At 36.9% G+C, this 72089-nt stretch overlaps 1 protein-coding gene across 1 annotated transcript; it reads right to left on the bottom strand.

Moving 5' to 3' along the window:
* Nucleotides 1–13899: 13899 nt before the first annotated feature.
* LOC308707537 (leucine-rich repeat and fibronectin type-III domain-containing protein 2) lies at nucleotides 13900–47544 on the bottom strand (the record flags this gene model as incomplete). Its single annotated transcript, XM_081394097.1, has 3 exons — nucleotides 47438–47544; nucleotides 19875–21270; nucleotides 13900–14866 (listed from the first exon to the last, which is right to left on the bottom strand). The coding sequence occupies exons 2-3, from the start codon at nucleotides 21248–21250 to the stop codon at nucleotides 13900–13902; spliced, it is 2343 nt and encodes a 780-aa protein (XP_081250223.1). The 5' UTR covers nucleotides 21251–21270; nucleotides 47438–47544.
* Nucleotides 47545–72089: the final 24545 nt, after the last annotated feature.

The raw sequence follows: 72089 nt of genomic DNA, 5'->3' as shown, positions 1-72089 counted from the left end.
CTACAAAGTAAGCTGTGGTTTAGCTTTCCACGTCACATGGGGCCTGTCAGAGGAAAGAACATAGATCAACATGCCATCAGTCTCAGTAATTAATAATTGAATAACTTCTCTCATGCTCAACTTTGTTTTTTCATCCAATTAATCCTGCAGTGAATATAAGATTGAAAGATTATAAAAGCAGAGGATTTTATTGTAGGATCTGTTATTATTTGACAATGGTATGAACCTCAAATGATCAATGTTCTCACTTTAAATTTAGATTTTCTGCATACTTCCAGTATGATACATGCTCAACACACCATCTGCTATATGTAAGTGTGTGTGCATTTGCATAAACTTCACCCACATATTTTTTTGGTATGGATTTTCTCAATCAAAGGTAAAATGATCCTGAATTTCTTCTGCAGATGGACTGCTGTGAATTCCCAGCTCCTGATCAAATCCAATCCACTCAAAGCCCATCAAAACTGCAAACTGAAATGTATTACTGAATATTGTGGGAGAAAATAAAAAAAAATTGGGTACTTGGATTTCCTTTTCCACAAGCACACACTTTAAGGAAATAACCTATAGGGAAATACTGGGATGACTGTACCACTTTTGCTTTAAAATCCGTAACAATTAATAATTATAATATAATATAATATAATATAATATAATATAATATAATATAATATAATATAATATAATATAATATAATATAATATAATATAATATAATATAATATAATGATATATTATGTAATGTAATGTAATGTAATGTAATGTAATGTAATGTAATGTAATATAATATCAAACTGCTACCTCACATTCTAATTTACAGTTTTTCTCCATTGGCTTGGCTCATTTCTTGAAACAGAAATGACATTCTCAAAACAACATGGACAAACCTCCAAACCACCTGGCAATTGTTCACAACAGAATTGAATTTCTAATTCATTTCATCAAATTGCAAATGTCTAAGTACATGTCTCAATGTCTCAGTACATCTTTGCAAATGATTAAGTACAGGTAGCCTACATTTAGCACAATTTCCAAGTGAATAGATCTTGTTGATCTAAACCGATTGTTGATTCTCAGTCTAATGGTTGTTCAGCGTCATTTCATTGTATAAGTCATCACAAGCACAATAGTCTGTTCAACTGTAAAAATTAGTCAAGAACATAATACCATGAATACCATATATACTGTATATATATACACAGTATATATATATATATATATATATATATATATATATATATATATATATATATATATATATATATATATATATATATATATATATATATATATATATATATATATATATATATATATATATATATATATATATATATATATATAATATAACTATGTGTGCTGCCATATCTGAGAATGGTGTGGCCACTCACATCCCCAGTCTTGGCCCATACAGAAGCTCCTCATCTTCTTGGACCGCCTTCATTTTGATTTGATCCCTGAAAATGAGAGAGGTCTTGTAGGGCCTCACCGTATGGGACAATGTGAACTTCCACTGTGGCCTGCTCATCAGGGCCTGGTTCACTACTCATCCAAGGATGGTCATGGTGTTCCTACCACCTTACTCTCCTTTCCTCAATCCTATTGAGGAGTATTTCTCTGCTTGGGGGTGGAGAGTGTATGAGCATCGGGCTCAAGATCAGAGGTCCCTGCTCCATGCAATGGACGCTGCGTGTGAGAATATTACAGGAGATCAGTGTTAGGGGATGGTTGCGACATGCACGCCGTTTCTTCCCTCGTTGCATCATAAGGGAGAATATACGCTGTGATGTGGACGAGAATCTGTGGCCAGACAGACAGCAGCGTGTGGATGGCCAGGAGGGTGAGGACGGCGGCTAGTGAAGAACTGTTAGTTGTGAAACTCCAGCTTTATTTACAGCAGTGTTTATATTAGAGTATATTATGCTGTATACATTTTCTTTTTACTCTGATGTATGGAAGTTACTTTATGTGTGTGAATGATAATGGTTACAATTTCCTTGGCAGTATGAGTGCAATGTGTGATGTCAAACCTTGGAGGCTACTCTAACCCTAAAATGTATACCCTCTGCCATAGTGACAAAACATCTAAACATTTTGACTTGCAGTGCTTACACAATGCCAAAGGGACGAAGCATTTTGGGGGCACTGACTGTTTAAATGAGAAGGAAATTTAGTTTTGACACATGAGTGAACTGTTTTGGGAGAGGTATGAGCTTTTGCAGGTGAACCATGGTGTTGTGCCGAACCATCCACATTATTTTGGCAAAAGCACCAAGAGTGTTGAGAACGTCCGGTCTTTTTCAAGAAATGACCCAAAGCAATTGAGAAGGATCTTTACCATTTTCATGGCACTGACTCTTTATATGGGAAAGGAATTTAGTTTTGAAGCATGAGTGAACAGTTTTGGGAGAGATATGAGCTTTTGCAAGTGAGCTATAGTGTTGTAAGACTGTAAGACTGTTTTGCCAAATGATCTTAGAGTTTTGAGAATATAATTTCTGTTTCAAGAAATGAGCCAAACCAATGGAGAAAAACTGTAATGCTGAATTAATTTTAATTTCAAAGCAAATGATTTGAACGCAAATAAAATTAATGAGTTTTTTTTATTTATTTTTTATGTTTTTTAAGTGTTCAGTCCATATATTTGTCTGTATATCCATCTGTATATTGTACCTTGCCAGTTTTCATATCAGTGCAACTTGAAGAGTCATTTATTCCGTAAAGATACACTATGAAAGCCACACACAGACACAGCTGTGTTTCATTAATTCATTTGGCTCTCTCGGACTGCTCATCCGCAGCTGATATTGATGCATTTGCTGGCAGTCTTTTTCTCTGCCGAGGTTTTTCTCTCCCTCACGAAGGCACTGGAAATTGATGATTCCCAAAGAAAACCTCTCACCTGGCAGACAGAGCCAGGAAAATGTGATTCACCTTAACACAACTATGGGATGAAACCCATTTCCTCGCCCATTTGTGCATGGAAAATGCGCCATAAAATATTCTTGATTGCTATCAGTGGGGCAACATCGCTCACCTTAGTTACAGGAGCAGTCTTTATTGCGTCGGATTTCACACTAAGTTTGCCAGGGAATGCCACAACAGGCTGATAGAATAATCCGCTCGGTGTCTGAGCCAATTCATCAGACGAAACAACAAAGGTGAAAGGAAATGCACTGCCAAGTGAGCCAAGAGAGAGCTACAATTATTCTAAACCAAACACAAAAAATAGAGGCTTTCACTAATGCGTGTTTGGCGCATCACCAGCGGTTCACTCTCCCTGTCTGCTTCAGTGACATGTACTTTCCTACCAAGCATTTGTCTTTGTGAGAGCGAATCACTTTTGGGAATATCGCTGTGTAATTCAAGAGAAATGGCAGGTTTATTAGGGGAGGATAAATTACAGTTGCCAAAGTCGAGGCTCTGAACACCATTACGCCGAGAGATGAGGTAAATCAATAAAAATGGATATGATTGCACCATTATAAATACAAAACATCCATCTGGAAGCGATTCCTCAGCACAATCATGTACTGTATGAGTGAGAAATTATATTAGCAGCATCTTTATGAGAAAATCCTCCAGTTACATTTGTGTAAGATGTACTGATATAAATAACATGTTTGCCTTATAAAATATTCAAAATCTGTGATGTCAGATGTTGTCTAAATGGAAAAATGACCAATTGACTAAATTTGGTTGTTTACACCTTCAGCACAAAATATGTTATTCAATGTAAAAAGTTGCTCTTGTACATAAATGCGTGGCGAACAGTGGTCGACTCTGGACTGACAAAGATTCTGAATTTGATCTTTTGCCTATAGGGCATCAAGTGAGCCAGGACTGCAGCTGGTGCCTCAGAAATATGTGCATAACACCTCTTTCGTTATTATTCATAGGAAGTTGATAATGAAAAAATAACATGTATGCAAACACATTTTTCGTTGGCATAGACACTGCTACTTTGCAGTAGTTAAACATAGACAGCTTCTAAACATGATGCATTTTACACATTGGAGACGTAAGAACCTTATTAAATCCTCGGTCACCATTCTAAATATAGAACTGCAATTATTAGCAAGTGGAGAATTTTCATCTAAATATTACCTTTTTAATGTGAATTTAATTTAGAAATGAAACCCAGATGGGACTTTTAAAGGTGATGTTTTTGAAGTTTTTGTTTTATGATGGAATTTTAATTATCTTTAAAGTTCAACATACAAAGCTCAATATAAAATGGTGAAAACAACATTGATTTGTGTGTGTGTGTGTGTGTGTGTGTGTGTGTGTGTGTGTGTGTGTGTGTGTGTGTGTGTGTGTGTGTGTGTGTGTGTGTGTGTGTGTGTGTGTGTGTGTGTGTTGCTCTCACAAAGGTTCTGTCTTTAGAAGAACACAAAGCAAAACTGAACCAATTATGTCACAAAGATCCAAACTCATGAAGGATAAAAAAGGTGACAAAGATGTAAGGGGGCCCGGGGGCAACTCTGGCTTCAACCCTGAACAAACACACCTGAAAAATATTCATGATGCATGCATGCTGCAAAAAAAGGACCCAGAATTTGTTAAGGTGTTACCCGAATTATTCAGTCACTAGACTGTTGTTGACACAATGAAAACAAAAGAGTAATACAATATTCAATAGAATATTGGATATTAGAATATTCAGTGAGTTTAAAGAAATTAAATCACATGTATCCCCATTTGAATTTTAGGTATGCGTCATCAGCCTTGTCAGTGGCGCACGAGATGCAATAATGTAAGAGTAGTTGTGTGTTTTAATGTTTTTGTTAGTCCATCCAGTTAGATAGATGCAGCGCTGCTTGCTACCTCAAAATTGTGACCAAGTCATTCACACAGAACTCATTTTCTGCTCTGCTTCGCATTGTTTTCTAAGGCTGTGTCTGAAATTGCCCCCTATACCACTAAATAGGGCACTATTTGAGGGAACAGCCATTCGTAGTGGTGTCCAAAACCTTAGTGGACATTATTGAGTGCACTCATCCATATCGCACTGCAATAACGAGTGTACAACCAATCAACACTCAGAATATAGAATACCCATAATGCACTGTGAGAGTCGTGCGCCGAATGAATTGTTGCGTCTGACCAGAAGATGGTGCCCACAGCTGAAAGATCCATCCATCCATTTTCCAAACCGCTGGTCCAATGTGGCAACAGCGTAATATAATAAAGGTATACATTCCTTGTAACTGATTATTAGATTGTTTAATTAAAGTTTATACATAGTTTCCATGACAGAATTTGAGATAAATCTTTTTATTACTGGAGTTGTCGTTTGCTAAGTTTCAAAAGATTAGAAACAGCAAGCACAAATTAGGCAGAAGTGCCTTCCGGCACACTCAGTGTCCAAATTCACTCACTCGTTTTCATTCACTCCTTCAAGTGCATTAGTACTCCTATATTAATACTCCTATATTAGTGGACTAAAGTAGGGATTAGTGAATGAGGGTATGGCGGGCAATTTTGAACAAAGCCTAAACATGCGCTAGACGGACATCTTTGCACTCGTGTCTCTCAAAAGAGAGTTTAGAAAGCCATATAAAGTTAAAATGAAGTTCAGCTTTTAAAAAACATGTCTCAAGACTCTGTGGGAGTTTTCTTTTCATTCAACTGCATCTCATGTTCTTAAGCACAAAATGTGCTCTACAAAGAGCACTTTGTCTCTTTGCATTAAACTAGGCCTACACAATGCTGTTTATGCAATTTATGAAATTATTTTTGATTTGTAAACGTTATGCACTATTTGCAGTGCATTCATATTTTGATCATAGTGCCCAAATTGGAACCAATCTGCTATTGTACACAACCACTGTATAATTCCATAATTCAATATTGTATGAACCTCATCATTGGGTTTGTAGCAATTTTTGGTTTGCAATTTGTAGCAATCTAAAGTTGTACATGGGTAAACAGGTTTTACAGAATTTACATTTAATCACTTAGCAGACAACCATGTCGTGGTTTCTGGTTTAAACCTGTTTGTCTAAATAACACATATACATATATATATATATATATATATATATATATATATATATATATATATATATATATATATATATATATATATATATATATATATACGTGCAAGAACCAATGAGGTTCCTTCTCATGTTACGCAGCATGTTTGAGTTTCTGTTTATGTTTGCTGATCAATGTCACAAAGTAACGTGGTTTATGTCTAAAGAAAATATATTGACTAGGTATATGGTCTTTATAATAAATCATAATTTTACTCAATAATTAACCTTATTTTACTTTATGAATGTTATTGTCTATTGTGAAAAATAAATAATTCCAATAATATTAACCCTCTACTGCATGCATTTTGATGGCACATGATAACAATTATTCCACATCATTTCTTGGCTCATTTGGGAACATTTTATTGATTTATTGAAAATTTCCCCACCCCAAAATATTTTTTCGTTGCCTAACAATGGAATAGAATCATAGAGAAAATGATCATAATTCAAAGCTCAGAGAGCAATAATTTTTTTAAATATTTTTTTCTCCAAAAATGTCAAGAAATCATCAAGTAAAAAGGGAAAACCACTTGAAACAAATCGATTTGATTTGATACAGTCATAGGTTTGTATCATGTAGTGTGTCATGTCATATCATGTACTTCATGTATCCTAATCATCCCCAGAGGTGTACGTTACACTTTTTGCACATCACCTTGGGTGTTCCTGTGCACTCAGGGACCCTGCAACACATTATTTTCCAGTGTGAGGTATTGTCCAAGACATCCTTGAAAAGTACCCCTCATTGCACAACGTTGCCCTGAGGCAACAAAAAGAAAAACTGAATTTGTGAACATGCAAAATAAAAACAACTTCATAAAATCTGCCAAAAGTCTTCTCTACACCTTCATACACACATACATATTTTTATGTGCAGTTCATGTCATTTTAAATAAGATTACTGAAGCAAATAATCGTACCTTCTTCTCACACCATGTGCTCCTGTGGCCATGTGTCAGAAAAAGGACGTCCCACCTTCAAATAGTGCATGATAGTGACTCACAAACCTTATTTGGACTGTTTTTTGATACTTTTTCAAACATTCTAATTGGTTGCAATCATTTGAAGAAACTGAACATAGGGCAACGCTATGCTATAGAGGGTTAAATCCAAACCATTCATATAATTTGAGAAAAAGTATTACATCTGGCCGTAACAAAGTATTTGTTGGCCCATTTTTTTCAGTGTATACACACACGTGAGTACCTTCACACACAGCACAAACATGTCGTCACCCCTTCTGACACCAACACTCACATCTTAAAGAAGTGCTGACCTCCTAAGACCTGACCCGGGGCTTAATCTGGTACAGCAGCATATGTGTCCCGCAGACGATTAGCAATCAGTTAGAACATAACTAACTCATAAATAAGTTGTGACTAACTTATTAGCTTAAGATAAAGAAGACATTTTTCACAGGTCATTTAGTTTATTGTCCCCTCTATCATGACACACTGAGCTTAATCCAGTCAGTAGAGCAAGCTTCTTCTTGCCTTGCTCCTAAATTACCTCATTCTTACTGCTGCAACAATCTCTTGTTTACTGTTTTGACCTTACTCAACCTGATAACAGTGCTCGGGAACAACCGAACTTTCGAAGGACTCCTAAAACATTATATCTATGGAGACCTAACAGTCTAGGGTAAATGTCACAATTCTGCTAAATGTGACACAGCGCTGCAAAGGTCAGCACAACAAACCCTTGGAGAGCAAACAACAGGAGAATACTGGAGAATACTTCAAGTAAACTGCAATTTCTAGGGTCCATGTTGATGTCACGTCCGATCTGTTTGTGTTGGCTTGAGTTGTTTCTAGATCAGTTTCCTTTGTCTGTGTTCATTGGTTACAAATGTTTTCTTTATTTACCTTCATGTGCCACACGCCATTAAATGTTTAATTCATTTTCTTGTTTAGTCCCTAGTGTTTATCCATGTAGCCCTGTTTTCAATAGGTCTCATTAACTTCCCTAGGCACTTCCCCTCGAGGGAATCCACACCGAAAATCCTTTTTTAATGAATGAATGACTCTCTCACCCGTTGCTCTATTCTTCGTCAACAGCCGCTGGTGAGGTCGACTAACAGCTATGGAGATTATCAATCGGCAATCTACTGATATTCCTGCCGTTCCCGGATGTCAAATGTTGAATTTTCTGTCGATTTTGAACCACTGTCTGAAGTTGTGGAAGCGAATTTGTAAAGCGAAATAAAATTGAATGTATGTTGTATTTTTTTTTTAAAAGAATGACTGTTTTGGAAGTGAAATATGCCAGGTGAATATGGATTATTGAATTTTTAATAATGAAAACGTGTGTGAAATGTGTTGAATTGAAATATTCAGTTTAAATATACAACCATGAAAATGATTTCACTCAAGTAGTGCAATTCAACAAGCTTTTTTGTCTCAAAAACATTTGTCATTATTTCACTTCCATAATGGCGTCAGTTGCGTTGCTTTACTTCCATAGATAGTCCATCAAATACACACTTCAGAATCTCGCCGAAAGAAGTAGTTCATCCAGGTACTTTTCACTTACTGTTTTATGAATACTATGAATTCGGACACTCTACTCGGCTCACAAGCTGTTGTTCGTCTACTATATTGTATGGAAGTACAGCAATGGAATACTGAGAAACATCCATGTTTGCTGCAACTGTAAAGTGGACTCGATCTACTGCACAACCCACATAATCTAACCGAACGCTGTTTGTGAAGATTATAACCGTGTGAAGTTTTGTTAATCTTATTATCCTAGAGATTACATGTGTTAGTCTTATTCTATGGCCTGGCCTGCACGAGTCTCCTTCCTGGTAAGAAGGGCAGTGCTGACGTGACCCTGATTAGGCGTTGAGAAGAGACCTTGTTCTATAAGGGGAGCATCTCTGGTGTTCATGTATATCCTTTGTCGAAGACCTCTTTCCTAATCTCTCCAGTTGCCAAACAAATGCTGAAAAAGTATTGAAACAAGGCTTTTTATTTCTACCTTAATTTTTCCTCTGTTATAATTACTCTACAATTAACCCAATAAAGCCTATACTCTATCACATTTGATACACACATTTCTATGGCCTCTAAATTATCAATATGATTAAATATTTACTGTAAAATCTGTTGTACACAATCTAATATATGCCTTCTTTCATCTAATTGATATTTATACTTTAATTGGCATTTTAGTATATTTCTAAAAATGCACCCCTTCAGGTCGTAGTTCACGTGTCTTTTTGCTGTGAAATATTTAATGACTTTTAAAACTAAACATATTAAAACTTTTATATTGTTCGTAATATTTCAAGATGAACTCTTGCTGGACTGAAGCAACTATAGTTTTTTTTTTAAGTTTTTTTTTTTATGACTGTTATTTCATTTGTCAGGCTTTACAGGGTTAAAGCTTTCTCTGCCAATATTACTGTTTAACACCCTCTTTGCATGTGAAATAATGAATTACAGTCAGGTTCAATTCTTCAACAACAGCCTCTTTTTACACCTTTATAACACAGTATTACACAAAACAATCTGCTCTGAAATATGCCTCAGAAGCTGTTAAAATCAGACCAAAATCATCTAGGATCTTGTTAAATGTAAACTTAACCTTCTCTTTGGCGTTTGGCAGGCATCATTTTCCTCTATATTTTGCTCTTATTTTTAATTGTTGTAGTGTTTAGGAATAATTGCATCAATCCCAAATTTCCTTTATCAATCACTGCAACGGGTCAGGCTAAGGTTCACTGAATACAGGTTGTCTTACTGTATTGTTAAAGGTAGGAAATTTCGGAGAGGCTAGCAATAGCAAGCTAGCTTTGAAAGCATGAGATGCTATACCTCTCTTCAGAGCGTCTCCAAAGCCACGCCTCCTCCAAAACACATGACCACTCGAAGCAAAGTCTGCAAATCATCACGAGAGACAGTGTTAAATTACCTCATGTCTCAAATAACTTTACAATAATAATGAACGTAAACAATTTAAAGTGCTGTTACTTGTACCACCTGACTGCTGCAGTTTTATTTCGGCATTGATAGTGTTGACATAGAAACGCATAAAAAGTCTGAGGACGTGAAAAGCTTCGGGTAGAACATCACGGGTTTCCAACTCATAATTACGGTTATGACAAGGCATGAACGCAGCATAATCTCGTTGTTTCGGTTCAGGAGGAACTAAAAGTGGCTGCTGTTTGTTTGTGTCTCTCTGTGACTGACGTCTGTCTACAACTCTGCATAGCCTTATGGAAAACACTGATGACGTGTGATGTCTGTGCAAGCAGGTGTGTGGAGGTATGGAAATACATGTTGAAGGGACATCGTATCATTGCATTCGAACCAAACATTTTTTGGTCCTGAGACTTCCACATTAGATATATGTGCATTTTTTTATATTTAGTCCATTTCTATTATTGATTGCTATCAGGATGTGAAGAGAGATTCAACCAGTATAACAAAAAGTTTTTATAAAAAACACACAAAAAAAATGCCTAACCTACCTTTAATGTTTTCATCTCATGTTAAAAATCCAAGAATTTAGAAACAAAACATTTCTCAAAATAAAAGGCCATTTTCGGAATGTTCCAGTATGAAAGTTCCAGTATGTTTTCATATACAGTGAGCTTCTTTATTTCAAAAGATGAAGGAGAATTTGATTGCTCATGGCTATATGACTTTAAATAAATTGTGACCCATGACAACATGCTAAATGAAATGTGTAAAGCATAAATTAAACTCTGTGGGAGTTATCTGAGGCAGAGGCCATACTGGATGACAAGTACGTTTGGTATGAGAGTACACGTCATGGTAAGTGTGTGCATCTCAGTGGGCAGTGTGTCATATTTTAACGTTAAATTACTTCTACAGTCTATACTCTATTAAGTTTTATTGTGCACCCCATGAGTGACTTCATCCAATCTTTGAGGATATCCCCTCAGAGGAAATTCATTAAAGCGTATGTCTTGCTAAACTTATGTGAGACTGAAATCCCCAATTGATTCAGACATGAGTAAAACAAATTATTCTGTTTGAGAACACCTTAAGGCAGACAAGCAGAGACAATAAGCAAACACACTAATAACAAAAAAATAAACTCCCGGAGGCTGAAAAGCAAGCAGACAAAAAAAACAAAAAAAAACAGACAATTTTAAATATTATGAATTCTGTGTGTTTATCTTGTTGTAGCAAAATCTTTTGAACACAGGAATGGTTTAGAATGATTTAGTCTTTTTTTTTTTCTACAACTCCAAGTGAAAAACATGACTATGCTGCTTCACATTTACGCATATGTCATAACGATACGTTAAAGCACCTTCTCATTTTTTTCTGACCAGGAAAATAAGAGGATCACTGTACAGAATACCATCATACATTCTTATATATATATATATATATATATATATATATATATATATATATATATTTTTTTTTTTTTTTTTTTTACAAAAAAGTCGTAGAAATAATCATATACTAAGAGCAGTAAGAAATTATAAACAATGGATGTTGCAAATCTATAATGTGGTTTAAATGTTTGGTTGAAATAAAAATAATACTACCAAAAATAATGAATAAAATAAAAATGCTATGTTTGCTTATCCATGTCTTTTCTGTATACATCTGTAACAGTAAAACAATCTAAACCATATACAGTGGCATTGTATCAGACAAAAGCAAGGCAATTAAACAGTTAGCTTTTCACAAAATAGAAAAATAAAGATTTTTCAAAATAAGAAAAATAGACATTGTATGTTATGATCCTTTGGGTAAAACTTCCTAGGAACACCGGATCTACACAATATAGCTAAATTAAATATGTCTGCAATGCAAATGAACACTGAATTGACTGAAGATTTTTTACATATAATAAGTCTTGCTAATTTAATTTATAAACCATTACAACAAAACAATGCTTCATACAGTATGTAAGAGAACTCTGGGACAGGATAAAGGTAAGATCACAGAAACGTGACCCTATACAAACTCCTGCACCCAGTTTGTCATAAAACCTCGCTCTCATAATAACATTCAAAACTACTTTAAAATGTATGCATAATGCAGTATAGATGTGTCCATAGGAAGTATCACCACATTTCGAACTGGTAAAATTTGACATAATGACTGATTTATGGAGGTCTTAAACATCAAGTTACCAACACTTTTCATCTGAAGCATGAAGCTTGCGCTACGCTAATAGTAGAGTCCCCGTGGAGCAACCTGAGGTTAAGTGCCTTCGCTCAAGGGCACAATGACGATAGACAAGCTCAGTTTCACTCCAGTTCATGATTCACCTCTGTGTGAAATCAAGCTTGCCACCACCATTTGGCACTAATAAAGGTTTCTACACAAAACTGTGATCCAGATCCTGTCCTAAATATCAGTCTTTCACAACATATTGTCTGGTGTAACACTCTGACCTACATTTCAGACATTTCAGACTTGACTTTAAAGTCTTGAGGGGCTTGTTGTGAAGAGTACAAACGTAAATCACCAACACTAACAAACTAATAGGGTATGTATAGTTATAGTGTTTGAAAATCATCATTACATTTCTAAAAATCCTAAAACTTTGTCTTGCCAATACCATGTTACAGTAATTGTGTAAGATGGTAAATAATACCACACTCTTAAAAAAACAAATGCTGGGTTTCAACCCATGTTTAGGTCAAATATGGACAAACCCAACCGTTGGTTTACATTTACATATTTGACCCGAACATGGGTTGAACCCCAGCTTTTATCAGAGTGCATGTACTCACTGATTCTCACATTCACATACCAGCTTGGTATTTACCATGTTTATACTAATTTAATTCCTTTTTAATAAGGGTAGCCCCAAAGGGACATCGAACAGAGCATCTTTTTGGTTGGGTATGCAATGTATTGGTTGGATATTTTGTAAATATCCATTTGTATAAATAATATGTATCTCAAACAGACTGACCAGTACTGTTCTGTACCAGTACTAAAGAAAAATTGCAGCGATTTAATCAGACGACAGACAGCTTTCAAACTTAATAACTGATAACAAAAATGATAGATGCGCTGAGAAAAAAACAAAAACAAAAAAAACAAAAACAGGCACATAATGTTATGATCCCGGAAAATTAGCAGATTAAGTTTGCAGATATGATTATGACAAAGAAATCCTCCTGAATAACAGATTTGTGTAAAATACATATGACATTGTATTTGTTCTTCAGAAAAAAAAACATTGTTTCTGAATCTGATGTCATTAATTAAGCAAATTAATGGCCTAACACTGGGGTAACAACACTAGAATTAACTTAAAAAGTAGAAATGACAACAAAACAAAAAAAATAAGAACCTACAAAATTTCATTACATTTGCATTTCTTTCTCTTTTTTTCATTTCGCCTGCTAAATTATGTAGTCCTGTCTCATGGGAACACTTGGTCCATTGTGATGCACATCCACTTAGCTGAAGAAAATCCTCTTGGCAAACTGCAGAGCACAGTCGGATAAATTCTCTCTTTTATTCCCCCTGCTTCTCTGAGATACCCCCTCATCCCTTGTTCTTGGGTATTAATTCATATCTGCATTAATGCTTGAAGGCAACTGGAGATATCCTTCATCCAGGTCTCAATAAACAGGACCAGCCCTGGCCTCGGCTGCTCAACTAACTCGGACACAAACCTCTGAACTTCTTTGTGATCAAATGAACAGAAGGACAATATTGACATGGAAAATCATGCATTACACTCATCATGACCACTGCTGAGGTGTCTTTTCAGCCATTTGAGTCCTTCTTGTCGTCATATGATGCAGCAAGTTCATATCCTTTTCACCTGACGGGTTCGGAGAATGTTTTCTTTTCTTTTTTTTGTTCGTTTTTGGCAGAGGTAATCCGATGACTCTGTCAGACTGTACTCTCCATGACCCACTCAGAGCTATCAAATGTTGCTTTCTCACCTTCCCCCTCGCTCTCGTCACACTGCAGGAGCATGCCGTTGACCGAGAGACTCCTCTTAGTCCAAATGTTGCTAATGCGTCGTGGGTAGCTAAGGCACTGCGAAGCACCAAAGTCGCCCATGTCGAATGAGTGGCTGCGCTTGGGCTTGTTCTCTGATGGCAGCATTACAAGCTTCCCAAGCTTGGAATCTCCTCGGCCTAGAAGAGGCTCCTTGTCAGTGGCGGGTCTCATGGCCATTGCCATGGTTCCTGAGGAAGACGGTCCTCCCGGATCTCTTGCGGGAACCCTCAGGTCCAGAGAGGCAAATGCCCCGAGTAGGTTATCCAGGTTTGGCCGTGCCTTGGTTGACGACTGCTTCCACCGGTTGGGCAAGGTGTTAGAATCCCCATGTCGGTTGTAGGACTCAACTTTCTGGCTTCCAAGGGAGTCAGCCGAGGAGGATGAGGAGGACGAAATGCTACTCTGCAAGGAGCCACACTTAAACTCCACCACCTCATCTCGCATCACCACTACAGTCTTTGGAGCTTGTGGTGTAGGAGCGGCGTTGTTAACTCGTTGTGCGGCCTGCATTCTCCCATTGGTCTGGGAGTAGGTGTTGCTCACCGTCACTAACTTTGAAACCTGCAAACCGCTGTTCACTTTATAGCGGACCATAAGGATGACGATAAAGACCAACAAAGTGGCTACGATCACTCCGCCAATCACCAAGATCATAGTCCCTCCTAGAAACTGACTGTTCAGTGACTGGCAGCGGGGGTACTCGTCACTTGTCTCGAATTGCACACACCCAACTATGTTGGTCGCAGTGAGTGTGGTGGCGGTGTCTTCCCAGATGGCCAACACGCACAGGTCATACTGCATCCCTGGCATCAGGTTGTTGACCAAGAAGGATTTGCTGATAGCCGGAATCATCCTGTGAACAAGATGACGTTGATGTTAATACAGACTCTCTAAAATCATTAAATAGATGCAGTCGCTTGAAACCACAGGTATATGATACTGAAGGTAGTTATTAAAATGCTCAGACTGATTGCTCATTGCTTTATTGTGGATGCACACGATGCTCTGCGAGTTGGCAGAAAACAATCATTAATCCTTTTATTATGGAGAAAACTTAATTACTTGGAAAGCACTGATCGTATCAACCTTGGAAGTTCATTTAGATTAAATGATTTTGAAATGAGGTCTATTGTGCAGTCAATGGATCCAGAAAAGAAGTTGTTTTTGACTGACAGGAAGCAATGTGGGGATTACGTAAATTTGAAAATATACTTCACACATGCAATTCTTGTCAACACTGAATCATTTAAATGGAACACAGTGTTTTGGAGCAAAAAAAAAAAAAATACTATATTGAAAAAAAAATTGTAGGTTCCTTGATTGGTTAGAAGAAAGATATGGCTTATGTTAATTAAAACATATTTCTTTAAGGTCATTTTCTGTAGTACTTCTCCACTCAACCTCTAAAAAGCACATCGAGTACAGGGGGCAAGTAATCACAAATTATCTTTTTTTCTGACTGCATTAGCTCATCATTATCTAGAATATTCTTTGCAGATACCTGGCAGTGGATGTAGACTGAGAATACTAATTAGAGTACAATCATTTACCCAACTACCCTGCTCAGGTTAAGTAATTCAATAGAAAAGTGTCTAACGCTTTTTTCGTCTTCTTCAGACTCTGGACAAATGGAAAATAAATCGTACAATTTCATGCATTTGGAGAATTTTATTTCACAAGTTTAAAATATGTGAAAAATCATATAAACAATAACTAAAAATATGATTTAATAGATTATCAAGACACATAGCCTACCGAGTTTCGTAACGGTACACCAATGCATTCATAAAGTGTAGCATTTAAAATCATGACATTATATTGTAATTAATGGCAATGTCCTTTTTTATCTATTATAGCGCCACCAAGTGGAGCAGTTCCACAGCTTTTTTTTATGTGTTCTCAGAGTGAGCCCATACATGCGTGTGTCAAATTTGGTGAAAATATCTCATTTTGTTTTAGAGTTATAGACATTTATTTGTATGAGAGCTTAAAACAAGTAATACAAACTCAGTGAGTGTTTTAGCGCAATTTTCTGACGTCATGGGATCACAACACTAAGAGATAGTAAATCTTTTCATGTTTTTTTTTTTTTTTTTTTTTTGTGCGTTCCCGAGATTAGACCTTCCTTAACATAATGCCGAAAACCCGAAGTCTCTAGGTGGTCTGGTTGAGGAGGAGATAGAAGTGCAAGATTGGTGCGCACAGACAGAACAGAAATCATGAGTTAACAATCGCAATTTTGTCCGTTGGAAAATTGCGCTAAAAAGGACCCATGGGCGACTTTGATTGGATCTTTTGCCACTTACTATCAACATTTTGACATTTGAGCATTTGTGTTTAGCCAGCAACCTATTTTTTCGAATTGGTTTCGTCTTGAACGGACTAGCTTTTTCAAAGATATTTGCAAAAGTTTTTTAAGCGCTAATTTACAATGTTTTGCTAACCATAAGGCGAAACCTAGCATGTTTGGTATTGTTGGACTCGGCAAGGATTCAGGAATATAAAAAGATGATTGCCGTGACAATAAATCAACCAAATCCAAATTAGTAAGCATGTAAACTAGTTTTTTCACCACTAGGTGGCGCTGGTCTGAAACTTATCAGTCTCTTTCAGGGCATCGTATTGATAAACCATACTGAGTTTCGTAACGATACGTTCATGCGTTCATAAAATACAAACATTTTGGTACAAAATTCAAAATGGCCGACGCCTAAAATGGTCGATATTTGAAAAATGTGATATCAGTCAACTTGGCATAATGCCTTGAATCTAACAATACAAATTTTATGATTTTTGGACAAACCGTTCAGAAGTTATATGCAAAAATAGCAATTTTTCGTATCTCCGGTCATGTACCATGTTTGTTCTGAATACGATAAAGCATTGCGGAGATACAGCCTTACGTCTGTTTTCGCAAGCGCTACATAAAATTAGTTTGCGCGGTATTCGCGAACAGTTTAACGAATCGACATGGTCTGAAGACGATCTGGTTAAACTTGCATGAAAATGAAAACGGCCTAGGAGGAGTTCGACATGAATTCCATAACTTTTTGTCGACATGGTCTGAAGATGATCTGGTTAAATTTTCATAAAAATTAAAATGGCCTAGGAGGAGTTCCTGCCCTGAAAGTTGCAGAATGCCCTACGCACTTGCTTGCTCAGTGCTTGGCCCCTAATAATAAGAACGCCAACGGATACAATAGGTGCCTACGCACTTGCAGTGATTGGCCCCTAAAAATAATAATAATAATGAGAAAACAATAATATGTGCAGGGTATCATGGGGGAAGATTAAGAACCCCATTAATAACAATGTGGATTAATTTTTAATATGTTACATATTTAGATATACAATAAGTGCAGTATGATGATACATCAGCCAATGTGTTATTATAGGACATAGATCGAAACATTTGCTAATTTAGTTGTTATAGCACAAAATATTAAATATTAAAAGAGGGGTAAGTTGGCTGAGTTAAGAAAAACAAAACAAAAATTATAACTTTTACTCCACATCTAAACATATTGATGTGTCCGCAAATCCCTCATTAACAAATAGATACAAAACACTTTGATATTCAACATAATGCAATGTCATAGATCACTATTTTCCAGAGACAGAAAATTAGATCAATTAACCTCAAAATGGTGTTGACTGACTAAATCTCACAAATGTTGATATTCAGATGAAATGTCAAAATTAAAAATAGCGTAGCCATTTATCAAGGGTGCTGAAATGGGATTTTGTGCCATCTATGATTAGGAGAAAAAATAAGGTAGGGGGGCTATCTTACCCCATGTTACCCTATTTACTAGGGTTCTATGCAGAATGAGATTAAAATGCTGTGATTATTTACTTACCCTCATAACAATCCAAACCTCTGACTTACTTTCTACTGTGGAACACTAAAGTAGATATTTTAATGACTTTTCTATTTTCTTTTTCATGCAGATTAGTGAATACATTTTTCAATAAACTGTTTATCCAGTTCTCAAGTTCAGCGATCAATTTGCAGCACTATTTTCACTGCATAACATACGTTTTGGCTTATTTTACAATTTACACAAAGCTATCGTATGAATTCAGAAGAAATATTGTGCATAAGTCAAAATGTTACTATGCTTTTGCATCCTTTGTTGAAGCTTGAAAGTCCCCAGTCATTGTAAGTGCATGGACCAGAAAGCATAGTCTTCAGACGTTCAGCTTGTGTGTTGCACAAAATAAATAGTCATGATAAAGTAAAAGAGTGAGTAAATGAAGAAATCATTTTTATTTTGGGGTGAATGAAAAAAAAAAAAAAACATGTCTGGTTTGGTAAGCAATTGATATGGTTCTTAATCGTATGCTTTTCCTAGAACTACCACATCATGGGATCCCGTATTTTGTGTTCGAGACATCCTTTACAGCACTAAAACCACATCTAGCAGGGCAGCCTGACACATTGTCTACAGTAAGCCTGTATGCCAGCTAGTCCATTACTCATTAATAATTGCTTTCCCATCACAGGAGAAGATGCTACATTCTGTGGTGACAGCTTTACGAGAGAGCCCAACCTTTTTCCACTCCAGCCCTAGTGATTGATTTTTTTTTTCTTTGTTGTTGCCAACATCCAGGTTAACACTCCTCTTCCAAGACAGGAGGAAGAAAAAGGATCTCTGAATAATGCCACATGCAGTTTAACATCATGCAGTCATTAAGTAATAGTCATACTCATATTGTGCAGATTATATAATCTTTCCAAAACATGAAAATCTGTTCTTCGCAAGTCAGAGAAACTACACAGCCCAATGGTTTAAAATGTAGGCAGTTTGATAAGCGAACCCATCACTTTGATTATAAACTGATGTAGATCATGTAGATAAAGAGGAACGTGAGTTGAAATGAAAATCAAAAGAATAGAGCATATTCTAATAGCTCCTGTTGCCTCAGGCTTGTAGTAGTGATGATCATGCTGGTTGAATTATGTTAAGAAAAAAAGCCTAGAGGTGATAGGGGTTTCTACACATTCTTTATTTCACATAGAGAAATTGTTGCATTTGATTAAAAGATGGTGAAATCGATCTTTCAACAGCTAATAGAGGTTCATTTACATTACAAATTACTGTGGCACCAAAAAATCTGTTTTATTGTCCTGTCCTACAGAATCTACAAAAATCTAATCATCCTTAAGATATTACCTAGATAAAAACTATTTATTAACAAACCGTTCAGAACTTAATTATTTTAAGTGTAAACAACCTTTCAGACCTCTATAACCAACATGTTTTTAATTTAGTGTGTATGATTTAACATAAACCTTGCTGGGAGTAAGTTTAAAGTGTTTCATGGAACTGAACTGGACAGCCGCTGTCCATTACATAACTTTAAATCCACATAACAATCCTATACTTTCCTTAAAATTACTCCTAAGGAAAATTAATCAAGTGCTGTTGGTGCATTTTAGACAGAATTTGTAGGTAACTGACTGATTAAAGGGTAAGTGAGTCAATGGTAAGGCACCTTATTGTCTTTGCTATAACAGTCACAGAACACCATTAACACAATTAGGATGAGCCTATAAGCATGCATGTGACTGGTCGGTTGAAAAGATGCCAAAACAATGTCTCACCATAAGTGATCCGCCTTTTAAATGTCACTGCATTAACTATCTTCAGCATTAACCTATTGAACCTATTAACATTATCTGAATTCCAAGTAATTTACAAGACTGAATTGAGTTATAGAATACATTATTTATCTCTAAATCAAATCTAATGATAATTTCCACACATATCCAGTGAGAAACTAAAGGGCAGGTGAAAGTGCATGCCTAATTAGTGTGTTGTTGGGTGGTTTAAAGGGAAAAGAAACTGAATATTTACCTATAAATCAGGACATCATCCTCTGAACAGTTGTATTGGAGCTGGTACATTTTGACTTTGGGTGCCACTTTGCTAACCGTCCACTTGATCAGAGCAGAGACTGCGGTGACCTCTGACACTGACACTATCTGTTCTGGTTGGGCTTTGGTCTCCCCTTTACCGGTTTTAGTGGAGCTGGTGATGTCAGATAGTCTGGACTTTGGCTGAGCTGTGCGGTTTGTTCCATTGCTTAGGTGGGGAAGCTGGATAATGGAGAGCTCAATTGAGGCTGTTGATTCTCCTGCTGCGTTTGCAGCAATACAAGTAAACGTCCCGTAATCCTTAGAGGTGGTGACCATAATGTCTAAAGTACCATTTTCATACACTACAGCCCTGGATGAGTTACTGATTAGTCGGTCATCTGGAGCAACCCAATGTATGAGAGGCATAGGGTCACCCACAGCCTTGCAGCGTAAACTGGCTGTCTGTCCCTCCAGGACCAAAAGCTTATGGGTATGCTGGGTAATTAACGGTGGTTCACAGACAAAATCTTCCTCTCGAACATACCAGAAGTAGCGACCCTTAAGATTTGGAGGGGAGGCGCATGTTTCCATATCGTCCTCTCGCTCTAGACGCCGCAACCACAGAATCTCACAGTTACAGTGAAGAGGATTCCCACCAAAGCTGAGAGACAGGATCGGGGCAAATGGTGTACTAAGAACGGTGTTAGTCTGTGAGCGGGCAAAGATGGGATCTGGCGGAAGCTTCTGGAGACGGTTTGACGTAAGATCCAACCTTGCAAGCTTTTCAAGATCAGTAAAAGTGCCCTCAGCAATGTGGGTGATGAGGTTGTGGTCCAGGCTTAGTTGGTGTATATTGAGCATTTTGCGAATGGCATCCCAGGGAACACCCCACAGGTTGTTGTAGGAGAGATCTAGGTCCTCCAAGGTGAGCAGCAGATCATCGAAAGCATCTTTGGAGATATGAGTCAGTTGGTTGTTGTTTAGGATGAGGTGTTGCAAGTTCACCAAGCCTCGCAGGGCATCTGGGCCAAGCTCGGTCAACCGGTTACTGTCCAGGTGCAGCGAACGCAGGGTTTCAAGATCTACAAAGGAGAAGGGCTGGATGAAGCTGATGGTGTTTCGTGACAGTGTGAGGTCCACAAGGCCCGTCATGTTAGTGAAGTCCTGCTGGGTAATTTTGATGATGTAGTTTCCTCCCAGACGTAATTCCACGGTTCTTCTGTCAATGTCGAGGGGCACGAACAGCAGGCCTTTGGACGGGCACAATGTGCCCAAGGACTCTGAGAGGTTCTGACAGACACAATATTTAGGGCAGGCGGTGGTCATCATCACTGCGCTTCCCAGGAGAAGGAGGCTGCAGAGCACTTTGGCCATGGTAAATCACAAGCAGGGACCTGGACAGGCAACATAAAAAAACAATGGTCAGTCATTACTGGTCATACAAAAAAACAATTGAATGCTTCTGCAGTGGCTATATGATGAATATAGTCCTCATCATGAGCAATTTTTAGTCCCCATTCTGAACCAGCTTAGGATTATCTTAGGCTCTTAAAGCAGAGAGCTTGGAACCCTGCACACATTGCTCTGGTTTTTAACAGATTTTAAACCCTGAGTAAAAAAAAATAAAAATCCTTCATGAAAAGCTATTGTTTGGATGTGCCTAACTCCAAACTATGGGATTTAAAAGTTGTGCTATTGCTGTTGTCAGCTAACAAAAGTCTCATGTGCTTCATTTGAACTTTACTAAGATAATAACTGAAGCAATTATGAAGTAATCCTCAATTCCCTGTCAGAGCATTGAGAAGAAACTGAGGTATAACACGTTTTATAGTTGCTGGAAGCAGAAGTGCTTGACGTATGTGAAATCTGCAGCAGGCTCCATACCTCTGACACAGACAGAACGGATGACTGCGCTTGGCCTCAAATGACAGCCCATAATTCCTCTAGACATTTGTATCATCAATTCCAAACATACTCAAAACTTAAATCAATTTTAATCAGCGCTCTGCCAGACTGATTCTCTAATGGTAGGAGCTGTTTGGTGGAGCTGTTTAAGGTGTGTGTGAGAAGGAGAAGGGGTGATTTTTCATTTCCAAGGATTAAAGGATAATAGTTCTCCCAGCTGGCAGCATTCATACAATAAATCTTAATTGCTTTATCAATACCTTCAGTTATATCTTCTATCTGAGATTCCTATAAAACCCCAGTACACAGAGTTCTGGTTGGAACAGCTTATGAGTTTTCAAGCACATCTTTTTGGCGAGCCTCAAGTTTATTGCATGCCACATCAATAAACTTACGAAGAGAAAGTATGCAGATCTGAGTATTTTTTAGAAAACAGGGAGTTATACAGAAGGTGACTGACATTGGAAGGATAGTCTAAAAACCAGAGAAAATCAGCAAGCGTAATATTGTGATTACCCTAACCATGTAATCAAAATTGTCTGCAACAAAACAAATAAATTGGTAAATCGAGAGGATGGATATTTTCACTTTGACTGACATGCAATCAGTGTCTGATAATGCCAGATATTTATGCCAGGGCTGTGTTTTGCTAGAAAGCAAATTCATTTGCCAAAACTATTTGCCCTCCAAGCTACTACAGAAACTCAGAAGACTACTAGCACATTAACACTCAACTTCTTGTTTTTAATGTCTGGAGATATGCAAAAAAAAAAAAAAAAAGGATTTAAACATATGAGGGAATTTCCAAGTAAAATGGAAATGTGATGCATCGAATTATAATAATATCTGTAATACTATAATTTCGTCTATAATAATCTCACACTTAAAGCAGACATCTTGCAGAGAATTAAAAATAGTTATGTTTTCTGAGCATGAATAAATTTCCTTTTCCCTTCTTGTGAGAATATTTCCCAACTATCAATCACTCATTCTCAGGAAATCAGATTGTTTAATTTTTTTTTTTAATTTTATGAAAGGGCAACAATGCAGTAGACCAGAGTGTTGATAACACATACAATCCAACATGCTCATGTCTCAAACCCATTTCCTATCTTGCTCCCTCCAATTTCCTCTCCCTCTCCATTTTCGTGTACAATAAAAAAGGGCAATTGACAGACAACAGAAGTAATATGCATAAGAATGCAAAGTACACAAATCAAACATAAACATTGGCACATTGTTCTAGCATGTGAAAGCCGTGGAGAACACCACAAACTTCATCTTAATAAAGAGAGGAGGAAGCAAGTTGAACCATATGCATTTGCAACATTTCATTAGTGCTAGGTTATTTGGAATTTATGACCACACCATATTTGATCAACTGAAATATACCCTATGCTGAATAAAACTTCATTTTCAATGTTCATTCAGGACTCACTGCATAGCATTTTGTAAAGTTATGAGAAGTATGCTTGGGACAAGGGGATATTTGTCATGTCTGACAGCTAAAACCTGATTAGGCTGAATACAGCAGAAGCTTGCCCTTTAGCAGGCCCGTATTTCTGAGGTAAGTTTCCTGCATTACCAATTCTCTCATAACTGCTTGTCAAGCCTCATCTTTATTCATTCCTTTTGCAGCCTGCTAACGGCACAACCACCGAACACATATATAACAATTGCTGGGGAACTCAACCACGAAGAAGATTTCACATATCTGCATTTCATCCAAATCAGACGGAAAAGGACGGAATGGCTGTGTGCCATATGGGGAAAGGAATTTGCTTCCCCTTATCAAATGAGCCGAACATCTCAGCTTGTTTGTTGGAGAAAGTGTTTAAATGAGCTTAGCCGGGTCACTGTTAACTTCAAGGAAATCAACAAAAGGAGATCTAAGGGATGTGAGAAATCATAGAGCTTTCTTTTTTTTTTTTGTCAGTTCAGCAGACATTAAGGCCAAAGAATCATAGCTTTAATAAATGAAAGCGTGTAAGAGCACATCAAAAAGTCTTTTATCAAGCAAAGGAGAAGGTGCCATGGAACAGCAGGACGTGAAAAACTACAGAGACTGCTAAACATCCAAAGGCGAGGTAAAAGCTTAGGCTTTGCAATCATACAGCACTGAAGCGCAAGATGAAGGTAGAGCTGCCATGATATGGAGGGCCATTTACTTCAGATCCAGGGGAGAACTCCCCAGTGCAGACGCCTGATTGGACATGGGCTAACCATTATGACAGTAGGCAGTCAGTTTGACAGCGCTGCTCTGAAGTCCTCATGACGTCTGACTGCGTGATGGATTCTGCACCTGGCATAATATTGGCGCAATGGACTTAGATTTCAATGTTTTTTTTTTTTTGTCTCAGCAGTGTTTTCTGCTTCTACTTTATTATCGTGCAGTATGATAAAATATGTATGATAGAGTTCCTGTTTTCAGATTGAAAGTCTTCAAAACAAAACCATTGAATGGACTTTTTTCTTAAGACAGTACATTATGTTAATTATTCTTATTATTATCATTGTTCGATTGAATCACTGGCCTACAGTCCAGTACTGCATCGTGTTTTTCAATCAGTACATTTTCACAAGTTTCACAGTGGTTATCAAGTGAATTTATTTTTCTTTTAGGTTAATTATTATTTACAAAAAAAACAATTACATGTGGATTGTAGCTACATAGGACACTGTAGGTTTAAAAGCATAGCCACTAAAATGCCACATCTGGCATCTTACAAAGAGTTGTGTGACAAAGGTGTAAATAAATGGAGGCTTACAGCTTACAGCAAATATTCATTTTAGTGAAGTTTGTTTCTTCTTATTAGTCTGGTTTGCTTGTTTCTTTGACACTCTGAGCTTGCAAATTAGCAAACTGCTCTCCAACAACACTGAAAAGGAAATCCCAAGTGAGGAAACACATACATTTCCTGTGAATTACAAGCTTGTCAAGGTTACTGTCTTATCATTCATTTCACACATCGTCTTGGATTACCTAAAGTTCAGCCTATACTTCATCATTACAGGTTTATAGAAATCCTTTCCTTATACATTAAAATATTACAATTGCAGTAAATGTCATGCTGTCTTTACACTCTGCCTACACTCTGTTCTTAAATCAACACTTCTGCACTCTTTTAAAAGTCATTACTCTACCTTATTCAACATTACTCCTCTAAACAAATGTAGAGGAGAGTACAGTGTCGGAAAGAATGTTATGAGACAATGGTGTCCCAGAAGAAAACTTTCTTTTGAGTCACTCAGGGAAGTTTGGTAAGCCTTTGTTTTAATGGTCCACTTTCTACTAACTATAAGTAACTTTGCAACTACATGTCAACTAACTCTCATTAGTAGACTGTCTGCTTAATATCTGCTAACTCTTTATTGTGATGATCCTCCAAAAAACATTCTACTGACTAAGAGTAACTTTGAATCTACATGTCAACTTATTCTCCAAACCCGAACCTTACAGTATACTAATACTCTGAGAGTAGGGCTGCCCACGACTAAAGATTTTCCTAGTCCACTGTTTGTAGTTAATTTAAGCCATTCGTTGATAAGTCAGGGGAATAATACTAAATCATAATAATGAGCATTTAAAATATAATTTTAAATGCTCATTATTATGATTTAGTATTAATCCCCTGACTTAGTGCTCAAGGCTTTCCGCAGCGACACCGTAAACATTGCATTAACTTTTATGAGATCAGAACACCAACAAAATAAATAAGCTATAATACTGTATAAACCACCCTTGAACTTGACGCACAATGTCATGACGGCAATTGACGCCTCTCGCGGTTCAAACAAACAGAGCTGGGAAACTGCGTTTGTCATTACGTTGTGCGTCAAGTTCTCTTTTGGCGTAAATCGATGCTTACGGCCGTCTGCCGGAAGCTAGTTATTTTAGCTGATAAAGTTTTTAAATATGTATATTTTTCTACATCGCTTCACTTCATTATAACCCCCGCAGATCCGTGTCGAGCACTTTAATCATGAATAGATGCGCTTGTATACTTCCAAAGTCAAACAGCCATTCACTTACATTATCAAGCTTGGAAGAGCCAGGAAATGTTTTAATATAACTCCGATTGTATTAATCTGAAAGAAGAATGTCATATACACCTAGGATGGCTTCAGGGTGAGTAAATCATGGGCTAATTTTCATTTTTGGGTGAACTAACCCTGTGGGCGGTTTTAAATGTTTTATACCTCAAACATGATTTATATTTAAGTCACCTTTTTGTGGTCATTCTTTACTATCTGTAAATATATGGAATATATATGTAAAGGTATTGACAGTATAACTAATTTTCATCAAGTTTGACTTCTGAAAACGTATGAGATACAAATCATGCAAATATTAAAGTTTTTGGATGTGTTATGACTAGAAAAGCTGTATATTGACAGAAGGGCTTAATGGACTACATCTGGTCAACATGTCCTAGCATCCATTCCACTAGAGATTATTGTCAGAACAACTCAATGCACTGTTTCCACCAGAGACATGAAAGCTGGATGAATCTTGGTGTTACCTGAGGTAATCTATGCTCAGAAGCTCTGGAGATAATGGCTAATCTTTGTGAAGTATGAGCAAACTACTGTAAGTAGCTTTTGGGGTGAACGTCTTAGTGCAGTGAATACCTTTTCATTCTCTGCAGCTCAGAAGTCTTTGGCAGAGTTTCACAGTTAGAAATAAGTTTTACATAATTGCATGAATCCATGCGCTCTATGACGACAGCTTTGAACCAGTTGGATTTGCTAAGAAGCTTTTTTTATTTTTTATTTCTACATCTCATTTATCAAAAAGTTGCACAAAAACTGAAGGCCATAACTTAGGTGCAAAAAAATCGAAACATTGAGAAAATCGCCTTTTAAATTGTCCATTTATATTCGCGGTTGTCATTAACCAGAAAAATCTAAAATGTATTCCCAAAATCGTGCAGGCCTTTCTCTTGATATCAGTATGTTCACTTTTTCTTTTTTTTTTTCAGGGCCCAGATGCTGAGTCCTGCTGACTTCAACATTCACATGAGTCTCTGTACATGAACCTGGTTAAGTGAATATCAAACACCTTGGAAATGAAAGGTATGTACAATGTTTTTAGGAATGGCACAAAGGTCTCTGTCTTTGGATCATTGTTTTCAATGAGTGCTTTTTTGTCATTTGTTGTGTATCTTTGGATTATGTTGTGATGTAAATAAATCAAACAATCTAAAAGCCATTCTTTTTTAAATCTCCTCATTCTTTGTGCAAGGTTGCTCAGAATGATAGGGCCTGATAGCTGTTAGGCGAGGGTCTTTGTCTTTCTCAGGTGTGAAAAGCTTACATATTAATGAGCTCCCGCATAAAGCTTTCTAACACAAAACACGTAGTAACATTTTTAAATCAATATATTGTCTTCTCTGAATGAGCAGTCAGGGTGATTTTCACATAGTTTTAGAGCAAATATTCTAGGCTACGTCATACAATTTTCAAAAGTCTTGTGAAGAAATAATCAGTATGGGTTTCATGACCTTATTTCAGTGAGAATTTTTTTTTGTATTTATACAAACCACGCATAAATGTCATTATCTCAAAACTACAAACTTTTACACACATGCTGCTGATATATTATTGTAGCAGAGTTTGTGCTGAATACCAACGTGATCTCATGAGAATACGTGTGTATTTTTACGTAAAGTGTAATTCTACCATACGTACATTTACTTACGTTTTATACACACAGAAACATATAATACTGACGTATTTACAGCTCTAAAACGTAAAATATTTACGTATTAACAGCACAAAAACGTAAATTATTTACGTATGAACAACTCTACCGACGTACATATTTGTACATATTCTTATTTATGCATATTAAAATCGTGGCATTAATGTTTTGACTCTATTGAATTCAAATGTCTTATCAATTACGTTTTCAGTCGCATTTATTATTATTAAATGCAGTTTACTCAATAAATAGGCTAATAACCATTCGCTCTGTTCATGCCTTCTGCTGCAAACTCGTTTCGGAGGATTAGCCTACATGCAGTTACACAAGAATACACTTTAAAACCTTAAAAATACCTTATTTAATCGTTTAACCATTTTGTAATATTTAGTTTATTTACAGTGAGACACAAAATGCCTTTTCTCCAATAGAACAATAATACACCAAAACCCAACATAAATTCACAAAAGACATCAATTTTATTAGCTTGATAATCCAAATCTTTAGAATCCATACGTTTGCAAGAAAGAGATCCAAATTCAGCCCTTTATCCAGTGAGTGATCTTCATCTCCATTTCACAGGCTATCAGCAGCGCAGTCCGTAACCATCAAATTCCACGCTCGTGATGAATTCAAATTCAAAAATTGCGCCCTCAAGAAGCGTTACGACATGTTTTACGGCAGTGATATCAAATGCTCATTGGCTCTCGCCACAGATTGCGACATGCCGTATTTCAGTCGGTAAACTACATTTGAAATGGAGAAGCGCGCGCGCCTTCACACAGAGCGAAGCCGGATTAACATTTTCTTGGATTAATAACTTAAATTCTGCTCTGTAGTACCTCATTATTATACTGAAAGAGAGGACTGTGACTGCAACACATCGTCATGTGAACGACTTTTGGTAACGTTACCGGTTTTGACATGTTCGCAATAAATAAATTATTGTGATTACACGTATGTTGTAATTTTTCTTCATAATTGTAGCCTATGTAGTTTTAAGAAAATGTTATGGGTAGGTTTAGGGGTAGGAGTAGGATTAGCTGCTAAAAAAATCTTTTAATGCTATATTGTTAATAAAATTGCCATTTCCCACACATCTTTGTACGTTTTGTCCTTTTTATATTCTGTATAAAATGGGTAACGTTATGTTTAGGTTTGGGAGTGGGGTTAAGGGATCTTCCATCTATCTATAAAACGGTAAAAGGTAAATTATACAGATATCTTAATGATATGAAAGATTCGTAAATATTTTACATTTTGTAGCTGTAAAAAACGTAATAATGTTACGTTTAATTGTTGCAGATACGTCCATATCATACGTTTCAGCATCTATCCAAACGTACGTTTTCTATCTTTGAAAATTACGTATTAATACTACGTATTAACAATGAGACCAGGCTGTCATATAAATGCATTTATGGATATATGTTGAATCTATACGTATTTTAAGTTGTAATATGTAAATATAGATACGTATCGAACCTGAAATAACGTCCATATGATACGTAAAAAAGTCACTATAATATGTAAATATATATACGAATTGGATCGTTTTTATTTACGTCTAAATATGTACGTTTCGTGTGTGAGATCAGGCTGTGAATACAGTGTAATTAGACTTTAGCCATGAAAATGTCACAAGTAACAGAAATAAGCACAAATGTCAGAGCATGTCAGAACAGCTCAAGGGGCCCAGAAAACAGCTCAGACCCCAGAGGGTTAAACTCAGCTAGCAAAAACACATTCTAAAAATGTAATTCTGACAATTATGTAAACATTATTTCTCTGGATAGTCATAAATGAGTAAATGCATGAAGACAAAAGGCAGAGAAAATCAAATATAAGTCATTTTTTTTAAATAAAGAAAATGAAAGTAGACTCAAATAATCCAAAGGTTATAAACAGCAACGAGACAGCGTGTAACACACAGTACACCAACAATACCAGACAACTGAAGTGAGTGCACAGAGGAACTTAAATACACAGAGATAATGAGACAATGACAAACAGCTGTGACAATTAATGAGTTTCCATGGAAACTGATGGTGGCGGGAAACAGGCAACAGATGAATACAGACTAAAAGTCCATGAAAACGAAGCTAAACATAATTGTGACAATATATAAATAAATTATATATATATATATATGTATATATATATATATATGTAAAGGTATATATAAAGCTGTGACATAGTTAATCTTTGCTAGTAGAAGTTCTGAATGGCAAGTAACTTAAAAAAAATGTTGTAGCCAATTTGGCTGGTGAGTTAATTTCAAACCCTGATCACGCACGTAAGGAGAATCTTCACAGATGTTCTTCTTTCAAACCTGAACACACTACAATCACTAACCCTACCCCTAAACCTACCCACCACCACAGAAAACTTTCAGCATGTTTACATTTTCAAAAAAAAAAAACGAATTCTGAATGATTTATAAGCTTGTTTCTTTAGGTCCCCAAGGTTACACGAGTCCCCATGAGTCAGTGTGCATTCAGGTTGAGGTCCCCACACATACACCTGAAATAAGTTTTGTCTTAATTTTGCACATCATATTGTTTTAACTTTTTAAACTTTTGTATATTTTAAACACCACAACATTTTTTTTTTATTCTAATAAAGATTGCTTGCTTGTGAGAGAGTTAAAGAAAAAAAATCGTCTCTCTCCACAGTGCTTCCATTCGGTTCTCTCAGGTCATTCGAGCAATAATTCACACACATCGACTCATATAAATCCATAACCCATCGTATTTTCCTCTCAACCGCCAAATCCTCATCCCCTCAGACGTCTCATCTTCAGCACACTGGCATTCTATCTCACCGTTGCCTTGCAAATGGTCTCCTTGCCCCTTGCTTTCATTTATTCCCGATGCCAGCATCTTTCATAACAAGTGCACAACAGAAAAGGTCAGATTTATTAAAAGCTCTCTCTATATATATTTTCGACCTCCCTCTCTTCCTCAATCGGTTTAGTCACATCCATGGCTGCTAATCGTTTTCGCCTTTACACACAAACATCCTGAATCCCCCTTTCCTTTGATTAATGTGCAGACGACACACAGCGCCATTTTAGCGGGAAGTGATGAAAGCACTGAGAAGGAAAGCGGAGCGCAGCCAAAGGGGAGGGTGACAATGGGTTTATTTCATACTGTGGCCAAATTAATTTTCACAGCAGGATGCGGGGGTTAAAAAATCAGATTGCTTCTCTGCTCGACGTCAGGCTAATTAACCTTAGCAGCTTTTGTTGTGTCTACGCTACACTAATCTACAATTTTGTGTTTATTGTTGCTAAAGTGTGCGTATGTGTGTGCGACACTTTCACACACCATTAAAAACACTCCATATAAGTGTGCCTTCAGTCTACAATTTGCTTGTTGATAATGAGATAATGTAACAGGGTAGACATTCAGAGCTGATAAAGATTGTGTTTTTCTATTAGCATTACCATTGTGTGATAGAGAAATTAATATACATTTTACACAGTTGACAGGCAAATGTTATTATGTAATTGCCATTGGATGTGGCATGTACACAACTGGGACCCGTATTCCCAATGGAAAACTTTAGACAAACTCTTTTTTACCTACAATAATCATGAAACTTAATTATTAAATATACAAATAATATTTCATCAGAAGCCTAGGGGAGGGCAGAAATCATTTTAACATAAAAAATAAATAAATAAACATTTCACCTTTAAATGCATCACTGTTAATGTTATTTGATGTGGTTGCTCTTACACACATCTAAAGCAAAGCCTCATAAAAGTGTATGCATAACAGGACAACCAGTCATCCATCTGCTCCCTTTAGTCATTTATCAAAAAGAGTTGCTCACAGGAGACAAATTTATTAAATATTACGTCCCTAAAAGCAGAACACAATAATAGGGATATTTGTCTGATACTGTCAAGCTCATGAAAAAGGGAAGAGCTATCTGTCACATTTGTACTCCAGTGAGTATTTCCCAGGGTATATTTTGGAAAGTCAATTTCTGTACACAGATACCTTAGAGGCATGGCTCCTAAAAGAGATTTTGATCAAGTATGTTATTGCACATGGAGGAGAGGGGGGAGGGGAGTTATGCTGTTAGAATATCTGGGGCAGGTTGTCACAATGGAACATACCAAATACTGGAATTTGAGGCCAAATTTAAGCAGCAAAACGAAATGCAAAATGTAACATATTGCTTTGGCAATATTTTTACTTTGAAACCAGTCTTCAAAAGTTTGCATATTTAGGCCCTCACAACACTGTTGTCGTTTAAATGAACGCGCAAAACACATAAAAAAGTTTTCTATTTTTAGTTTGAAAATGTTGTTGCGTGAACAGCCCCCTAAAATTTCTGCAAAATACCTTGAGAACATAATTCAGCTATATATAGTGTGGCAATATCATTAAGACAACTGTTATTCTATTTAATATGTTTTAAAAATGCTATTTAATCCTGTGATGCAAAGCTGCATATTTTGCAGGTCTTCAGTGTCACATGCTCCTTCAGAAATCATGTGCTGATTTGGTGTTCAAAAAACATTTCTCATTATTAACATTAAACATTTCTTATTATCAATGTTGAAAACAGTTTTTTTGAAAACAGACAAAAAGTTAATTAGATAGATAGATAGATAGATAGATAGATAGATAGATAGATAGATAGATAGATAGATAGATAGATAGATAGATAGATAGATAGATAGATAGATAGATAGATAGATAGATAGATAGATAGATAGATAGATAGATAGATAGATAGATAGATAGATAGATAGATAGATAGATAGATAGATAGATAGATAGATAGATAGATAGATAGATAGATAGATAGATAGATAGATAGATAGATAGCTTCCCTGTGAGATGTCTAGCCTCAAGTCTGCACTATTAACATTCATGTTTTCTACTCGTATGAATTCTCCATGCAGTCTGTACAGTACCATATTCTCCACATCATTGAGTTTTCCACCAGGAACCTCAGAACCCCTGAAGCATAACAGAGTGAAGATCAGAGGGCAACAGACCTCTTAAGCACAGCGGACATATACGCGCATGAATCTGTGAATACCTTTGACAGCTTTCTAACTGTGCATTTATGGTGCAGAATGAAAAATGGAAACAAACATATATATATACATATATATATATATATTTTTTTTTACTGCATAGCGCTCTTTCTGTTGCCTTTCAAGCAGAGCGGGCTGTTAGCAGCATTATCAGTGGATCCATGCTCTCGTGTGTTGACAGCTGAATAATGGATCCCAAATTTCAATTTGAGGAGCTAACAACTGTCTTCATTTTCTCCTGTCCTCTCCTCATCCAGTACGTAAGCTGATCTGCAAGTAAGACATCTGCCATGACAGACACGGCTCTTTAGGGAAAAATAATCCGTCTCCATATTGCATTTTGGACAATGACTCCATTTGGTTGGTAATGTAAAGTATAATAAGGGCACTAAACATGAATTAAGAAGTTCCACTGCGGGAGGTGAACGACAGGTCGCATATAATCACTGAGCCGTCCAACTCACTGTCCTTCACCTGTATCTGTCCACAAAAACAATATACTACTGTAGTGCTCACTGCAGAATGTGCAACATACTCAATAGTAGCAATAGTGTTGTAAATAGTACACAATAATAAATATTTCAAATAATATGCCACATTTTCGCAAAACATTTCACATAAGCTAATCTTTTTTTTTTTTTAACAACCTCATTAAGTGCATGTTTAATTCAAGGAGGTCTTTAATATGTGGAGAAAGCTATCTGTCAGCATTCGCATGCATCACAGATGATCAGCTCTCAGATGTATGTACAGGATTTATGAGGAATTTAAAATGTAATTTATTCCTGTGATGCAAACTGATGGTTAAGTAAGCTTTCTATCTGACCCTGCCGAACTGCTGCGGATAAAAGTGAATGGTACTGTGTTTGCTTTAGCTAAACTGCATCACATATCAAAATATCAGTGACTCCCTTGCATCAGTTCATCAAATATAGAACTGTCGGGAAGAGTTTATCGAGGGACTCTTTCTACAGACAGAGAGAAATGGACAGGCTCATCTGAACAGAAAAAAAAAAAAAAAAAAAAAACATGGGACAATACATTTTAGATGAGTCTGAACCTTTTAAATTGTTGTTTGGTAACAGGGTTAACTAATGCATCAGCTCAATTCAAACAATTAGCCAACATTTGAAAAAAAGAAGAAGAAAAAGCTGCCTGCTCAGTTCATTAAAATGAGCAAACATGACACAATGTCATTTGAATTTGCACTCAATTTCATCAAGTTCAATCCATCTAAATGTGTGCATTAAACGTTAACTTAATCTTTTTCTGTGTGTGTTGGGACTACATAAATCATTACTGTTGCATTCATTGAAACTGGGCTGTAGATTTCAATTTCCTTTGCATGGTGAATGTGATTTCACTAAGCACAACATGTTCCTGGAACATGAAATTGGAACAAAATTCCAATCAACCAATCAGATTTGAGGGACAAGTTTACAGTTAATGTCATTTAGGCTTACATTCAGCATTACGTGCTTCTGCATCAGTGTTTTTTACCTATCATTTCCCTCTGATTGTATTACAAATTATGGGTAGGGTTAGGTTTAGGGAAAGGGTTTAGGACTACATTTTCTAGGATCAACAAAATATGTTTATCTAGAAACATGTCTTCCTTGGAAAAATCACGGTGACCCCTTTGCATAGGACTGCTGCTCTTCAGCACAGTAGTAACCCAAAAAAACTGCAACATAACTCCAGAATCTCTTTCAAATGTCCAACATTACTAAACATTAAGCACTAACTTCTCTTTCACTTTACTTAAAAAACTCACAGAACTCTGTGGCGCCAATTTGACCAGTGACAAAAAATATCTCAGTGCCATTGTTTTGTCTCAAGATGCACACCAGAGATGTTTTTTTTCTAAGGCACGTTCATAAAAGCAAGTTACATGTCCCAATTGAACTAAGGCCTAATCCTGGCTAAATTCAAGCTGTGTCTGTGAAACCAGGCCTAAAATATCAGATTAAATATTTTATCTATTTACCTGCATGACACGTTGCCATTAACCGACAGTGAACCGTGAACATGCAAATGTGTTGTTGAATTATTGAAATATTAAATGTACAAGTAATTTTTTTTTATCTCCAAGGGGTTTCGACTGATAAAAACAGTATGATGACATGTCATCATCAGTATGATGATAAGAGGGAGCAATGGTAGAATATTAGCTTCCATGTTCCTTTCTTTATTTCTAATGCCTTAGCAAGGGCTCTGGTACGTAACTGCCATGGGCGACCCTCCCCAACCAGGTATGAAGAACATGTACATTGTACACTGTAAAAGACCAAATCCCGGGGGATTTCCTGTCACAGCCGTGCTGCACAAGCACCAGTCTCGACCGCCCACGTCCTCAATAGATTTTAGCACAGCACCATTGATGCAGTCCACAACACTCCCCCCCCCCCTCCAGGTCCTGCGGGTGGGAGAACCAGGTCCTGCTCTTATCTGAGGCTGCCAGACATCAACCTACCACAAGCATCCCACGCACAGCCTCCAGACACGGCATGAAGGGATGGCACCCATATCACAACCACTGAGAGAGAGAGAGAGAGAGAGTAAAAGCAAAAAAAAAAAAAAAAATCCTGATTTTCCACTCAATGGGAGAATCTGGTTCTGTAGGTGGAGGAGAGGTTGGACCACCCCCTGCCTTTTGGCTAGTCTAATGTGGAGAAATGGCATAAAGCCCCCTCACGCTTTGAGAGAGCACGGCACAGCACGTTCTTAAGTGCTGTGATTTATGGCTGTCACTCGAACTCTACAAGTCCTCTATATCGACAGCAAAGATGCAGATTTAGGGCAGACCTAAAAGCTCCATCCATCATTCTCTACACCTCACTAACATATAACACCTCTGGCAAGACACAACTCACAAGAGGCTTTGACCCAACAAATGAAGGCGAAAGAGCCGTGGCGAAGCCATAAGCTGACACATATTCTGCGTATATTCTATATTTAAACATAAATGCTTCTAGATATGTTGTTCTGTTCTGAAATGTCAGAATGCAATACATAATCCAACAAAGGCATTGTTTTCTCAGCATTTCATTGAAATAATGTGCATTAGCATACACTATCTTTTTAGTCTCTTTTTTTCAAGTATTTATTTATATGTATATGCATTTTTTCAGTGTGATAGAATTGATAAATTCATGTGTACTTTTTTAAATACGTTGGGGTGCATAAAGTAACAAATGTTTATGCATTTATGAAACATCTTAATTAAAAGGGAATTTGCTGTGGAAGTTCTTGTAAGCCAAATCTGTGCAGATTTAGCGCAAATACTCAACTCGTGAGATCATGATATATTAAATACAGCGTATTGTGCCGAATCTGCGCATATCTGGCTTACTTGAACATGCACGTCACTACACAACAAATAACGGCGCACTTGTGCATTTGCATTGAAGCAATAGCGAAGATTAAAAAGCATTTGGTTAACTGAAAAGATGTGAAAAGGATGAGGATGAAAGAGGAAGGGAGGAGATGGCTGCATGACAGGATTTAGTTTGAATAAGAAATTAATATGTGTATATACACATCAAAATGTTCTATTTAAGTACAAATATAAAATTACTATTTGTTATATTTACATATACATATGTGTACATTATATATAAAATGGTCAATCATTTTTGTCATTTTAAGATTCATCGCCTTAAGATAATAAATGAAACCGCGTTTGGATGAGCTCTTCTTTGCTCTTCAAGTGTTGAAGCTCACAGAACTGAATATCCCAAACTATTTCTATTCCAATCAGCCAAAGCCATCCCAAAATCCCTTTCTCCACAGCCAGCCCGCTGTGCACTTCTCCAAGTTCCACTATCATTCCACTAGAAAAGCTAATTAACAACTGCCAGAACACCCTTTCAAACATAGGAAGCTGAACTTGTGAGAAAGAAAAAATAAAATCAGAAAAAAAAAGTGATATAGAGGAATAAAGATGGAAGAAGAATCCAGAGTGGAGAAGAAAGAGAGGAGAAAATATAAGACTGCAGAGATGTTTATTGGTAAAAGATATAACAGCACGCTAAAAGCTTTGCCTTTTGAGACTTCAGGCAGGAACTACGTGGAGAGGAACGCAATCGCAGTCTCCTCTATAGGTTTCCAAGTACCTCGTTGAGACAATCACAAATGAGAAGCTTTCAACCAAAGGTCTCAGCGCCCTGCTCCATAATTGAGGCCGTGTAGCACAAACAAAACACGCTTGGCATCAACAGCAGCTGCACTTGTTGTTCATTTGTGAGCCCCATGTAGTTCTGTCACAGAATCTGTTTGTTTATGCAAAGATAGGCAGACCCATGGGAATGATGTTATATAATTAACACTGCAGATGCTTGAAGACAGAATCCAATAATAAGGGACAAACAATCCATAGATTTGCATGTTATGCTCTGCGTGGTTTTAATAACAAACAAGAACGTAAGCAAGACCGTCAACACTGCGGTGAACAACAGTGGTTCATTCTAGATTCTAATTCCTCACATGCAAATACAGTAGCAAACACTGAACAATGTCTCAATATAATTACTGGGTGGAACAATGCCTTTTTTATTTATGGATAATTCTCTGGTCATAAGAGAAGAAAGATCTTAACGAGGTCATGCTAACCTGCCAAACCTTGATCCCTTGACTGAATCCATGAGATGATTCATTGACTGGTCAAATCCACATTTTTCAATTGGCCTAATTGAATTTCTGTGAGTTTAATTGTATCAATTGTGGCAACGGTCTGTTCACATGACCTCAATCAGAAATAATATGTTGAGCCAATGGAAAAATTTCGTTTACCAAACCGTGTTGTTGGTCTAATTAAATATTGTAAATTGTAGTAACTATTTATTTCTAACTGTCACAAAAGAAGCAACCCCCCCCCCCCCCCCATCACATTACTTTATTAACAAATCAATTCCAACACAGGATATTTGTTAAAAATACCATATTTTAAATAAGGAAAAACTCTGAAACCATATAATAATAAGTCTTCTTCATAGCTGGATGTCTTGATGTGGTGATGAAGAAAGCTTTCAAAAGTGGCACTACACAGGTTAAAAACCTGCAAATAAAAATAAAAACAAACATTAATGACAAAGTTCCCCTGGCAAGTGACAGAACAGGAGTTACATAATGAGGATGAGACTTGTATCAGTCGATGTAGATTTTGCTTTATCGTTTATTTCTTGGTATGTAAATATATCCAGCTTTCAGGACTGCTTAAAGTTACTGACATGAGCAATGAAAAATGAATGAATAAGAAAGTCACAAGCTTGACGTGTTTGATATTAAAAGGCTGTAAGACCCGAAAGTGGCTGACGCCAAATGCAATCTAACGTTCTGTTCACAAATATCAAACTACATCTCAGAAGTCGATCAAACAGTATTTTATACATGTATGACATGAGGAAAATAAAATATTGGCCACCATCAGATAATTATGTCGTAACAGGGAAAACATGACCATGAATGCATGAATCTGGGATTCTACAAAATGCCTTTTAAACGTTATACGTGTCCTACTGTCCTAAAGCAAAACGTTTGAGAATAACTTCAGTGCTCAATCCTCACCATAACATCTTGGAACTTGTGACAATGGATATCTGTATTCTCTACTGAATGTTTGTTTCAGTCTTCAGCATCGGCTTTTTCAGGATACGCTCGCTCTCCCGTGCATCCACATGTGAATTTTCCATACCAACGGTTTTCCTGAATTTCCTCTACAGTTTTTTTTTTTTTTTCGATGTAGGACTTGTTCAGCCAACACAGATTTTTCACTTCAACTTGATAGATTGACTGAGCACAATTAAACATGTTCATTGAATATACATTTTTAATTTTTAGTGAATACCTCACATGCATCTTTTTGGATGGGGATAATCATTTGGAAGTCATTTATTGGGCCAATATTGCCAGTTTCCACAATTTTTTAAAATGAAATAGTAAGGTAGTTGTTAAGTTTAGGTATTGGGTAGGATTAAAAGATGTAGAATATGGTCACGCAGAATAAAGCATTAATATGTGCTTTATAAGTACTAATAAACAGCCAATATCCTAGTAATATGCACGCTAATAACTAGTCAATAGTGAGAATTGGACCAACTAAAGTGTTACCCTTTTTTTTTTTTTTTTTTTTTTACAGTGTATTTCCTCATTCACTGAATCACGTTATTATATCTCTCTAACTGAGAATCATTTCTAATTTACTTTTACATTTTTAAACAAAAATGAACACTGCAAATTAGTAAGGTTACTGAAACTCTAACCACTGACTGTTATCAACAGCCCACAGTTTCATATTAACAGAGTTGTAAAAAGTGTAATATGTTATGTTGTAAAAAGTGATACTACTACTAATAATAATAATTTTAAAATAGTATTAGAATTATTTAATTAAAAATAATAATAATAAACAAACCAGGAGGTTATCTAACGATCAATCAGTGCCAAACAATATGTGATTAATTACCATGGACATCATTGCACGTACAGTAAAACTTCACACTTCACAGTAAAAACTGCAGGGAGACTAACTGAGATAAAACAAGCATGCTAAAACTATGCTAACCTCATTATGCACCTGTGGGTCATTCTATGAACACCCCATGTAAGTCATTTGTACAAAGCCCTCACACTCTGGTAGTTAAGTTACAAAAATAGTAGGCTTAAGTAGGCCTATGTTCTGGCAAGATGTTACATGAATATATTCATAGAGAGCATTGCATTGAAGAAGACTATAAAAGGCTGACACACCAAGTGCACATTCAGAAAGCCGGCGTGCCCTGTTTTCAGCAGAAAGGAAAACTGTAGTCTCTAACTCTCGTATGTAGCCAAAAGTAACCCCTGTTTTACTGGAGTTCAGTTTAAGCAAACAAAGGTTCTTGCAAAGACACTGGGCGGCAACCGTGGCATTTCGGGTGCATTAGTTTCACGCTGATGCTTTTGTCACACTGATTCCCCGGGATAGAAAACTTATGCAGCTTTCAGTAGATCAATGATGCTGCTCCTCCTGGGGAATTTCTGAATTGTGTGCACTGCTGTGAGAGAAAAAAAAAAACATCAGTGGTGGCCTACTTTTGTGATTGTTCTTTCCCGAGTTGTTTAACTGATGAGCGCTCTATTGGAGAGGAATTAAAATGGAGGGAATTGTTTTCTCTGAGACTGATTAATTACCACGGAAATAATTATCCCACAAAAAAAAAACAAAAAAAAAAAAACAGGGCAATCTCAAAGTAATAAGAGACAATACCCTGTTGAGGTATGACTAAGGACTTTTAGTTGGATTAGTCATTTTGCAGAGTCAGAGTCTTTTTTTGTAAAGATGATTAAGACTGATAAAGACTCAGGGAGAAACAATTATTACAAAACAATTCATCTCTTTGCATTTTGTTAATAGTATTTGTATATGGTTTGTTAATAAATCTATCTCGACAAATCAATTGAAGTCCATTAATGTTTCAATTCAACAGAATTGCGTATGTTTGTATAATATTTGGAAAATATTGTGTATGATATAAAGCAAAACACTGCAACACTGCCATGGAACATTATTCAGCTGAAGACAGAAAAAAGCAAACAATGAAAATGCTTTAATATGTAATAATATTACACAAGATGAAAATTATCTGTGATTAACACCTAATTAAAACAGCGTCTCTTTTTTAGATAAAGTCTGTTGTACTTCTAATCTTCTAATCCTCTTTGTTGCTATAATACTATAATTCTACAGTGTAAATTTAAACACACTTGTGTTCACTTAATGTAATTGCATACAGTAAGTACCAAGCAGAGGATACTTACAGACAAATGGGTACACTATACTGTACACTATGTCCCAGTCTTGAGTACAGGCACGCTGAGATGTAGTTGTGCTTTCTGCTTGTTTTATTTATATGAGGATTACTTCTCTACATCCTTATCCATTCCTCAAGTGCATAAGGATGAGCCTTCAATATGAAATATGAATGCCGATCTTGAAATGGTCACCACTGGGGCCATAGCACAACAACATGAGCAAAGCAAACTCCAAATTGACAACACAACAATATCGCAACAGCGTTAATGTAGTGTTTCTGCACTGTTAAAAAATACAATCTTTATTTATTGACATGCAACCGATGTAATTTGCCAGTGTTTAACGTCAGAACAGAACCATGAACTCTTGACAGACACAGTCCCCTCTTGAGAAACCTGGGGTTAAGTGACTTGCTCAAGGCCACAGTTGTGATGGATCCGGTCTCATTTCCACAGGGATTTGCGAGGGGTCAGGTTAAGAAAAGGAGCAGTAGCTGGATTCCTGAAAGTGATTTGCCTGCAGTTATTTGATTGCAAGTCAAGGAAAAATTTCAGTAGATAATGAGAGTTTTGTAAACATTAAAATAAAAAGTAACTGAATTGATTGAATGGTTGGAGCATTTCCTGGTGCTCCTGAGACATTGACTGCACTGCACAACACTGCTAAGTGATGTGTATTGGTATTTATATAGATTTTTCTTTGTGTTTGCTTACAACACCTTTCAAGTTTTTGAGGTTGACTGGTTCTGGAGTCTTGTGTCAGTCTAGCTGGTGCTTTGAGCCACTGGGATCTTTCCTTATTCTACTCTGAGCTTGTCTGATGTACAGTATTTGCATGTGCATTCATTATTCACCATGTTTGACAAGAGTTTCCATTTTAGTTTTAACACACCTGGGGTGCGTAACAGGAACTAACATGGTTCAAGTGGCGTAAGTGCGACCATACAGTTTTGAGAAACATGGCTAGATTATTTCTCCAATGTGTCATATAGTGATTAAGCAGTGAGTTAAATCAAGCGTAGCGTCAGTTCTGGCAGGTCACGTTAGTCAAGCTCGCATCAGTGACTCTCAGCTGATCCACGTCTACCTATAGGAATACGACGCCTATCACTGTATACATATATAAGTTCCTTCAGTTTTATCAGCAGCTATCGCGTTTCTCAGGAGCTAATTACCCTCCTCCATCCCCAGCTCCTCCTCGTCCAGTCAGTATTTGGCATTCTGAATCGCTTGAATCAGAATAAATTCTCGAATTATGTTGTACTTTAGAATCTTGAATTAATGATATCTGCAATACATTCATGTTGGTTTTGTTCTGTTCAGGGTTATTGCTTTTCTCCCTTCTCTTATCCATGCTAGGCTGCATGGATGCGCAGGGAGTTCTCGCCCAGAACAAAACTATACCGCCAATCCTAACTATATGCTAATTGTCAATCGTATTTGACGATAGTGGTCCTCCTGACAGAACTATTTGTATGTGAAACACACACCTGGTTGGAAGCCTAAAAGTTGGCTAGCTTGGTTTGTTTCTTTTACCATTAAATATGGTAATCCATGCTAGTTTATGCTGGTTTGGTGTTAGTCTGCCTGGTAGACCAGCACAGTCATTCTGTCCACTAGCAAAAAGCGAACACAACAGGGTAGTGATACTCATTACAGCATGATCTTTCTGATGAAGCTGGTTGATCAAATTGGTGTGAGTAGTCAAAATGAAGCAGCACTTGGTGGTCAAATAATGTGGTATTAATTTAAGCAGCCCACTAGAACACTAGAATCCAATGCTGAAACCAACATCACTTAAAGTAAGGACTGTATTTTTCTCTCCAGAGCTCTCTGGCCAGTCATTTATCTGCTGCATAGAGAGTTGTGTGTTAAGGTTGTATGTGTACATGTATTTTCTCGTTTAAGCTGTTGCTGGGTCTGTTGAGGGTTTTCTCGTGGTTTACTGCAACCTTAACTCTGAATCGTTCTTTGGAGAACAATGTGTTTATTCTTTTAGCCTCTGATTCTTTAGCACATTTTAAAATCCCTGGTGAAGTCTTAGGTTAGGAAGTGTCAGCTATAAATATGCCATTGAGTTTTTAAGCAGCCAGGTGCTTTCCGTAGACAATAACCTTATGTTTCTTCACAACTCCCACAAGTATGTATCTTAGCTTATTTTAGTGTATTTGCTGCACTTATGTATACCATAAGTCCCTTTGGATAATAGTGTCTGTGAAATGTAAAATTGGATCCATAGTCAGTGGTAAATGTAGCCTATAGGGATCTCCCAGTCACGTGACCCCTAGCCGCGTGTCAGCCATTTTGACGGAATACATCCGTCAGCTACTCAGTGGCAATGGATCTATTATTAGGGGTGGGTAATATATTAGGGAGTATATTATTATAATATAATTATTAGTACAATTATTTTATAATTAGCCTAAATATTGCAATACTTTGCGCTACAGTATTGATATAATTGCGTGCGCAAAATATCTCGCTACTGAACAGAATCGATTTTCCCCCCACCACTATTATTAGCGCAGCGGCCGTCAGCTAACTCTTCACGTCATGTCATCGCACTTATTAGCATCACAAAAAGAGATATATATACAAGTATATATACAAGAGGAAGATAAAGGAATTAGGAATCATAGATCCATATGAAGCACCACAAGTTCTTTTTACAGGCATTTAATGTGTAGAAAAACTTCCTGACATTGAGTTCGGTGACATTTACAGCTACCTTATTCACTTCCCATCACGCTACACCGGAGCTTCATTAAAAGCATACAAAAGCTTAGCAGGCTATCGGTTGTCATGGACATGTTACAAAAACTGAATAGACGTAAAAAGTCAAGTAACCTTGTATAATTTCAACTAAACTTTATTGTATATTTTACATGCACTTTTATAATTTGTTTACATTTTACTTCTTGTACCTTATATCATAAACAGTTGGAAGCCAAACACCACCATCAGCGTTTTGCCTGTTTATTGCCGCCAACCACTTGTTTCTCCATTTTGTTTCTTTTGGGATACGGTATAAAGATATTCCTTTTGTATGATCACGTATCTGATCGCATCCAACTGCTCAGCATCGCTCGGGCATGATAGGAATATTTCGCGACGAGCTGTAGTATCACTGTAGTTTATATACTGTCTATGAGTATCACCGGCGGTTTAGCATTTTCTATTCCATTAAGATGGCTGCTCCAAATGGCGTGAAGTCACGCGGGATGTCCCTATATGCAGCTGTTTTCACAGCACTGAGAATTGAAGGTAGGTACATGCAAACGCGCTGATACTAAAACTCAAGCCTTACAATGTGCTGAGTCTTTGCTTAAATACTGCCATTAATTCCCAAAGGTTTCCAAATGCATGTGCTCCTAGTCCATGAAAGTTGAACCAGTCAAGGACATAGTTTAGCAAGAGCAGGAGCAGTTAAATAAACAATGCCTGCAAGTGACACGTGAAGTTCCATACAGAATATGAGGAGGACTACACATTGTTCACAACAGCAACTTCTCAGCCTCCCAAAACCGTCTTCAGCCTAATTAGACCAATGCTGACAGATTTGTGTGACAGCTGATAGCTGAAGCGAAGCAAAATAATGTGACAGATAAAACAAAGTGAAGATGGTGAATGAATGACAAGGAAGGACAAAAAAAAATGAACATACAGTTCACAAGAATATATACAGCTATGTTAGTTATTAGTCGCCAGCACACCAGCTCCAGACAAACAATGACACTCAAAACTGTGCTGTTACTAGAGCTAACATTACAGAAACAGTATATCTCGGTTCTGTGAAACAGCACAACCAATGTTACTCAAGTATGGAACAGAAACAACGCAACCTCACGTCCAGTTCCAGGCCTTCCCGCTGGAAAGCTTTTCTATTATTAACGCGGTTCCTAAAGCTCTTGGCTGATCATCACCCTTCTTTTTCCAGTGAAATTCCTCTGAGCTTTTCTCTTTTGTAATGTCTCTCAGCCATCTCTCTTTCTACAGTCTTTCTTCAAATCTCACTCTTTCTCCTAACCCATCATGAGAGGACAGGCCCCCCACTGCTGAGTGGCTACAAGTGTGTTTTGCTGCTCAGTCCGATCCACTTTCAACAGTGTTTCTCATAAATTGCTTACTGCACCTTTAAAGGAAAGTGCAATTTGTGGCTTTTAGTTCATTTTTGTTAACTTTGAAGCTATATGATCTTATGCTGGAATATAAAGTTCTAACAGATAGATTTCTCAAAATATTATATAAAGACATCCTTAAAGAAAACTGTGCCCACCCAGCCATTGTGCCCATGTTCTTCAAAACTCAATATCAAGATATTTTCTTCTCTGCATAGATGAACTGAATGTAACTGATCTGTTCTGATAGTTTTTGTGCCTACACAAGCTAATTTGCCACAGAGAAGCAGAATAATGTATTCTTGGAAAAATAAACATTAAAAGGTTAGCTGTAAAAGCCTACTGATGAAATATATATATATATGTTAAGATCTAAAGGCTTCTTTGTAGGTGTGCTGATGCTTACAAAAAAAAAGAAAAAAGAAAAAAAAAAGAAAAAATTCTACTTATTTCCCCTGATGGTGCATCTGTGAAGTTAGATCTGTCATAGCATAAGACTTTTTTTAATTTGATATGTATACTCACAATGTAGATGCAATGATCTAAAGGTAAAAATATATATGACATTGAATTTCCCATTGGGAAAGAACTGAAATATGAACATTAATAACATCTCTGATTATGTAATAAAAATCCCCTGAACTGAAAGAACAGAGTGAAACATCCACTGCTGTTATTTCAGTCGCAATGAATATTCAACAGACCTTTTTCTGACAGTTGACGGGCACAGAAAATTGAAGAAGCCATTGTGTCACATTTTCTCATGCTATGTGCACTTCAATAATGTGTCATGTCACATTATTACCAAAAAACTACCATGACAGAACACACGAACTGATGGAGAATACAAAAGTATCCTTCCCTGCTAGCTTTTGTTCCTGCTCTACAATAAATGGCAGGGAGACCAGTTGTAGCACTTTTACTTTTTCTTGTATAACTCAAAAACTACATCTACTACTCCTTTTGGTATAAGAACCATTTATATGTTCCAAAGTGACTGTAACATGAATAGGCTTATAAACAGATAAGATTATAATTTTAAATTTAATAGAAGACCTATTGTGATAATAACCCCTGCAATATGGACATAGTTTGGAGCAATTATAAAAAAAATAAAATAATAATCCACCTATTATAAGAGCACAATTAATACAACTGCTGCTGTAATATATTTAAATATTACTAATTACAACATTATGGGATTGTTTCCATTTTTTTATCTTGCGTGTGTGTGTGTACGTGCATGCGTTCTTGTGTGTGTTTCTGGGGACAATATTTTTCCACAAAGATGGCAGTATCCAATACCCTTGTCCTTGTGGGGAAATGTTTTGGTACCCACGAGGAAAACAGTTTATAAATCATATAAGTGATGTTTTGTTTTTTGAAAATGTAAAAATCCTGTACGTTTCCTGTAAGGGTTGTGTTAGGGTTGGGTGATAGAATATACAGTTTGTACAGTATAAAAATCATTATGTCAATGGAACGTCCCCATAAAACATGGAAAACCAACATGGTAACTGTAACTGGTAACAATGTAAGTAAACATCTGTCATTCATGTTATCTTTTACCCAACAACATTGAGACAAAGATATGAAAATGTTGGAAATCGTAGTAAAGTGAAACGATCACAATTCGTTTTCACAGGCAGAGAGATGACTTTACTGAGCATGTGCTGTGAAACTCATTTGTACTTGAACTTATTTGAAATTGAATACATGTAGTTTGCTACATTTGCTCCTGTTATAATTTCCCTGATGCAGTCTCCCATACATTTTTTATTACAACAATCACACTGGTTTAAAAATGGCTTAACATCTGTGCATCCTGCTTTTGAAAAATGAATGCAGGGAGACAAAGCTACATGCAGACAGACAGATAGTAGTCTCTCTGAACATGTCTATTGCTCTTGATGGTAAACTCATCTGCCATTGCTCCCAGTGACTTTTATCTGCGGTTCGTTTTCTTTTATCTTTAGTAAGTCGAAGGGACTGATGCTAAATTGCCATATGGATAGATATTTTATTGTATATTGCATTGCATCTCTGGGTGAATATGAGAAATAAATTAGATTTACTGTCACAAATATTTCTATGTGGAAAATGATGTGGATCAAAATATCATCATACTCATACTTTTAAGTGAAAGATTCCTGTAAAATCATAGATATCCTGTGATGTGAGAAGAGGGATATATGTCCCTGACATTATTTGTAGTAGAAATGTATTCAGATGCAGATGAGAAACAATGTGTGAAACAATGTTACTGTATATTCTGAACTGCCTTTTTAAATGGAGTTTGAGGCTATTTTTCCCCAGGCACATGTATACTATAGGTATAGACTAATATTATTTCCAAAATATTATTGCTGCTTTTGAACAGTTAGCAACATATTTCTACAACTACAGCTTACAGTAGGGAGAGCAATTCCTCAACCTTGAAAGCAACCAGACATGGACCATTACATATTCCATTCAATATCTCATTATATATACATATTCCATGCACATACCATGTCTATAAGGTGAATAAATGTCCAGTCCCCGAAAAAACAAAAACAAATTGGTTCATACAAAATAATTTTTGGTTGATTTTGGTTAATTTTTTGGTTCATACAAAAAAATTATGGTTGTAATATGCTCTCTAGAGTCAATCACAGACGTAACAATCCTAAATGCTTCATTGTCCTTAAAAAAACACTAATTCAAGTTACAGTCAACTCATTTTAGGGACCAACCAGTAGCCAAGCGCCCTTCTCAAGGGGACAATGACACAAACATGATCTTTAAAATAATCCAACACATCTTCAAGGTCTCTCTCCTAAAACAAACACTGAGCGATGCATAAGCTTAAACCGATAACATCTCTCCAGCTTTCTTCATCACTTTCATAAAACAAAAAGCACAGGTAAAGCAGGTGTAGATTGGCTGAATCTAAGGACGTGAATACATTCACACTTCCACATCAACAAGTACTTCATTCTTACCTATATTGTGTTTTGTGCCATATGGTTCCTTCTCGCAGCCTTGATTTCACACACTCTCAGATGCTCTCAGCAGGCTCACACCTTATCCAACAAAAAGCTCTCAGTCTACAACAAAAAGGCAGAAAAAATATCACAATTATTGTCGTTCAACAATGCATAAAGTACATGTTAAAAACATCGCCTAAATGTTCTTGCTTTCTACACAAATACCAGGATGTTTGGATTTAACAAACAAGCTATCTTTAAAATTGTGATTTATTTTCCTTTGACGTCCATATTTGCTTCTACAACAGTGTGATACCATTTAAATCCCCAGGACGTCCAGATAAAAGTTTATTTATTAAATTACATTTTTACAGCAGGGGTTTAAATGCAGCTTTGTGGTCACAATAAGATTTATGTTAGCTCAATATAAAGTATTGTGTAGCATTCTCCACGATGTCAGATGGTCTGTCGATCAACACGCTTCTACTATAATGGAACATGACACGCTGAAGCGGAGGGAATGTGTTTGAAAGCTCACGGCCTCTTTTTATTACTATTCTTATTATTATTATTTTTCTGTTCTTTTGTGTAGTTGTGTGGACACAGTGTAATGTGCCATAATTTTTGTACCTCACTGGAGAGAGTCTCTTCACTTGTCATGGGTGGACAAGCAAAACACACTCATTTCCAAGTAATGTTTATTTGAAAGAGGGAGGATGTCATTTCAGATGATGAGACCAATAATAAGAGGAGCTCCAGTAATATCCTGTTTCTATGTATGAATTCTTATCTTTATACCTCTCCTGTAATAATAATGCCCAGCCTCTCTCTCTCTCTCTCTCTTTTTTTTTTCTTTCTTTCTTTCCATAGAAAGTAATTTCTAGGGCAAGTATCCTCATGTTAACACTTCCTCACTTAAAGGGTTAGTTCACCCAAAAATGAAAATTATGTCATTAATGACTCACCCTCATGTCGTTCCAAGCCCGTAAGACCTCCGTTCATCTTCGGAACACAGTTTAAGATATTTTAGATTTAGTCCGAGAGCTTTCTGTCCCGCCATTGAAAATGGGTGAAAATGGGTTGACATCAGTGGGTTAGTTAGAATTTTAAGAATAAAGTTTAATAAAAAATGTGTTATTTTTGGACCAAAATGTATTTTCGATGCTTCAAAAAGTTCTAACTAACCCACTGATGTCACATGGACTACTTTGATGATGTCTTTATTACCTTTCTGGACATGGACAGTATACCGTACATACATTTTCAATGGAGGGACAGAAAGCTCTCGGACTAAATCTAAAATATCTTAAACTGTGTTCCGAAGATGAACGGATGTCTTACGGACTTGGAACGACATGAGGGTGAGTCATTAATGACATAATTTTCATTTTTGGGTGAATTAACCCTTTAACAATAATGCATTTTCGAGGAAATACTGTCTATTTCTTTCAATATAATTAAGGGTGAGTCAGGACTGTGGCTGTCAACCTTCAAAACCTCCACATTCTGCACTGAAAATGCATTTTGTTTAGTTTGTATAAAATCAAATGATACTACTCAAAGAAAAAAGAAAGAAACATACTGGGTATGTTTATATATATATATATATATATATATATATATATATATATATATATATATATATATATATATATATATATATATATATATATATATATATATATATATATATATATATATATATATATATATATATATAATATTAGGTATGGTATGTTCTTTTTAATAAATTATCTTTTTACTTTGTATGATTTTATTTTTTTTTGGGGGGGGGGGGTAAATATTTATAGGCTCATAATTTTGTTTAGGGAGTCTACTGGAATACATTTACATTATTTATTTAAATCTTATAATTTACATTGTTGCAGCACCTGTTTTCATCCTCTGTTTTAGTATCAGTGTCTTTAAAACCTTCTAAAAGGGTAGTCTACTCTCATCTACCACTCTGAACATTTGTCGGAAATATAACGACACTGTATTACACTATGGTGTTACTGTATCAGTTTAAGCCCAAGTTCGATATTGGCAGTCAAGAACAACAAGCTGATCGACCCAAACCACCTTTGGAAGCTCAACATCTTTCACTGTGGTCACTTTTCTATTTTATACCTCTCTTACATTTCAGATGTTAGGTTATAATGTAATTTCTCTGCATCACTGTAAAAACTGCATGTCCGTTAATACACTGAACTGCATCGGACTGCACAGTTTAGAAAGCAGTCGTTATAAAAAATAGCGAGAATACAACAAAAAGCTGTGGTTGTACTACTGAGAAGTGCTTAAATTGCATTTAACCGCTGATTCTTCAAATCCTCTGCCTTTGGAAGTCCATGTAACTCCAGGGCCTTATAATAACCTCAGTTTGAGGGCTGAATACATACAATAGAAATGTAAGTGATTATTCACTGAAAATCTTCCAAGGACATCCACACATTTCTTCTTGGCATGTTCGTGAGAAACAGTGATGTCTGGTTTATGAACAGATCATTTTATTGAGTCAGATCTTTTCAATCACTTGATTGATCAAGATCATAAAACTAGTCTGAATTATTATTATTTTTTTTATCCATGAACTGAACTGAGAAAATTCTTGAGACTCAATATCCCACTTGCATTGTTATCAACCAACTGGAGTGAATTATAGATCATCAGTGAATAGTGTATTCAATTTCACACAATCATAGCTTCAGAAGACTTGGAACATATCATGTGTCACATGAACAATATTTATGAAAATATTATTGCAAACATTTTTGTCAGTCCTCATTTACTGTCTGGAAAAGAGTGGTCATCATTTTGTGCATTCATGCATTGTGTTCCAAAGAAGAAAGTCGTGCAAAAACAACATGAGGGTGAGTAAATAATGACATGAATTTCATTCTATCCGAACATTTGTTTGTGATCCCACTTTATCAAATAATTCCAGCGAGGATGCCGATAAGAGCAAAACATGACAATTTGGAAAACAATTTCCACACTCCTCCATTTGCATTTCTTTTTGCTCTGAGGCATCAACAATTTCCATATGCTCAGAGTCGGATTAGCAGCACGCTTGCTCAAGTCTGGCTAGTGTTCTTTTTTTTATTTCCTTCACACCAGTTTACCGCATCACATGTGAAGCGTATTCCCTATTCGGCTTCAAGTCAGTGCAGCCATGCAGACGACATCAGATGGGTCGGGTATTGACAGCTCTTTAAATAGAACGGTGTGTGTGTGTGTGTGTGTGTGTGTGTGTGTGTGTGTGTGTGTGTGTGTGTGTGTTTGCATAATATGATGCAATCTACTTTTGTGGGACACAATAAAAATCAGCCATCGTGCATTCTAGGAAACGTATGTTTAAATCTCACTATGATCCTAAACTCAAGCTCAGTGGTATCTGACATAAAATGGTTGACCTGCACTTAAATGCATTTATGAAACACCAAAACAAAAAAAAAAATAAAAATGACTACAAAAGAAAACAATTGTTTAAAGTATTTTGAATACTCACAATTAAATGAAACAGTACAAATTGCTTGTAATATCTAAAAGCATCAGCATCTAATGGAGGGATTTGACCTTTTTAAAAGAGACTTTAGAGATAAATGAGGAAAGATGCAGTAAAGCGCTCAGTGACAAACTCTGACATTTGCATTCAGAATAAACAAACACCCCTGTTTGGCTAAAAGAGGCTCTTGAGATGAACACTCAGTTGCTGAGCCTCAAGAGAACAACTGTTGAAATATCATCAATTAACATTAGATTAAACTTAAAAAAGGAAAACACCCTAGGCCGTTCACACTTTAAGACGACAGATTTTCCATAACAGCCTGTTCCATATCATTACACACCGCCTGTTTTGCATGCATCTTTGTGTTTTTTTCAGTCACAGTGAGAACATTATGAGATGCATCTTCTTTTGATGGATGACTGGCTCCATTTCAATGATACCAATTTTAGCTAATATGAGAAGATGAAAAAAATCCACATTTAAAGATTTGGTGGGTCGCCCCTTATTCACAATAAAAAAGAAGAAAACAAATATTTTTGATCTTAGTAAACTGAACTTAGTTTATCATGTTTATCTAATTGATTTGGCCAGTGTATTTGAATTGATGAAATCATAATTTAAAAAAGTTCTCCATATCTCAAAAAAAAAGTGTGTCTGCCAACATGTTGATATCACATGGCCATATCATGCAATTTACCAAGTTACTACTACTACTAATAATCACAATGTTTAATTTAAAGAGCTTACTGCTCATTGTGCTTTACAAAACATAAAAGTGCATCTAAACAGAACAAACCAAGTTGTAACAACAAATATAATATACTATACAGTAAGACAGGGTAAGGTGACTATCACATCACCTTAAGTTTTTTTTATGGTCTCTTGACCATAGATGGCACAAAATCCCTTCTGATGAATTGATGATGTCTGTTGTCTTCCCTTTTGAAAAAATGGGTAGGAAAACTGCAACACCCATAATGCACTGGGCACGTTGCCTTCCAAGGCCACTCCTACCAGTCTGCTCCTATTGGATAGGCTTAGTAGGAAATACTTCTTAGCAAACTTTTAGTCATAATGGTATCGACTTGTATTATTCTTGAATGCAATAATTTAAAGAGTAAATGATTATCAGGAATGAGTTTATTTTGTTTCCAGTGAAGGATCCAGCGTGGTGTATTCAGTGGCTCAAGGCTGCAAAGAATCGTAAATGCAGAGAGAATGTAGCAATGGAAAAACTGATAGTGTTTTAGGCCACCCGAAGCAAAACGCTGTCGCGTACGGGTAAGAAAGCTGTTGCCATAGTGTTCCATTTTTACCATTATGCCGTTTAAAAAGTAGACAAAGTATGATACAATTTTCAGTGATAAACCTACTCTAACAATAACTGTTTTGTTAATAACCCTCTGTTTATCCGACTGTCCGTGGTTAGGGATACAAAAATGCGGATGTATAATTTAAAAGATACAGTTAAGCCCTTAGGGTAAGTTGCCCCAACCCAGAATTGTTGTGTGTGGGCTTGTTTGAATCAAGACAACCCGTTCTAAATAAAGATGTGTGATTTACTATGGTTTACTAGCCTGGGTTTCCCCATGTTGCCTTGCGTGCAGCACGATTTTATTCACGCTGCTAGGCAGCCTGGACACCATGAACCAGATTTTCCCCTCAAAAAGGTAACCAATCACAGAACGGGGAGGGAGCAGCAAGACGATGACGACGTCTATGCGACACACTGAAGCAGTTTGTTTATATCTATGGATCCAACATGGCATCAGACGCAAAGTTACCTTTCGATGCAGCCTTAGATAGTGTTCTAAGTAGTTTAGAACGCAAGTTTATTTCATCTTCTTCCTCGTCGAATTTCTGCCGCTCTACATACGTCATCTGGTATAATTGAAACGATTGGCTATGAGCTACGTACAGGCGCATTTGATAGACATTCGTAGCGCCCAATAAACGGCTCTGGGCATTCGTAAACCACGCCTCAAAAACGAGAAAATGAACATGTGGTTCCATGACGTTAGCCAGGCTAATGGTTTACTGATGTTTTGCATAGGAACAAACCATAACGTGGTGCAAAAGCCTCATCTGTATACTGCTTACATGTGCGTTGGTGGCGATTTTTTAAGGTTTTACATCATTAAATTGCAATCGGCTCGTGAAATCAGCCAAGCTTTGTGACTACAGATCGATTCATAGAATGTGATTATCGGCCGATTGATCAGAGCATCCCTAAAAACAATGTTGATTCAAGATTCGAAATAAGAAGTTTCAAAGATTCAAAACAAGCAGTTTCTTGAAAAAAAAAAAAAAAGAACAAAGAAATGGCTAAAAAGGCACCCAATGAGCAAGAATACTGAGAATGGCGCATCTGAAAGAACAGTCTGTTCCACATGGTGTGAGACAGCCTCAATTTGCCTGCGTCAATACAGAGGCTTTATGAGGGTCAGAGGTTTCAGAGCAGGCTCCGCACACAAATCCAAACACAAAATGGGAGTTGCTCAGCCACCTGACAAAAAACAAGCCCACTCTTATTATAGAAGTAACCTGGGCTAACCTTTGCGCCTCTGTTCAATAAGTTACACTGGCTGAGCTAAGAAACACAGATGTTATTTTCCTCAACTCTGGAGGCAAACAAAAAGTTTAATAGCATTAAGCTATTAGCTCTATGCACGATCGCTTCTGCGTTTTGTCTCAGCCGCCCAGTTACATCCGGTGCTGCGTCGGAAGCCGTTTATGCATTCGGTGGAGATAATGGCAAATTACACTCGTTGTTTACAAGAACTTCCAGCGGTTAACGTGAATGATGTTAACAATATTATGAGGCAGTTAGCTGTTACACCTAAGAGTAAGAAAGAGAAGGGCTTTAAATTATATATTTCGAGCAACATCGACAACTTTGAGGCTGAGTATTCTCTCAAATCATGCGAAATGCGACTAGCGAATCGGTTTCTAAAATCGTTGTCTCCGTTTCTGAGAAAATGAATTTTATGAAAGTTTTGCCGCCAGTACACTTCGCTATAGAACGGGCTATGCGGAAGTAAAGACGCTGGCTGAGATTCTTCCGGAAAAACGTCAGCAGCGTTCGTGCATAGAACGTATTATTAAGTTATTATGTGGCATAGAAAAATTATCATGAAAATCCTTCACACTTTTTTGCATGCAAAAAAATTTAATAAATGACAATAAGCTTTGCCAGCTCATTGGTCCAATGGGAGTTGATTTGATTTCAGAAGGACATATAGTATACAATAGTATACATTAGATCTATGGTCAGAAAACATCTATAGCTTTCAATATGGCCAACAGAAGTAACATTTTTACCTGACTATGACCTTTATTGTGAAACCAACAGCTCATTGGCCCTTTGATTAACCTTACATCACCATTGATCAGCTGCAAAATATATTAAAGAAAAAAGTACAATATGCCTGCAGAGGTGTAATTCTCATTCAAACTTGTTAGCAAGAGTCCCTTTAGATTTTTTGCATTTAAAAATCGGAAGGAACATGTGCCTCCTTAAATAAATAGTGCCTGTGTTACCCTATGTTTTTGTTGTTGTTGTTGTTGTTGTTGTTGTTGTTGTTGTTGTTGTTGTTGTTTTGCATGCACATGATTGAGGGAATTTTAAAAAATACTGAAAAAATACTGTAAGAGGATTACAGAAACATTTAAGTCTGTTTGTGTGACATTTATTTCTTTATATATTTTATATTTATATATTAATATTATATTTATTACTTTATAATGTTTCTTTATTATAATTATTAAGTAGATATTAAGTAAAATAAATATAAATTTAATTTCAGCTTTATGCATGTATTTTTACTATCTTTAAATTAGTTTGACATTTAGGCCACTGTAATATATCTGCCTGTTAATGTGTTTAAATAAAATATGCTTGTAATAAAAGACAATAAAAGCAACTTCGTCAAGATCTGGAAAGTGGTTTTGTTGCACTATGTCGGCATCGGCCACCAATAAAATCAATATCAGTCAACCACTACATGTGAAGGTAAAGGTAAGGTTAAAGCACATGTACTATTGTGACCCAGATAATGTGAATTTGATACAACTGTAGCTTTGATACTATGAAGTCAGACAGTAAATAAAAATTGCTCTTGTCATGCCATCAAAAGAGATGCCTTTGAACAGAATCAATATCATGAAGTGACTATTGCATTTCATGAAGTTTCATTTGGCTTATGACCTTGTGTTTGGTCTCAAGAATATTGATGTAAAGCTAGTTCCACAGTGTTGCAGCTTATATAGGGGAACATCCTCAGGGAAATAGATAGTGAACATGTAGAAACACGCTATCTCCCATGGACATTCATTTATAATATTATTTTAAACCCCAGTGATTGTTTTTTTATCAATGCTGTGATGCATACAGTAGATACAGCTAACATTGATCATAGCCCTCAGAAATAGATCATATATTCTTTTTCTTTACAGATTGAAATCAAACTGCAAAGTTGACTTAATGTTGACTGAAAGTTGGCCTAATATTAGACATAGCCTTAGTTCAGGAGGCTGTTTTTACAACTACCTTACACTCTTGGTTCTCCTGTAGAGAGGTGTAATCACGTTTTCCACTAGGTTTGGGACAAGTGCCCCTCAGATAAGAGCTTATCATATTCCTCCATGTTGTTATTATGTGCCTCTTGCTTGAGGCCCATGGGCATGTCCACTTATCTAGGTTCTGCAATTTAAGAGGGGCCGCTGGGTTCAATGCAGTGTCTCTTTTCTTGCTATGAGCAGCATGTCGGAAAGAGATGTTACTTGGGATCAGTAATGTTCACTGGGTAATAAAATAACCTAGAAATATAATGTGCTTCCTATTGAAGGAAGGCCACAAAAGTAATAAAAATCAGGCTCGCACATTGCATTTTTTTTATTTATTTCAATACCACATACTACCCTTTTCTAATGCCGGAGTTCTTGCAGACTACCATGCTGGACTGCAAACATTCACTGTATTATGGGCATGTGTGTATTATCGCAAACAATGAATACTGGCAAGCCTAATGTCGTCAGTTCAATCAATGTTTAATGCATAATAAGGATTTGTTCTACAGTACCACATCCATCGGGTCTGAATATAATATGTACAGAATATAATAAAGAGGCTTATTTTTTATTTGTACTGTAGTTCAGTATTGGTGACTCCTACCTGAAATGCTGAATATAAATCTAAGAGGAAGGATCACACGGTTCTAGATAACAGCAAATCCTCATAGTGACAAAATGAAGCCAAACTGAACTCTCATTTGACTTGACACATGCCATCTTTCTTGGTTATTTGTATCGATTGGATTGCAGTAATACTTATGTTATAAGTGTATTGTGTGTTTTTTCAATACACTGCAAGGATATTAAAGTAAATACTACTGCTTGCAAGGCAACAATAGAATACTCTGGCAAGCTTAAGTTTGAGGTTCTGTGTAAGCAAATGTAGCTTGTATCATTGCATCAGCGACATGAATACAAAAATTGTAATGTGACTAACGTCCTTCATATGCATGACAAGGTAATGGATACAACCAGAATGTTAAGGTGTGGCTGGTTAGCATCATTAGCATTAGCCCCCGCTGGTATTCAACTACGTGAGCGAAACATCAGTGTATCTAGACCAGAATGATGAAATCCGGGGCATCTCACAAAGGCAAGCTGTTATAAAGTCAGCAGTAACCCGTAATAAATGAAACCAAACTGCGGGTGAACAGAGAGTGTAAATCATAATCATACCCAGACCCAAGAAATTATCCTGAAAGTCGCCATGTCCTTGATTTCCTTTGTTTAAACCACCAAAATATCCAGAGGCTCATTTTATTCAAGAGACAATAAACGGATTGATTTTTTTCCTGCATTAAAACTGGCATTGAATAACTTTTTAACGTTTCTGTTGGGAGATTTCAAAATGATGCTTGTGTTGCAGGATTGGGCCTGTTTTACACATCTTCTCGAAGTGGTGCAATTATGCGTTTTAAACACTTGTTTAAAGTGCACCAATTATGCTATTTTAAAGGATCCTAATTTTGTTTTGGAGGTCGCCTAGAATAGTTTTACATGCATGCAAGGTAAAAAAAAAAACACACACGCACATCACCTCATTTCTCAAAAAGTCTTAAAACGGTTTATTCGAAGATTCAGTCTCTCTAAACCCCTCCTTTCCATGAGAATACTTCGCTCTGATTGGCCAGACGGCCCAGTCTGTTGTGACTGGTCTACCTAATCTGAATTTCAGGTTTCCTCAGCGCTTGATACACAGCGATACAAACAAGAACGATGGCGTTCTTCGTGGTTTGTAACAGGAAACAAAACTGGAATTGCTTACTCTTTTCGGCAGCTCAGAATCAATTATTTCTTTTAGGAGACAACTTTATTTGTCATGCATTTCATTTATACAAACTTTGCAGACCTTTTACATTCATGAACAGCTATATTACACACTGCATCAAATGACATTTTTGAAAAAGTTAAATGTTGAGCCTTTTTTTGCTTTAAGAGCAAGGAGGAGAGAAACAAACTTTATGGACAATGGGCACTGGATTTGTCCATGAAAATCTTTAGGTTGTAACAGCTGAATATTTTACTGTGTTGTTGTCATACTACCCCAACATTAGGGGGCGCTAATCTTCTTGTTTGTTATGTTTATATACAGGCATGTACTAGAAGATACATAGAGTTGTTTTGGAAGAGTAAAACCTTCCAGTTCATGCTCCTAGCAGAACTATTTAGTTTGTATTTTTAACTCTTTTGTATATATTTTAGATCATTTGTACGACTGGTATATGAAACATTTATTAATGAAGCTGTCATGAAGATCCATCCCAAAAGAATTTTAGATGTTGGCGAACTCTTACTCATAGAAGTACGAGTTTGTTATAAGGTTTTTGCTTGAGGTCTTGGCAATGGGAAATCTTGTGTTAAAGAAAATGAAATTATATTTCATGTTTGTATGCTGAAATAAATCAACTGGTGTTGGGTTGTGAATTGAATGTGTGCCCCCTGGCAACCGACACAAAAACAAGCGTTAAAGAAAAGCCAGTAAGGTGGGCTTTCACAGCATGCAACATTAAGTTGACATTTAAGAAGGGAGATTTTTTTGCAGCATAACCACACAATACCTTTCAATTTATTTCCACTTGCTACCCGTCCCCCTTTCCCTCCCCCAGTTCTGCGTAAACTATTTAAAGCCTGAAAAATGGCATGCAGTGTGAATAAGCTCAATCCAGCGTGTTGACGGGAAGATGTTTAGTGTGTTTTTTTTTTTTTTTCTAAGCTCCTGATATTCAGCACTTCAATGCATTTTCTCAGTCTTCTACCGAACCCCAACTTACCCACCCTTCAGACTGGGATGCATTACACATGGATTTTAAACCCCATTACTTCATCCCTTTTTCCTGTGGAGGTTTGAGAAAAGCTCCTCTCCAAGACTTTTTAAGTAGCTCATCTCATCACTCTAAGCATATTTGTAATACATCGTATAATCTCGCTTAACTTTCTGATAGCTCGTCTCGGCGGATTATGAGCAGCCAGCTGCCACTTCTTCTTGCCTGATGTCGTCTACCAATTACATGTAACTTTGATTTTCTTAGGACTCCACAGTCTAAAGGCTAAGCACACTGAAAAATTGTGGTTGGTTTCTTGTTCCTAGAGTTTCCTTTGAGCAAGTCACGTGAATGATGGTTTTCATGAAGCATATGCAGAAAGGCTGTTAAGATGCTTCCACTCCAAGCTTGTGATGGTTGCACTTCTTGTGCACTTACAGGGTGTTAACCTTCTAAAGTACTGAGTAATATAAGGTAACTACATTAGGTTTAGATTTAGGCTCAGGGTTAGTACCAAGTTGTAGGATTGAAAACAATCCAAGATATTTGAAATGAACAAAGACATTTGCTTTACTGGTTTCCACCCCCTCTTTCTACCACAAGGACCATTTAGCGTTCCTTAAGACACAGGGGGGCTGATAGTGATCAAGGCCTGTTGGCCAAGATGTGTGTACTTTAGGGGTTGATGAATTGTCACACCTTTAGTACAGTGAGGAAAGTTGTAATTATCTGATTGGTCAGTTTGAATGTTTCACATTTGGGTTTTAGTCACATGGTCAGGGAAAGGATAAAAGAAGATTGAAACTGTTGCTCTGCCTCTCTTATTCTCTGGGTCCCTTTCTTGGGTCTCTCTCTCTCTCTCTCTCTCTCTCTCTCTCTCTCTCTCTCTCTCTCTCTCTCTCTCTCTCTCTCTCTCTCTCTCTCTCTCTCTCTCTCTCTCTCTCTCTCTCTCTCTCTCTCTCTCTCTCTCTCTCTCTCTCTCTCTCTCTCTCTCTCTCTCTCTCTCTCTCTCTCTCTCTCTCTCTCTCTCTCTCTCTCTCTCTCTCTCTCTCTCTCTCTCTCTCTCTCTCTCTCTCTCTCTCTCTCTCTCTCTCTCTCTCTCTCTCTCTCTCTCTCTCTCTCTCTCTCTCTCTCTCTCTCTCTCTCTCTCTCTCTCTCTCTCTCTCTCTCTCTCTCTCTCTCTCTCTCTCTCTCTCTCTCTCTCTCTCTCTCTCTCTCTCTCTCTCTCTCTCTCTCTCTCTCTCTCTCTCTCTCTCTCTCTCTCTCTCGTAACATTTTACATATATGCTGGGTTAGATTAATGGTATAAGTTATCATCATCTCATAAATCTATTTTGTAATTATTTTAAGTGTAACCATAACCATATTTTGTCATTAAACCTTTTCAATTACAAATAATGTGCTAACTAGTTTTCATTTGGTATTGACTTTGAAGTGCTACATATTGCAATACAATATTGTCACTCTCTATAGCAACGCTCTCCCACATATTGAGCTTTTGTAACTGTGCTTATTTCCGTCGTTGGTATAAGTAGCAGTGGGAAATCCACCCTTACAAAGTCATTACCCAGTTATAAGTACAATAAGTACATAGTATGCATATGCAGAACTAAAATAACAGTCCTGTGATTAAAGACAGCAGGACCTATCAGATGTGTCTGGTGAAAATATTGCTTACGTTGCTGTATTTCAGACATTCTCTTGAAGAATTGCAATCAACGGTTTCTTTATCTGGGACTATGTCTCCCGGCTGGCCTGGGAACGCCTCGGTGTCCCCCCGGAAGAGCTGGAGGAAGTGACTAGGGAGAGGGAAGTCTGGGCATCCCTGCTTAGACTACTGCCCCTGCGACCCGTCCTCGGATAAGCGGAAGAAGATGGATGGATGAATGGATGGTTTCTTTATCTATTATAGACTCACATTGGGTACAAGGTAGTTATTGTGTTGTACAGCAGGGGTGTCCAAACCTGCTCCTGGAGGGCCACTGTCCTGCAAAGTTTACTTCTAACCTGCCTCAACACCTGCCTGGAAGAGAATGTGGTTCGGGTTTGCTTAATCAGGGCTGGAGCTTAACTCTGCGGGACAGTGGGCCTCTAGGAACAGGATTGGACACCCATGTTTTTTCTTTATTTCTTTTTTTGTGTGCAAAAAACATTTGCTGCTATGTAGGTGGGATATGGTTAAAGTTAAGTACAGATTTTGTGGTGTGGGTAAGTTTAAAGGTGGTTTAAGGGGTAGGATCAACAGTGTAATTATAGCTGTAATTACCTTAATTAATAGAATTAATTACATGCAGGTATTTTTTTTTTAAATACAAGTATGACATAAAAATGTGTGTACACAAATGCATTGTATCAAATGATTAATTTAAATGCTAGTACATAGTTAAAGACACTTAATATAACACAGGTAACCTTATCAGCATGGCTCATGAATATTAGGTGACATGACGTTCACTTGGTAGTTGTACTTGATTTTACTGAATAGCAAGTGGCCGCTAGCCATGTTAGGATTATGAATTACCAATTGTAAGGTCATTCGATGCACGAAAAAGGATTCCTGCTTTGTCTTAAAGCTGTTGTTTCATGTAACCAGATTTTATCATTTTTTTTCACTATATGGCCAAGCAAAATATCGCTCTTATAATAATTATTAAGCAAGTAGTTATAAAGGTTGCTACACCCCCCGGAATTAGTATTTTTTCTGTAAGAACAGGTCAAAATGATTAAACAAACATCCATAGGCTGCTATATATCGGTTATGGAGGAATTTACTGTATATATGTGGCCTGAGCAATCAGATTAATTTAGCAGAGTTGCATCTAATATAAGTACATCTCAAACCACATTCTGCTTGCTGTCCATCTCAATCGTGTCTCGACGGGCATTTAAACTCAGTCTTTTCATGCTCTGAGAGCTGCCCGATCAGTAAAAACGTGTGGAAAAGTAACCAAGTGTAAATAAACCCCAAAATGTCCAAGATTTGTGTATATGTTCAACCAATTACTGCCTAAAACAAATTCCACTAGTATGCCTGTATAAAAATCATCTTGTTCTACACAGATGCTCGATGTTATCATCTATGCCCTGCAAAAATGGATTCTGCTCTCCAAGTGACACTTGAAAATGCGGGTGTCTTGAAGATATGAAATGTTGCAGATTGAGTATGTCTGTGTGGAAGTTTAAGCGTATATGAGAGAGAATGAGTCAAAGAGCGAGGCGGAGAAGGAGCGAGAGAGACTTACTGTGCAGTCTTAACAGTGGCATGTTTGTTCTTCTTTCAGTATGTGTGATGCCTTGAGACATCAGTGAGCTCACAGCTGCAATGCTTTGGACACCGGCGAATGAAATGTCAGACACCCGGGGACAAGGCACAGATCTCAGCCTCAGCGTATCGGAATATCAACACAGCCCTCAAGCTAGATAAAGAAATGAACTGCTAAGAAAGGCGTGTTTTCCCAAGATTCTAGTGAGATGGTTTCCCTTTTCATGCATAGCAATGTCCTCTGTGTTGAGAGAGAGATGGATGACTTTAGTTCATAGTCGCTCTACCAGTTACGGTCCCTTCACGTGGCTTTGATCATCCTTGTCCAGCTCAATTTCATACTGGCTGTCTCAGGTCACACATCAACCAGATCATACACTATTTATGTCTCTGTATCAGTTTTATATGTGATCCAAACAAATCATTTCAAATTAAAGTTGACTATCAACAAATTCCAATTACATTCTCGCAGTGCAAACAGAAGACAAAAGGTTATACAAAATTATTTTCTGCTCATATTATAACATAGTGCACTGCAAAATAGAGTAATTCATGTTTTTTTTTATTTTTTTTAAAATGTTTTCGAAAGAAGTCTCATGCTCAGCATTTATCATGCTCATTTATAATACAGAAAAATAGCAAAAACAGCAATATTGTCAAATATTAAAACCATTTTAAAGAACTTTTCTATTTTGTTATATATTTTAAAATGGCAAAGCTGAATTTTCAGCAGTCTTTACTCCCGTCTTCAGTGTCACATTCGTCATTCTAATATGCTGATTTGGTGCGCACTTATTATTGGTGACGTGATTTACCCTAATGCGCTATCGATTTGAGACCAAACTCTCTCCATCTCTTTCAAAAATATAGCAAACCAGTTCCAAGAGGCCGTAGCACAGAGCGGCTCTGCTCAGTGGGAACTGTGACCAGAATACCAGATGTAACCGTTTAATTAATAAATTCAATGCACCACATTAAATTCTGCTGTCCGCCATTGAGTAACCTATTCACGCCTCAGTCTGTGTGACGGTACTAACACTATTACCCTGTGCTATGGAGGATATTTAATTAACAGTGTGAATTTTTATGAGGAAGACTATTTTCTATGTTTGAGAAAGGCAGACGGACTCATATGAGGGAGAGAATAAGAGCTTGTCTGGTCTCCAAACAACTCTGGCCACAAATCAGAAAATGTCTATTCCAAACAAGTTATAACAACTGTTATTTACACCAGACTTTGCCTCGGTAAATGGAGGGTGCCTATTTCGTGTGCTGTCCAAATAAAAGCTGCAATTTAGACGAAGCTTGAAATATTTGAGAGGAACGGTACGGTTCAAACACTGCTTTAACAAAACCTCCTTTTGAAAGTACACTGCTGCCTTTTAAAAGCTTGTGCTTTTTATATGAAGCCTGGGGCTATATTTGAAATCAAGCAGCATAGCCAATAATCCTATGAGTCCGACACATTACACATTACATCTTTATATAAGATGACTAAGACATCAGAGTTCTGACAGGAAATTACTGTGACAATATGCATTTGTTCATAAGTGCAACTCAATATGCGGAGTATGTGAAGCAGAATTAGACAAAGACAAATGTGTAAACCTGAGGCAGATCTTGTGCCTAAAGTTGACGGGAAGTCAGAAAACCTGCCGCAGACATCTTATAGCTCACTGGAGGCCATGAAAAGAGGCGCTGGCATAAAACTGATGGATGTCCCTGCCCACATCGGGGAGTTCAGAAAATTGATAGAGGAACAGACGAAAGAAGCTCAAGATTTCTATCATGACTGTAGTAATAAACTATGGTGTGAATGAAATATTAGCATGTTATGAAGACAGTCTGCTAAATTTATGCCACTTAGCATAATGTAATATTGAATAATTTTCTCTTCATTTGTAAGATATCAAATCTGAAGCTGTGCCCTAGAGCTGCACCATTTTATTTTTTATTCAAATAGAGATCACGATTCTCCCACGATTCCGAAGTGACAACTGAACAGAATAAGGTAATGCAAGGTCAATTATGTAATTTACTAGAGGTTCTAGCTAATTATGTTTAATTAATTTGAATAAATTACTTAAAAAGATTGGTTTGAATGAATGATTCAGTGACTCGCCCATAAATACTTCACTTGTTTCATTACTGGATGAATCAGCGTTTTTTTTAACGAATCTATCGAATGAATGATTCAATGACTAATACGTTATTTAACAGTCACTTGTTGCCACCTTGTGGCAAAACAACAGCTACGTTTACAAGCTGTCAATATTCGGGTTATGGTCGGGTTAAGGTCACTATTTGGGTTTCTGAAACATTCGGAATAACCCGTTTACATGCGTGAGTAGAGAGAGTTACTCCTGGAATTGGCAATATCCCGATGTAAACGGCGACGCACAGTTAGCGTCTTGACGTACGGACAACCTTAAGACGCAATATGCGTAATTTCCGATTCTTCTTCCTGTATCCAAAGACAACAACAACAGCAGCAGCACACGGATAATGAATAGTTCGGGGCAGATAGCGATCGCCTTTGTTTGCGCTTTCCTCCTCGCTCCAAAAGTGTGGTGCTGTGCTGCGTCTCGCCATGTTTACCTCTTCTTGTTTACTTCCGGTATACTGCACGCAGGTTTTTGTATGCGCCGTCTCTACTCAATAGACCAAGATTCCTTGCGAATAGAACATGCGCAGAATACAAATCAATGTTCCTTTTGATGGGGATATGCCGATACGCGTTTACATGACCAAATATTCGGGTTAGAAAAGAGGTACCCCAGGTATCATATTAAAAAACCATATTAAAAAAAATCCTATTAGGTATCATTTTTAAAAACCGGGATATGAGCATATTCGGGTTTTTGCCGGTGTTTACATGGCCGTGCGCGACCGGGTTATTGCTAATATCCCGGTTTTGAGCGGGTTATTGGCTGCATGTAAACGTATTCACTGTATTCGATACATCGTTAGTGTCAGATATGTGATTTTGATCACTACCGTAGACATCAGTGTTTACATCCGAACTATAACTTTTATCTCAGTACTCCAGTGATAATTTGAATATTTGTAATGCAGAAATAACAATACTGAGTGGTTGAAAATACTGTTTGTGAACTTGTTTCATACCCATATATGACAGCTGCTCTCTCAGGGTCAGTAAGCATGGGTGCTAATTCAGGACAGAATGTCGCTTATCATTTTTATTTCCATGATGATACCTGTATGCCACTCATATACAATGTGATGAGTCATGTGACAATAACAGGTATATTTGCATCCACTAATGTTTGTCAACTGGAATGAATCCAGAATTCAGATGCTCAAAGTTTTGTTTATATGAACCCTAAACATTGCAATATGATTCACATACTAATTTACATGTGCATCACGTGTATTTCAAACAAAACTTCAGTGCATGCTTAGTCCCCAGTCACCGCAATCAGAACCAGAGAAAGCCACCGCGATAATGTCACAGGAAGCGAGTATAATTGTCATTTTTGCCTTGATGGCAAATCTAAAAAGAAAATGACAGTTTTGTCAGAGGAGCTTTTTAGCAAATATTTAGTAAGCATTCAGTCTCAACCAGTGACGCAAATAAAAATGCATGCATTTGTATGACGCACAATGTATGTAAACATGCATCACATCAATGCATGTGCGCGCAATGTATTTTTGAATATGACTATATATAATAGTCAGATTCAAGCGTTTACATACTTATTTTTTCCTGTTGATTAGAGTATTTCAGGCCCACACAATCGGATCGAAAAAAAAATGTTTAAATTAAGGCTTTTTCGGAGCAATTGAGCCATCAATCTGATTATAAACTAATAAACTGATATGTACTGTATATATTCCACCTAGTCCACATCTTTATCCTATACATGAGTGAAAACCATTCAGCTCTGCCTTAAAATGTGCTGTCCGTACCAGTTAGCAACATTAGTCAACATGACTTTGACTTATATCAACGAGACTACTCTGTCATTAAGAGTTTAAGGCCCATTCCTCCATGCCAACAAACCCTGAGCAAAATAAGCCAATCAATTCCCCTGCCAGCACTATTTAGTCTGACATCTCAATCTAGTCGATATGCCATGCCTCAAATTTTGCCATTATCTTTGCTCAGAACATCTAGCAAATCCCAGCATCCCATAATCAATTTCCTCTGGGGGTGCTATGATCCTCTCTATCCATCACCTGCAATACCTTATCAGTAATACAAGCAAAATAAATAAGCTAACATATACTACCTCAGTGCCAGCTGGTTTTGTTTCCTCCGCCTCGGGGGAAACATAGTGCCTCGTGGGTAAGTTGTTAAATAGGTAATTCAACATGGTTTTCAAACTAGAGGAGCTTGTGGGACAAGGCGTAGGCCAGCTACCAAATTTAGTAAGAAAGAACCCGGTCAGATCTGCTGACACAAACCCTTATACTGATTTAAAATAATTCATATTGTCCATTGACAGCACAGCCAGTGGTGTAACTTCTAGCAACAATCCAATCAGTGAAAGGCTTTTTTTAAAGGGGGTGAGAAATGGCGAGTCTGCTTTAGCTGGCATGTTCTTATGTTTAACTGAAAAATGACTTTGGCAGAATTTTTTCTTTGCCCCAGAATTTTGCTGTGCAAAGCTGTTTCAGAGTCCAGGGACTGTGCTATGTTGGGCAGACTTTTGATGGAGCAGATCTCTGATACTTTATCATCTGCTCAATAATTGCATTCATAATTACATTTGAGGCAGTTATTATCCTGAAAGAGTTGATCCTGAGAGAATGGGCTAAAGCGGTGGATTTAAAAGTGTGAGGTGTCAGTGTATAGAGTATCAGTGAAGAAATTAAGTGAAAAAAAAGTAAACAATAAAAATTTAATAAAATGATTCAAAGTGAACTTAAAATTACAAGAAGACTGATACGATCAGCTTATTAGGTCAGAACTCTGCCTCTGTGGATGTGGTTTTGTGTGAAAATAAATCCTGGTTAACCAGGGCTGTATAGTGCGACGAAAAAAATCTAAGTAAATTTACCACAGTAGCACACGTGCAATTCAGTTTTGCATTTGTGTGAGGCAGAGCCGTTGTTTGTGTGAAGTGGGAGGGTTTGTGCTTGTTTGTGAGGTTAATCTAGGGCTGCTCAATTAACCAAGTAAACCAAAATTGCAATCTGTTTAATGAAATTGCAAATGCTGCAATTATTAAATTAATAGATCTATGCGCGGAATGTTTCATGGTAAAGCACAGCACTGTGATTTTTTTTTTTTTTTTTTTTTTTTTCAATGGGCTTGTTCTTGTTCTTGTTTGAATGAGCTCGGATGAGTCGAGGCTCATACCACTTTCCCTGTGATTTCTTGCACTGCATATACAGATGAGAATGCACGTTAAAATACGTATTTTAACATGCATCAGAGATGTATCTTTCGTCTCTCACATCTCTCGTTCTACGCCAAAAAACAACTAGTTGTTCAGTTCGGTTCAAGTTTTGTAAATGCAGTTGTCACCTGCATTTTTCAGGAGTTAATTAACTTCAGGAGTTGTAAATTCCTGAACTGTGTGTGTACAGAGTGAGCACTAAAAAGTGAATTGACAACCAAATTTAGCTGCAAACTGGTAGGTTTTACAACTAGACATGCTGTTAGAATGTTGCAGAACATATTCTTTTTGCAAGTACCTATAGCTTGTCAGAGAAGAAGCCCACTATCTGAGACTTTGAAAACCCCTTTGGGTCATATAGTAATGAATGTTAAGACATAGCCTACTAAAGGGCTTTTATACCCTCCATATTTTCAGAGGAATTATTAGCACTAGCAATATTGTGTGTTCAAAACAGTCTTAGAACTGCTGTTCTGTGTGTTATTCCTTTGAAGTGTAGATGTGGGTTGTTAATGCAAGATCAGGTGTGCTGACCTGCTACTGAGTCCAGGGTCTCCGCTTTCACACTTTGCCAAACACTATTACCATAGTCTTGTTTCAAGTGGTGACCACTAAGTAGGCGAGAAGGCATCAAGCATTGAAGGGAAGAAAGTAGCCTATTCACTAACACCTACTTTGAAAGAAGTTGTCTTTACTTGCAGTGCACTTAATAAATACAAGCATTGTATCATGCTGTAAACTTCTCTCTTTAACTTAATTTGTGCTGCAAATCTCTGTGCCTTAGGTCCTCTCTGTGTCCAAACGTCTCATATAACGAGGCTCTAAGTAAGGATAAGCTAATGAACATCTGTTTCCTTAATTCAAGGCAAGACAAGGATCACAATGAATCTGTAAAATGAGGTATGTTATAGCTTCATACTATGGTGCCATCCATGCTCAAGGGCTCTCATTTCCAGAGACATTTCTTTGAACCAATCACAACAGGAATGATGTCCCATCCAATTGGCTAAAGTTTGATTGGTTGATGGCCCCACACGAATGTGCAGAGCCCTTCACTACCGACTATTCTGAAATGTTATGTTAGGCAGCAGACAGGGAAGTCTATTTCACGGATTTAAGAGTCCTCCAGTAAAATTGTTCACTGGCAATACATAATAAAGTGAAATATAGATGATTTTTATATTGCTCACAAAAAATGTTGATAACTACTTCTGAATGGCTGTGAATGAAGACAAATCAGAACATCAGAAATCTGCCTGCTGCCAAAACAAATACATTTAGATTTGCTCCAATTACTGAACACATACTGAAATAAAACAGCTCTGTTCCAAGTGAACTGACTGTCTACAGAATCTGCATGCTAAGATATTATAGGAAAGCTTTCGACATGAACTCTCTTCTAAAATGTATAGGCAACTTAATTATGCTGCCTCATGCTACACGCTTATATGTAAGGAAGGTTGGGAATTAACTAATTTCTGTATCCAATACGGATGTCACCTCACGTGACAAAAGAACAAACGACTCGAGACTCAAGAGGTGAACTAATCATTTATGTTTCCGGTACAGATCCTATAAGCCTATGCGCAGTCAACGCAAAATGAACGTGATCGACCCATCACTTAAAACTTAATTTGGCCAGCTTGATGGTGAAGGTGATTCAAGAATGCTTTGCAACAATCTCAGTGAAAATAAATAAATACATAAAAAAAATTAAAATCCCAATGGTGGAGTCATATAGCACTTTTTACAATATACATGGTTTCAAATCAGCTTAAAAAAAAATAAAATCATGATTTTAAGGTTTATAATATCTTAATTTCTTCATGGCTTATAGTCGAATTTAGTAGATTAGAGCTGGGCGATTATATAGTTTAGGCTACATTTTGTGACAATACAAGCAATCAAGCATTTGAGATATGCTATGTATGCTATGTAGTGTGTATACACACACACACACACACACACAGTTGTAATCAACATTATTCAGCCCCCTTTGCAAATCAGGTTTATTGGCAAATTTTACAGACTTTCAGCTGTTTGCAATGAACAAATCAAACAAAAGTAATTGAAATAGCTCAACACAACAAATGTTTTAAGTGGTTTCCCCAAATACAACTGAAAATGCAATTTTTACATCAACATTATTCAACCCCCTGAATAGAATCCCTCACAACAGCACAAATTTCCAAAACCGGTGTTGTCTCAAGTACACCTGATGCAACTAATCAAGGGATTCATTAGTTGCACCAGGTGTGCTTGAGCTAGAACACATGAAATATCTGAACTGGCTAGGTTTGTTAAGTGTCACGTTTGACTGCATGTAAGAAATAAGTCAAAAGAATGGTCCAAAAAGTTAAGAGAGAGCATATCCTCACCCTTTACAAACAAAGAACAGGATACAAAAAGATAGCGAAGGCACTAAACGTTCCTAGATACACAGTTGGAAGCATAGTTCACAGGTTTAAAGTTAAAGGAACAGTGGTTACACTATCTGGATGGGGCAGAAAAATAAGCTTTTAACGGCTGCAACCAGATTTCTGAAAAGGCAGGTTCAGAAAAACCCTAGAGTGACTGAAAAGACCTGCAGCAAAACTTGGTGGAGCGTAATAAACGCATGCGGTTTCCATGTCATAACTCAAAGACATACACCACTACTGACCCAAAAGCACAAGAAAAGTGCTCGAAATTATATAAATAAGCCACAGAAGTTTTGGAACTTTTCTGCCCTATGGATCAGCGGTATGTCTGGAGGAAGAAGAATGAAGCTTATGCTGAAAAGAAAACTCTGTCTACAGTTAGGCCGTGTGTCCATCAAAGCGTTGTTTCACGCAGCTGGCATGCTTTTTCAATTGATTTCAATGGGAGTGCCGCGTTTTTAAAACGCCATGAGTGTAATGAGGCGCTGAGCGTTTTTTTTCACGCTGCAGCGCTGTGCTTTAGTGTTTTTACAGGTCGCCGAGCGTTGAAGAATGTTCAACTTTGGGTAAAACGCAGCGCTCATCACTGTCACTTTTACACAGCCGTCCAATCACAGTGGAGGAGGGGCGGGACAAATACCACACCGACCAACTGTCACAACATTCTTTCTGTACAACGACATCAACCAGCAGAGCTAACCGAACAAAATGGATGAAAAATATATTTTTAGTATGAAACAAATTATCTGCGTACAAGTAAACTGTGCTGCGGATATTCTGTATCATAGCAACGAAGCGTCTCAACTGAATCACAGTCACCTGACTTAAACCCCATAGAAAATCTCTGGTGGGCTTTGAAGGCGGCGGTTGCAGCAAACAAACACAAGAATATTACTGAACTGGAGGACATTGCTCATGAGGAATGCTAAGATTCCTCAGAAGTGCTGCCAGAATCTGGTTATACATCTCATTAGCAGCAAGTCATAACAGCAAATGGGTGTTCTACTGAGTACTAAAGTACAGTACAGTACAATCTTCCAATACTAAATACTGTTAATAAAATAGTATGTTTGTGTGTGCCATGTATTATGCATGTTAGCGCTTCACAATAATTAAGCTGCCCATGTTTTGCATGACAAGTGGATCATTATCTTAGCAACACTACATTGCACACTATACAGTATATAGCAAACTATTTTGGAATCAGTTGTAAGTGAGCTTCCTATGATGAGTGCTATTTGTGTTCTGCATAATATAGACTGTTTCAAATTAGTTACTTATGAGGATTCATCTCACACATATGGTTATGAAGGCACCTTAGAAAGCAGCTGCCAGTTCACAAGGTTTTGGAACTGAACAAATTATTCAGGTATGACTTTATATAATACGAGTGCTTCACAAACGTGGCAAGGATATCTTTATATATTAAGGATATGATCGTAAAGTAGATATATATATATATATATATATATATATATATATATATATATATATATATATATATATATATATATATATATATATATATATATATATATTTCTTGAAAAACTGCAGAGCACAACACAAAAAGTTTCACCTAAAACATGACAAGGGTATATAAAAAATTCTCTTTTTTTACCTTCACAAAAAGACTTGAGATCCTATGTGCACACCAGGACTATAACAGACCTGAATATAACCCCAGCGTTTGGGTAACGCATGCATTTTATACTTTTGGTTCCTTAAATTCATTAAAGCTCAACTCCAGTATTCAAGACATCTCTGCTCTGCCAAAGCCTTTTAACTTTCGCTATTCTAAACAAATCTTGGCATATCCATCTATCTCCGTAGCTACTAACATTTGCAGTGTAGAACGTCCCAACACCAGTCATGAGTGAGTGACCGCTTGCCAAATCAAAGTGACGCTGTCATGCAATATAATAAGGCTAGCAGTGGTTCCAAGAGATGCCAAGCATAAACAAGTCTGATGTGCTTCTTTGTATCACTGTGATTACATTTGACTTTTAGATTTAAAATGTTTTTGATTTGCCAATACATTGAAAATGGCAGGGCACTTGTATTGTTGTGCTCTCTCGTCACTTCAAACTATGAGATGGAATCGATCATAGATTTATTTCTGCCATGCAGGTGCTAAATGATATAGCGCCCACTTTAATACGTAAAACCATTTAACAGCGCATTGCAATCACGTACATGGAAGAACACATCTTGTTGTCTAATGAAGTTATTTTGACTTGCAAAACAATGTTCCATGTAGCTAACTAAGTAATAAGAACAGAATATTTAATGCCTGGTTTATAAATAGATCTACACAACATCTACATAGAGTTTTCCTCTACATGCTAAAAAAAAAAAAAAAGCAATATCAAAGTTGAGCAGACGAAAATTTCACAAGATGTGTTCACAATACATAAGCCTACATTTTCAACAAACGCCAAAGCTTGTGCTATAGTACTCACACATTGTATGTTAAGTTTTAATTAAGAAAAACCTTAATATGCTTAAGTCAGCACAGCTGTGATCACCTGCGGCGTTCAGTGGGCAACCTTGTGTCTATGGCCAAATTGAGATCACAATGATTTTCAGGGTAATATTGGCTATAATACAGTGTAATACAGTTAGTTCCTATATACCTTCTGTCAATAAAACCATTCTAAAAGAAGCCAAAGCATTAAAAGTTGTGTTACCAAGCAACACAGATCTGGATCCATGTATATGGTACAACATTCTATATCATATATCATTCTATCATAATTTTTATTCATATCTTTCA

Source organism: Scardinius erythrophthalmus (assembly GCF_964197995.2).
Source record: "Scardinius erythrophthalmus genome assembly, chromosome: 19".
NCBI lineage: Eukaryota > Metazoa > Chordata > Actinopteri > Cypriniformes > Leuciscidae > Scardinius > Scardinius erythrophthalmus.
Note: the sequence above shows the minus strand (reverse complement) of the source record. Positions and strands in the feature narration are given on the sequence as shown.